We start from the raw sequence: 72,089 nt of genomic DNA on the forward strand, positions 1-72,089 counted from the left end.
AATATTCTATAATAATGACAGCATCAGAAAGCCATCAACCAGGTTCAATGTAATTACCTTCTAGATAGAATGTTCATCTTCCACCCTCGAACTATCTGTAAATCATGTTGCTTATCTGGCATCCTCTGATAACTGATGAGAAGGAGGGTTCTATTTAGTTCTGGAGTTAGATAACTCATCAGGGATATCCAAAGTAGGGCTTGAAGCAAGAGAAAGAACCTGTTCATATATTCAACAGCTACCCACAGTGGTCCCCCACAGTGCATATTTTTTGTAACATATCATTTCTATTTGAATAAGTAACCTCCTTGGGCACTTACGTCTCTATTGGAATATTGTCACTATAAAAATGATGAGTTCTCAAAATAATTTTAGGTGTCTCTGTAATAGAAGTTTCAATTAAAGCCAATACATAATTTTAACTGAAGATCAAAAATTACCTATCAAAGAGAGTATACCTGAAGGCAGCCTCACATAATTCAAGTCCAACATTGAAACCATTATCTCTAGGTGACAGCCATAGGCCTTTGTAAAGTTTTGGTCTGCTTAAGTGTATACTGCTGATGTTTCTAATATTGTTTGAGCAAAAGGGTTGCAGAGTGCCAAAGGAACCAAGTGGCTCTGTGAAGCAACAATACAAAATGCTGTTATTAATAATTACAGCCCCAATCAAATTCAGGTTTTTTCCTGCTCATTTTGATAACAGAGACTAACAAAATTCTCAGATGTAGTGCAATTTTCCCAGACACCAAACAACCCTTCAATCTTTTTGCCTCTTGTGTTGACATTGGAGCTGTCAGAAACAATCACTTATTTCATAATTTCTTGAAGAATATCTCTAGTGGCTCCAGCCCAAGCAATGCTCAGAATTTTAGTGCCTTACTGGGTTCTATACTTCAGCCAGGTTAATCAGCCACTCCGTAGTCATATGATTAACCACCATTTGTAATTCAGTTTTCGTTTGATCTTCACATTGAGATACCAGCATTGTGCCACCACTATAATGAAATAACAAGGCATTTCAGTTGAATCATAGCTAAGAAAGTTTTCAGAAAAAAAAAAGACAAGTCACATGTTTGGAGAAAACATTTGCAAAACATGTGTCTGATAAATGGCTCATATCTGAAATGTATTTTGAAACATTTACAATTGAATGAGAAAACAAACATTCTAATACAGTTTTTAAAAGTTGGTCAAAATATTTTAAAAGACACTTCAACAACGATGATGTGCAAATATGAAATAAATGCACGAAAAGATCAGCAATGTCATGTATCATTAAAAAATGCAAACTGAAAGTAAAATTAGATGATTCCACTATACATGTACTAACATCACCAAAATTAAAAGGCTAACACCACCAAATGTTGGCAAGAATGTGGAACCGGAGGACTATCATACATTGCTGGTAAGAATGAAAAAAGTACGATGACTTTGGAACACACTTTAACAATTTTACGTACCGCTAAATATACACTTACCATACAACATACTCATTCCACTCCTAGGAATGTATCCAAGAGAAAGAAAGAAAAATATTCACCCAAAAACATAAACTCAAATGTTTACCGAAGCTTTATTCACAATAGACAAAACCTAAAACAACTCAAGTGTCCGTCATCTGGTGAATTGATAAACAAACTGTGGTATATCTTTACAATCTATACAATTGGTAATTCTCAGTGGAACAAAGGAGGAAACTACTAATGCCTGAAACACTAGGATTAATCTCAAAGCATCAGATTAAGGGAAAGAAATTAGTGACAAAACACTACATGCTGTAAGATTCCACATACATAAAATTCTAGAAAACTTAAAATTACTGTGACAGGAAGCATATCAGTGGTTTTTAGGGGTTAAATTGGAGAAAAAAAAGCATTTACTGCAAAGGGGCACAAGGAAACTTTTTAAGGTAATGGGAAAGTCTAAACCATTGTGGCGATGATGGCGGTTATATGACTGCATACACTTGCCAAAATTCAACAAATTATACGTTTAAAATTGCCTATTATACATAAATTGAAACTCAGTAAAACGGATTTTAAAATATATACATACACATACACATTTATGTAAATAATCTCAGTTCAAGCAGCAGCTTAAACCTTTAAGATATTATGAACACTTTGTTGTTGTTGTTTTTTAAGTTTTTCAAGTCTCTCTTTCTGTAAGGATTTCAAACGAATCTCTTCATTTTTTTTTAAACAAAATAGAGCACCCAAGAGACTCTTCCAGAAGACCTTAACTTTGTAACTGTGATTAGTTACTTCAATTCTAACACTCTGATTACAAATATAATTAACCTCTTTATGCAATAGTCCCAAGAGTCATTCTAAGCCAAATCTCTGAACGTGAACAAAAAACATTCTTGAAGATCACAATTGCAATCACATTGCCTTAAGCGAGGTCATATTATTTTCTGGAGAAAGCAAATGAGGTGGATACATACACAACCAAGTCACAACATGGCAGGTGAATAAACAGGAGTGCCTAAACAATATGACGAGATTTAAAGAGATATTTCAGTGAATACAAATATGAAATTGTCTAGCAATCAGGGCTGTAAAAGTAAAATGAGATGCATCAAGAGTGGTAAGTTTAACATCACTGGCCAACAACTTGTTGAATATGTTGCAGACTTTTTTAGAATCAGGTTGGCTCTTAAACCTTTTAAGTTCTTTTCTAATCTGACATTTTATGGCTTTTAAAAATTCCAATTTTCTGGTTGGATCCACTAAAGAAATAGAAAGTGAATGACTAGAGAGGAAATCACATTCGTACAAGTGAAAAGAAAATCTGGGAGTTGAGAAATTTTTGTTCACTTTTACCACGGGTCTAAAATAAAAGGCAGAAGGCCCATGCTTAATTCAGTTGTCTTAGTTCTTGATTCATGACCAAACCTAACAATCCTGCCCCTCTTGACAAAAATGTCATCCAGAATATATATTGCTTTAAATTCACAGCAATGTTCTGAGATCAAGACATACTGGAAGTGTTGAAGAGTAAATGATAGTATAATACTGCAATTTAGTCTAAGTCAAGATTTACACTTCTTCAATTAGACTAAGAAAAATAACTGAGAAAAGTAATCAGAGATTACAAAAAGACAGCTTTTTAATCAAGGGAAGAAGGAGTATTTAAGGAAAACTTGAATAACCACAGGGTGTAGTTTTGAAAGGAGATTCAGTATGATATGAGGAAGACTCTTGGATGAGACAGAAATTTATAAAGAACTCAAAGTTGCAGTAATAAAAACTTTTCAAGAATAGTGGATGGTATATAGTAAGAAAAAATAGTTCAAGTTCAAATTTCTTAACATACATGAAAGAAGAAAATACCAATTGCTCTACAATTAGTGTGATATAAGTATACTTTATTATGAAATTGTCTATTATATGTTAAACAGTCTGAGTCTTACCTAAACCCATTTATATGTGTATTTTATAAATTAAAGTGTAACTGCTTATCTGTCAAAAATTTTAGTGAGGGCTGATGTTAAATTTTACAGCTTTTTTGTAAGTATGCAATAAATGCTTTTAATATACTTTAGTGACGATTAAATTTTTTCTCATTTTACTGATAGCAGCAAAGATCTGAAATTATCTCCAACCCCATCTGCCCCCACATTTTATTCCATTTCTATTCACCCTTCCCCAACACGATGTTCTTAACAAACAGTTGTTGAACGCCAACTAGGTATAAATCACTGTGATGGCACTGTCACAGGACCCTGAGTCTGGCCTCATGACTGTCCCTACTGTAGAGATGAGAAAGAGAAGATTCAGGATGCTTAGGACTCTTATTAAAAGATCACAAAGCTACAAATGACCAAACAAAAAATTCAACACAAGTTCTCTGATTCTAAACCATGCAATACTTTGTCCACTATGCCACATTTTCCTGACTAATACTTGAATCTTGAATATGCAATTTATTCAATTTTCTAAGGATTCACACACATGCTAATGAGACAAAAGTACTCCCAAAAATGAAAGCCTTCATTTGGCAAAGGTGACAATTAAAATGTTACAAACAGATTGTTGTAGTTCAGAGGGTCCAGGGCCTTTCTTCTAACACATGAAGAAGCCCTGAGACCATCAAATAAAAGGCCAGGTTTGTTTTTTTTTCCATTCTCATGAGGTTAAGAGACCCCACTAGAGACAGTAATGCTACATCTTCTTTTTTTCTTTTTTTTCTTTTTTACTTCAGCTTATTATGGGAGTACAAAAGTTCAGGTTATATATATTGCCCATGTCCCACTCATGCCCCTGAGTCAGAGCTTCAAGCGTGTCCATTCCCCAGACAGTGCGCCTGGCACTCACCATGTAGTTATACCTCCATCCCCTTCCCCCACCCCCACCTCCCCTAGTCAGCACCTTCAAGCATGGCCATTTCCCAGACAGTGCGCAATGCACTCATCATGTAGGCATACATTCATCCCTTCCCCTCACCTCCCCTCCACCTCAGTCTGATATCCAGTTGGTATCATTCCCAAATGTGCATTTAGGTGATGATCAGGGAAACCAATTTTCTGGTGAGTACATGTCATGCTTGTTTTTCCATTCTTAGGATACTTCACTTAATATAATGGGTTCCAACTCTCTCCAGGAGAACCAAAGAGATGTCATATCACCGTTATTTCTTATAGCTGAGTAATACTCCATGGTATACATATACCACAATTTACTAATCCATTCGTGAATTGATGGGCATTTGGGTTGTTTCCACATCTTTGCAATTGTGAATTGTGCTGCTATAAACATTCAGGTCTTTGTCACAGAATGACTTTTGTTCCTTTGGGTAGATGCCCAATAATGGGATTGCAGGATCGAATGGTAGGTCTACTTGAATCTGTTTAAGGTATCTCCATAATGCTTTCCACAGGGGTTGCACTAGTTTGCAGTGCCACCAGCAGTGGGACTCCTGATCTCGAGCGATCAGCCCGCCTCGGCCTCCCAGAGTGCTAGGATTACAGGCGTGAGCCACCGCGCCCGGCCAAAGAGGTAACATTTAAAGAAGGTAGGGATAATTAGAGTTTTTCAATAAATAGACAATCTGAGACGACTCATGTATTAATTTTAGGCACATAAGATGAATCTGGCTCACACGTTAAGGGAAATATAATATACATTGAGAAAATCTGGAAAGAACAATCAGTCAATGTGCTTGCAAAGCCATATGAGTCCATCAGAAGCTGGAGAAAACTACTCACTTCTGGAAACCTGATGATTTTAGGTTGTATATATTTATCTTTATTTTTCATTATTTCTCCAACAGTTTCCTTCTTGAAAAGTCCAGCATGATAAAACTATCATATAGTGGAAAATCATAACAAAAGTAGCACCTTGGATAGACAGAAACAGGCTATTGACATATTTTAAAGGTCCAGGTGTAATGATTCAGGTCCAGGAATCAAAGGGAGACAAATCCAAGGGCCATGGGAAAATTCAGTGAGAAAGACCTCTGGCAATATATATAGCCATCTAATCGCAACTAAGTATTTTCTCTCCTGGCTACATTCTTTACATGATTCTGTGTAATATTAAAGTCTATGAAATATTTAATGGAAGGACAGTTATAAAAACTCATAAAAGTATAATATGAGCACTTCAATTTTTTAACACCAAAGAAGTCTGTTTATACAAATATTTCTCCAACTCGGAAGACATTCACCACAAGTTGAACTATTGTAGTGAGTGCATCCAGTTTTGTCGCCTTAATTGGACTACATAAGTGATTTAACAACTTACCTATTTTCTATTGTTAGGCTAGATTTTGGGGACCCAAACGTCCACCTGGGTGGAAAATATAGCTAATAATACTAAATAAAAACTTCTGTCAATATTTTATGACTTGGGTAGAGATTACATTGATGTTTTCATTATTAAACTATAAATGAATGTTTTGTGAACTTTTTGATTTGTATGACGTTTGATGGTCAAATAAGAAAACCAAAATTTTCAATATATACCATATTAATATAAATTATTTAAAACTCAAAATATACTTGTGATTAAATCAGAATTTAATAGATAGTATTTCCAAATAAAATATATTCTGAATGCTTAATGAAAATTTGTACTTCTGGAACATAATTTTTTCTCAGGTTTTATGCATTAAGCACCTAATTAACTGATCCAGACTTCTTAATAATTATAATCACCAAATTTTTACAATAACCAGTAACAAAAATATTAAATATAAAAGTAAGTAACAGAATCTAAAGTTGTGTTTAAAAATCTAAATATTTAAAATTGAAATCCTATTCAAATAATGTTAAGAGGTCTTCTCTTTCTTTGACAATTTTTATAGTGAATCAGTTTGGATCCAATATTTCTTTTTCTTGCCATATATTTCAAAATAACAAAGATGCCCTAATTTGCAGAAAACTTGTGCATTTTTTGAGCAATCATACTAGCTTAGATGGTGCTAGGAGGGTACATCAGCTGGAAATGGGCAGAAGTATCTGACCTGGGGAGACAGAGGCTAGACCACAGACAGCAGCACCTAAGGCTGAGCATTGTGTTCCCTGAGCATCCAGATTCCACCAGCAGCCTATGGGCCTTTTCTCCACAGTGGGCTCTGTCCTCCTCTGTGTGTGACAGCTGCGGCTAGTGTCCACGTGGTGCAGCACCCCTTTAGTTGGGCTTTTAAAATGGAACAGTGAGTGCTATTTTGTCTCATTGTTCTTGTGCCCGCCAAAGCCACGGTGTGCTGTCACATCAGACCTCCTTACCCCACCCTCACATGGCCCCCTTTCCAGGCTACAATCTGCCAGAGAAACCAGACTAAGACTCCAACTGTACCAGGCCAAACCCAACTGGTTTAGGAGCAATACCTTAACCTGCAATCCATTCGCCATTCCATCTGCTATTTAGCAGGGACACAGGTCTGTCTCAATCTTATTCACAAAGAAGAACTTTGGAGTGAAGTACCTAAAAACCTGTCTGTTAATAAGTCAGCCTTGGTGCTCTGTCAAATCAAGGATCTGAAAACATTTCAATTCCTTTGGGTGATAAAATGAACTTGGTTGGTAAACAGGCACCATTCCATGAGCATTAAAATATATAGTTTCTAAGATTTCTAACTTCATGTCTTCCCTGAACATTAAACCTTGGGATATTGCCCTTTTAAGTTGATGGTATTTAATGCATCCCCTTAAAACAAATCATAATTAATGTAACTATGCTTTTATGTAACAAAAAAAAAAAGATTTGCTATGTCATTAACATATATTACTATGGGGTTGAATATAAGTAAAACAAAGCTTTTCCAATTCAAATTGTTTGTTTGATGAAGCTATGATACAAGAGGATAAGAAAGATGTATATGACTATATCTGAGTCTTTACCAAATTACATATACAAAACTTCCATTCAATAATTGTAAAATAATCTTATAAATCCTAAAATTATTTTACTTCTAATTTTCTCAATATATTGATTTTTTTTTAAAAAAAAATATTAGACTTAGCAGAGGACTCAAACAGATGGAAAACCACACCATGCTCACAGATTGGTAGAATCAACATTGTTAAAATGTCTATACTACTCAAAGTGATCTACAGATTCAATGTAATCTCTATTAAAATACCAAAGTCATTTTTCTCAGATGTAGGAAAAATAATTCCATTCTTTGTATGGAAACAGAGAAGACCCCATATAGCCAAAGCTACCTTAAGCAAAAAGAACAAATTGGAAGACATCAATTTACCAGACTTCAAGATATTTACCAGACTACAAAGCTCTAGAAACCAAAACATGGTACTAGCACAAGAATAAAGACATAGACCCATGGAACAGGACTGAGAACCCAGACATAAAACCATCCTTACGTAACCTTCTGATTTTTGACAAAGCAGACAAAAACATACATGGAGAAAAGAATCCCTATTTAATAAATCGTGCTGGGAAAATTGGATAGCCACATGTGGAAAACTGAAACACGATTCGCACCAGTCCCCTCTCACAAAAATCAACTCAGAATGTAGTTGTGAGGTTTATACTTAAACCTAGGGTGTGAAACCATAAGAATTCTAGAAGAAAATGTTGGAAAAACTCTTATAGACATTGTCCTAGGCAAAGAATTCATGAAGACCCCAAAAGCAAAAAAGCATCAACAAAAATAAATATATAGAGGATGGGAGGTGGGTGGAGGGGATGGGTGTATACCTACATGATGAGTGCGATGTGCACTGTCTGGGGAATGGACACCCTTGAAGCTCTGACTCAGGGGATGGGGTGGGGCATGGGCAATATACATAACCTGAACTTTTGTACCCCCATAATAAGCTGAAAAATAAATAAATAAATATATGGGACCTGATCAAATTAAAAAGTTTTTGCACGGCCAAAGAAACTATCACTAGAGCAAATAGACAACCTACAGAATTGGAGAAAATATTTGCATGCTACACATCAGACAAAGGGCTAATAACTAGAATCTATATTGAACTCAGGCAAATAGGCAAGAAAAAAATCCAGCAAAGCCATTAAAAAGTGGGCAAAGGACATGAACAGAAACTTTTCAAAAGAAGATAGACTTATGGCCAACAAACATATGAAAAAATGCTCAACATCACTAATCTTCAGGGAAATGCAATTCAAAACCACAATGAGATATCACCTAACTTCAGTGAGAATGGCTTTTATCAAAAATTCCCCAAACAACAAATGTTGGCTCAGATGTGGAGAGATAGGAACACTCATACACTGCTGGTGGGACTGCAAACTAGTACAACCTCTATGCAAAGCAATGTGGAGGTACCTCAAAGAACTAAAAGTAGAAATACCATTTGATTCAGCAATCCTAGTACTGGGCATCTACCCAAAGGCAAAAAAAGACATTCTATAATAACGACATCTGCACTCAAATGTTTATAGCAGCACAATTCACAATTGCAAATATGTGGAAACAACCCAAGTGCCCATCAATACATGAGTGGATTAATAAAATGTGGTAGATGTATACCATGGAGTTCTACTCAGCCACAAAAAAACAATGGTGATACAGCACATCTTGTATTATCCTGGATAGAGCTGGAGCCCATTCTACTAAGTGAAGTATCACAGGAATGGAAAAACAAGCACCACATGTACTCACCATCAAATAGGTACTAATTGGTCATCACTTATATGCACATATGGAAGTACCATTTAGTGGTTGTTGGGGAGGAGGGAGGGGGAAGGAAGGGATGGGTATATTCACACCTAATGATGTGGTGCGCAGTGTCTGGGAGATGGGCACACTTGTAGTTCTGACTTGGGTGGTGCAAAGACAATATATATAACCTAAAGACTTGTAGCCCTGTAATATTCTGAAATTTAAAAAAGAAAAAAAAAAAAAGAAAAGAACTAAAGAGCACCAGAAATAGTAACTATGCAGATATAAAAAATAATAGGATTTAATTTAAATATTTTTAGTTGTAAATATCATAAATGTTGTTTTACTTAAAAAGTTAAACCAGTTTTTTTTGCTGGGTCAATACAAGAAATTCAACCTCTAAAATAAGCCTGTTGACTTCACAAAACTGAGACAATCTATTTGCTGATTTGTTTTCCAACAAGGATTGCTGGTGATTCCAATATATTGATAGTACTGAGATCACAGGTATGTGCTATTCCTGCAGTTCACATTTTACTTTTTTGTTAAGTAATAAGGATTTATAGACATGGATGGTATACATCTCATTCTATGTCTTTGTGAAAGCATGTGAACTTCTAAAATATGTGCTTTAGAGCACAATTCAAACAAAACAATTTTAAGCTTTCTGTTTATCCAGGCATTATAATGAATGTAGGTAAAAGGAGGGTAGAGGAAAAGACTAGGCATGCAGGATCTGCTTGAGGAATAAAAGCTTTAAACAAAATTAAAATAGTGAGATAAATGTTATAATAAATATGAATACTTGACTCTGCTCTAATAGCAATAAATTTAATACTATTGAAATAAATAACTGGCAGCATCAACTTCTAAGGCTATTCTTATAATAAACCAATGTTTTAGACCTTTTCAAACATTGTGCTCTCTTTGTATAAATATAAAAATTACAGCAATAATTACCCATTTCCACTGCCTATAATATATCCTTTGGAGAGCATCTTGCCCTGAATTCATCCAAAGTAGCAATGGGCAATTGACAGTTTAATTTCTGTGGAACACATAAAATACAATTTTGTGGGTCACTTATGTATTGCTTTTATTATGAATAACTCTTTTTTCTTTATAAATGATGGCATAATACCTAATAAACTTGTTACAGTACAGATACCACTATGGGAATTGTGACAGGCATCACAAGGAAGGCTTAACTCAAACTCCTCAGCCTCATCATCCCAGGAAATGGTCACTATTGCAAAAAGATCTGCATGAAACATTTTTTGTAGCCCATCCTGTTTACCCCACCTTGAAATCAAACACCTGCAGAGGGATGTGCATTTTTCTAGTCGGACATGAAAGCCTTGAAGATCATCTCTCTGCCACAGGCATCTTGGCTGAGGGCATCATTACCAAACAATTCCCACTTTCAGGCCTATTTTGAAATAACTCTCTAGAAGTTCACTTCGTTCTCTCACAGTTCTCCTTTCTTTTCTTCCATTTCTTCATGGGATGAAAAATAGCTTCAAAAACCAGGCTGGATATCATTAGTTGTGTGGCCTTGATCAAGGTACACACCATTTCCTCATCTGGAGAATGGGGTAAGGAAACTTATGTTTAATAGGTTTTGTAAAAAAAAGAAGTGGCACATAGTATGGGCCTCATATTTAATTTTTTATTTTAAGAAACAAAAAGGAGAAATGAAATTTACACACTGAAAGAATAAATCCCAATCAGATAAGGTTCATGTCATGTATATTTGTTTGTATTTTAAAAGAAGTATTAGATCTTCATTTTAAAATGGGAACCCTTCTTACACAGCTAGGCAAACAAAGAATCTTGACATTGCACATGGCAATATTCTATCACCAAGAATATTACTGCATAATTTTTAATCACTATCACAATACACAGGTACATATACAAGTGAGTGTCTGTCTCAGTTTTATTATAACAAAATATAAGTAGACCAATGCATTGGCATCACTGGTGAGCAGAGTGATGAGCCCAGTCCATCCACAAACATCCGTAAGAACAGGACCTCAGTACAATAAGGTATACAGTTCCACTACAGATATGAGGCTAAAAATCCTTAACAAGGATTTTTACTAAAAGAACCGTGAAACGTTCTGGAAATTTTTCCAACTTTACTCAGGTCCACACAATTGTTGTCATCCTTCCTCTGCTTTAATGCAGTAATAAATAAGTAATAAAACCCTTGAAACAGGACAGGGATCTATGCAATTGCTTCAGACAAAGCAAGAAAGAAATAATCTTGTCAGACAGCATCCAGCTCCCTGGCTCATCTTGGATGGGAAAGACAGATAAGAAAAAATAGGAGGTAGCATGATCCTTACATAGGAAAGGTTATCAGCTCAGGATCTCCATCTGGTACGGGGAATAAGGATCTGGTTGGGGCCACCGTGGGGCTGAGATGACTTTCAAGTCCAAAAACAGGCCCACATGGTTACATTGTATGCTGAAAGAGGGAGATATTAAAGTATAAATCTAGCAAAAAAGACTTTAGAAAGAAAGATGAAGAGAAGGAAAAGAAGAAAAGGAGTCATAGGATGAGGAGGAGCAAGAAGAGGAGAGAAAGACCCAGCAGTGCAGACAGGGACTAAGGCTGCACCACGAGCTCTGCTCAGTTTTTCATTTTCTGCAGGGTTTTCTTCAGAGCAAATTTGCCATCCTTGTTCCTCAGGCTATAAATGAGAGGGTTCAACATGGGAACAACATTGGTGTAAAACACTGAAAACAATTTCCCGTGGCCCACAGACCCAGCGGATGATGGCTTAACATGAGTGAGCATTCCAAAGCCATAAAAGAGCCCAACAGTTACTATGTGGGAGCCACAGGTGCTGATGGCTTTGGACCAACCCCTAGCTGAGGACATGTGAAGGATATTGAAAAGAATCAAAGCATAAGAGATGATGATAATGAGGCTAGATACTATGACAACTGTGCCCCCAATAACAGAACTCACCAGCTCATTGGCATAGGTGCTGCTGCAGGAGAGTTGGAGGAGGGGGAAGATGTCACACATGTAATGGTTGATGATGTTGGAACCACAAAAGGTGAGCCTGATCATACACCCTGTGTGCACCATGGCACCAGCAAACCCCATCAGGTATGAGCCAAACATCAGCAGAGAACAGCTCTGAGGGGACATGGCTATCGTGTACAGCAGGGGCTTACAAATGGCCACATAGCGATCATAGGCCATGACTGTCAGAACGAGACACTCAGAGTGTACAAAAAAGCAGAAGAAAAATAGCTGAGTCATGCATCCTGTAAAGGAGATGATGTTCCTCTCTGAAATAAAGCTCATCAGCATTTTGGGGATAAGGACAAATGAATAACAGAGATCAATGAAGGACAGATTGAAGATGAAAAAGTACATGGGGGTGTGAAGGTGTGAATTCAGGCAAATTAGATTAATTAAGCTCAAGTTTCCCACCACAGTGACCATGCAGTTCACCCAGAACAGAAAATACAGGGGCAGTTGGAGCTCAGGTTGATCTGTTAATCCCATGAGAATAAACTGTGACACTGAAGAGTCATTTTCCACAGCCATTCACTCCACAGGTGTGATCTGCAGGAACAGAGTAGAAGGCGACATTAACAATGGACCCTCCTTTTTATATCCAGAGGGAGAGCTGAATGTGCTGGTTTGCAATCTCAGGTTTGTCTGAAAACACACAACAAGCCATCTAAAAAGCAAGACTTTTCATGGTGATTCCCCAGTATTTCCCATTTCATCCTTCCCCTGATCCTGTGTGTGTCTGTGCAGAGAGAATGCTAGTAGACCTCCCAACGTCTCTGCACATCTTTCCCTCCCTTCTCCTTAGGCTTCACTAAGGATTAGGGCTGAAAACATCAATAAATACTGTCCCCCCAGCCCCGCAGAACCTTGAGTTATATAGTTTTGTGTTTGAAAAGAAATTTTCAAGACAAAAGTGATTCAATGCTCACCTTCCTATCCTTGGAGGACTGACCACACTGGACCTTAAGGCCCTTCCTCCCCACTGTGCTGAGGGGGTCAAGGTTTCTGATGATGGGATGTAACAGCCATCACAGCAGACTTCAGTCTTTGGCATCCTAGAAGAGGTATTCTAGGGACTATGCCATGATTTCTATTTGACAATTTCCCGTATGATTCTTTTCACCTGCAAGGAGGATAACAGCTACCTTGTATGAACCTCCTAAACAGCTAACTCAAACGAAAATCTATCTCACACTCTACAATTCTGGAAGAATTGATTAGAAGCACAGAAAATTATTTTCTGCTTTATGATTTCCTCCTGAGTTAGATGAGCCCCTGGAGGGTAGATATATACTGAGCCTGTGTTTATATCCTGTGTCATAGACCTAACATCAGATCCTTTGGGACTCAATGTTCTACTTAGTTTATAATTTCACTCTGAGAAATTCTAATTCCAAATGCAGAGTAGTGGGTGACCCCCTTTGACACTCTCATCATCATCACCTGGAGTCTATGCTCCATTCTACAAGAGAAAGGTCCAGGGGCACAGAAACTTGCCAGTTCTACTACTTTTCTATGAGCCTCTGAGATTGCTTAGTAAAATGTTAATATTAGACCATAAATTTAACACTACACATGTGTGTGCATTTCACCTCAGTAAAGAGATATAGTAAAGTGGTTGAAAGAGTGGGAGTGAACCCTTGGGTCAGAATGAATTTAAATCCAGACTTCTTAATTTCCTAATTCTGAGACAGTGGACAGTGATAGATTATCTCTGACCTTCATATCTGTGTATTCCTATGTATGTGTATAAACTGAGGTTACCAAAAGAGCTGTCTCATAGAGTTGTTCTGGGAATTACATGAGTTAACTCACAGAAAGTATTATAAAATGTGCCTGACACATAAAAAGAGCTTGATAGATGTTAGTATCGCTGTCCTGTTCCTCATCCATATTCATATAAATCAAGGTTTCTCAAACTTGGCACTTTTGACATTTGGGATAAGATCATCTTTTGTTGTGGGGCTGTCCTGTGTAGATGCATAGCATCCCTGCTTTACCCATTGGATGCCAATAGTGTCCCTCTGATACATACACATACAGGTTGCTACAATCAAAATTCTCTCCGCTGTCAAATGTCTCTTGACTGGCAAAATTGCCTTTGAATATTAATCAGGACTTTCGTCAGTGAAGCTTTGACATCCTTATTCCTCTAACTGTAGATGAGGGGGTTGAGCATTGGCCCCACGTTAGTATAAAAAAACAGAAGAAACTTTTCCCTGGTCCATAGATCCAGGAGAAGAATATTTAAGATACATGAGTGCTGCTGACCCAAAAAAGAGAGAAAGGGCAATGATGTGAGAGCTACAAGTGCTGAAGGCTTTTGATCTTCCTTGAGTGGGTTTGATATGAAGAATGCTAGTGAGGATAAAAATGTAAGAAATTAGGATGGTAAAACTGGGTACTGTGATATTAACACCCACAACAATGAGAACTACTACCTCATTGACATAGGTGCTGGTGCAAGAAAGTTGGAGGAGGGGGAGTATGTCACACAGGTAATGGTTGATGACATTAGCATTGCAGAAGGTTAGTCTGAGCATGCACCCTGTGTGGGCAGTGGCTCCAGCAAATCCCATTGTATAAGCTGCAAATGTTAGCACAGAACAGACCTCATGGGACATAGTGACCTTATATAGCAATGGACTACAGATGGCCACATAGCGATCATAGGCCATTGAGGTCAACATGTAACATTCAGAGATGACAAAAAAGAGAAAGAAAAATAGCTGAGTCATGCACCCAACATAGGAAATGATATTCTTCTTTGATACAAAGTTCATCAGCATTTTGGGAGTGAAAACAGAAGAGTAACAGAGATCAATGAAAGAGAGGTTGAAGAGGAAATAGTACATGGGGGTGTGGAGGTGATAATTTAGACAAGTAAGAGTGATCAATTCAAAGTTGCCCACCACAGTGACAATGTAGATCATTAGAAACAGGTAAAAGAGGGGTTGTTGGAGCTCTGGACGATCTGTCAATCCAGCAAGAATGAATTCAGTCACTAAGGAATCATTTCTAGCCAGCATTTTCATCTTCAAAAATCTGAGAGGACAAAAGAAAATTCCATTAATAGAGACCTCAACTGTCTCATGACAAATTCTCATTTATGAGGAGGGAACTCAGACTTGTGGAATTTGGGTGAGTTCTTTGTTTCATGGGCTCTGAATGTACTGCTACATCCACCCCTCAAAATTTCAACCACTCTGTCCTTTGTCTACATGAACTGATTGTGAGAATCACTCCTGTCCTTACTAGAAGATACAGAGGTGGAGTAGCTGAAGTGAAAGCTTATCTGCCAACGAATGAGCTGGGGTTGTGGGGATGTGTCTCTCATCTCTCTTCTTTCATGTTCACTTCCTAGTTCCTACTCATGTTGCCATGAATCTACTAGACACCTTAGTTCCCCTGTTATGACCATCAAGTAAGAGAGGATTCCTTTATTCTGCTTCCTAGACAGGAGTCTCACACAATCTACTGGGTTTCTAGATACCTTACTATAAGAATCCATGAAGTCAACAATTGATAACGGGGATTGAAGAGACTCTTGGTAACCTAAGATTTATAATTAACCATATCACCTAGTGTTTTTACACATTCTCCTCTATCCTTGCTGGCTAGACAGAGGATGAAGAAAGGAAGGTGAATGTGCCTTCACAGATTTTTGTAAGAAGTCATGAAAGAAACATAATGAATTTGGGTGCTAGTTATATGAATTACTAAGTTTATAAGCATTTACCAAACTACATTCTTATGATAATTAATGTCTTCTATATGTATAGTACACATTAATTTTTTTTTAAGAAAGAAACAAATGTCCTCTCCTTCTCTGATGCTGCCATGCTGATGGATGTCTTGCTACCAGACTGAGGGGGAAGCCAACATAGAGAATATATGATGAGGGAAATACAGGCTGTAGACTCAGAGCTCTATACCAGTGAGTTGCTTATTAGACAGCATAATACCTTTCCACATTTTTTTAGAAACATACAGGAGAGAGAAAAATAGAAATTTGATTAACTCACACACCTTTCACTCAGTGCTGACCTTGTGTGTGTTTCATCTCCACTATCCTGGAAGAAGGCTTTGCAAGTATCAGAGCTGACCAGATGGAGTCTCAGAATCTTCTCCCTTGACTGGCCAGAACATGGAGCATAGATTTCACAATCTGAATGTTCCAGGACTCATTCTGAGACGTAGATCAAACTTCTATTTATAAATCTGCCAAATGGATTAAAAGGAAAACCACAGCCTTGACACCAGAGACAACATGTCATAGAGCACATGGAATTTCCTTAAGCCTTATGATTTTTTGGAGGTGATTAGAAATCCATGATTAGGTCTCCCCTGGGACCTCCCCTATCATGGTAAACTCTGCAGGGAAGAAATTATGATGCCTGTGTTTATACCCAAATTTATGGTAGTAGATGTGAACCTCCCCCAGGAATTATATAATCCACAGGCACAAGAGAAAGGAGCCTCTGCTGTCATTTATAAATATTTAAATCACTGAAATTTTTGCTAATTATAATTCTTGACAGTATATTATCTTTAATAAGAATTCATGCATATTTTGGTATAGTTTATTTTTTATGCTCATTTTTATTATTTTGAGTCCTTTTAATAATCATTATTTAGTTCTGCATATTTTATAGACAAAGGAAAAGGAGACTTTTAATTGATTTTAATTGCTTAATAGAAGTTTATACTATAGCATGATATTCTGGTAAATACAAATGTAATAACCTTGGGTTGCTCTGACTCAATATGTCTTTGCCTTTAAAAGGTTAAAATCAAATCTGTAAGAAAAATCACTGTTAATGTGCTACCATTTCAAGAGAGTATTGACACCCACCTAGATCTACACACTACACAAAACACAGTGACTGCTTACTAAAACAGAAAATCAAATGAAATCTATAGTTTCACTAACTAATACACAAAAAGTCCAGGATACAATTGAAAATCATTTATCGTACCAGGAACAAAGTTGAATACTACTTGAAAAAAAAAAAGATGATCAACAACTGCCAACACTGAGACAATTTTGGTATTAGAATTATCTGCGAATAATTTCAAAGCAGCAATCATAAAAATGCTTCAATAAGCAGTTACAAACACTCTTGAAACAGATGAGAAATTTTTTTAAATCTTAGCAAAGAAATGAGAATACAAGAAAGAACCATATGAAACTTTTCCTTCTGGGATGATGGAGAAGATATGCTTCCCCCTATTACTCCATCTAACTACAGCTAAAAAGAAAAAAAGAAAACCCTGGATTAGAAATAAAACAAACAGAAGACCCTGAAAGGTGGAGAGGAGAGGGCAGACTGAATAGGAAACTCAGGACCCAAGAAAAGTATCATGGTAAGTTCCTTGGCTTTTCTGCTGGCTTCATATATCCCAAATCTGGAGCCAAAGAAGGTGGAAACACAGAAATGCGAATTAACAACAACAACAAAAAAACCAAAACAAAAGCCTACTTTAGCCAGAGGACAAGGAAGGTGGCAGCCTTCTGATGGAAATTTTTAGACAATAAACACCCTACTCCAGCCAAACACCACACAAAAAAATGACCCCACCCACACCCACACTAGCACAGGCTGAATGGGGAGCCTACAGTTCCACCCTCACAAGGGTATAACAAATCATCTCAAGCCATGAGTCTGAATCACTCTTTGAGAAATGGTGCTGGAGTAATTAGATGTCCATATGTAAAAAAAATTAAATTAATAACTCACACCATACACAAACATTAATTAAGACTAGATCATGTAACTAAATGTAAACCTTGAAGCCATAAAAATTTAAAAAGAAAACATAAGAGAAAAATTAGGGTGACTTTGGGATTAGCAAAGAGTTCTTAAATTTGACATCAAGAGTATAATTCATAATAAAAAATTGAGACATCAAAATTCATGAAAGTTAAGATATTCTGTTCTTTGAAAGACAATGGTAAGAGAATAAATAGAAAAGACACAGAGTAGGAGAAAATGTTTATAAATCATATGTTAGATAAATAATGTATATTTGGAATACATAAGGAAATATCAAACTCAACAATAAGAAAACAAACAACCCAATTTAATACTGAGCAAAGATTTGAAGAATTACTTCACCAAAATGATTAGATGGACGGCATCCAAGCACCTGAAAAATGCTCCGTATCATTAGGCATTAAGAAAATGCAAATGGGAGAGAAGGGGGCTGTATATACACACCTAATGGGTATGGTACACACCATGTGGGGGATGGACACACTTGAAGCTCTGACTCGGGTGGAGCAAAGGCAATATATGTAACCTAAACATTTGTACCCCTGTAATATGCTGAAATAAAAAAATATAAAATGCAAATTAAAACTATAAAAGTGCTGCTATAAACACTCAAGTGCAGATGTCTTTTTTATAGAATGTCTTTTGTTCTTTTGGATGTTTATAGCAGCAAAATTCACAATTGCAAAGATGTGGAAACAACCCAAGTGCTCTTCAATACGTGAGTGGATTAATAAAATGTGGTATATGTATACCATGGAGTACTACTCAGCTACAAGAAACAATGGTGATATAGCACCTCTTGTATTTTCCTGGATAGAGCTGGAACCCGTTCTACTATGTGAAGTATCCCAAGAATGGAAAAATAAGCACCACATGTACTCACCATCAAATTGGTTTCACTGATCATCACCCTAAGAGCACATTTAGGAATAACATTAATCGGGTGTCCAGCAGATGTGGTGGGGAAGGGGATGGGTGTATACATACATAATGAGTGCAATGTGCACTGTCTAGGGGATGGACACGCTTGAAGCTCTGATTTGGGGGGCAGGGGGGGCAGGGGCAATATATGTAACCTAAACTTTTGTACCCCCATAACATGCTGAAATAAAAAAAATAAAAAATAAAAAAAACTATAAAAGTATCCACGCCGCTATACTTTTGACCTAGGTTTAGGCAAAGATTCTTAAGGCAGAATTCCAGAAGCACAGTCTATAAAAAAATAGTTAAATAGGAAGTTATAACACTAAAAACTTTTACTCTAGAAAATATATTAAAAGAAAAAAAATGATAAGCCAAACACTGGGGGAATCTATTTGCAAATCACATATATAGTAAGAAATTTATATAGAGTATGCAAAGAACACTTAAAGCTCAACAATAAGTTTAAAAATAATTGAATAAGAAATTAGAAAATGACATGAACACTCCACCAAAGAAGATATATGGATGGCAAATAAATACATGAAAAGATGCTCAACATCATTAGCCATTTGGAAAATGCAAACTAAAACTGTAACGAAATGCTTCTTCAAGACTATTAGAAGGATTAAAATTATTTTTGATGAATATACCTATTGCTGGTGAGTATACAGAGCAACTGGAATTACCTCAAAATACTGAAGGCAATACAACATGGTACTTCTAATTTAGAAAACAGTTAGAAATATTAATCAAGTTGTCCCCATCCAAGGTATTTACTTAAGTAAATGAAAACATATGTTCATACAGAAACAACACACTCATAGGCATGTTATACCAAAGGCATGCCTCTTCCTTCTGTGTGGAGAGGCTTTGGCCATTTATAAGTCTCAGTCCTTGATGTCAGTCACCCAAAGGTCATGATTTGTAATAACATTAGTAATTTTGCTCAGAAGTAATCATTAAACTGCAAAAAAGGAAGGAAAGAGCACTCTTTGTTTTTCAGGTAATGACAGATAGCATCATGTAAGTTTTTTTATTCAATGCTTCAAAATTTCAAAGGCTTGTTACAGAGGCTTCTCAAAGCCCCTACGTAATTTAAATATTTTATGAAAGAATGAACGATGAAATTATTTATACATGAATGAAGATGTTTTAACCCTGGTGACTTTGAAGACAATAATCTACTCAAAAATTTCATACCAGGGATTACACATTCCCCTAGGGAAAATAAGAAAACTTTCCTCTTCCCTCCTCCTCCTTATGGTGCTCTTTGTCTTTTGGACACAGTAGCTAACATGTAATTAAGGACTTATTTGAAATAGCTGTCCAAAAATATATTACATGCTGACACACATATGTCTCCTACACACATAATTTTAACATTATGACATCTATGACCATATCATGCATAATACTTTATAATCTTTTAAAACAAATCACTTTCCTTTTTCTATCATTTTTTATTGTGGCAAAGTAAATATATTAATAAAATTTACCATATGAAGCATTTTAAGCATACAGTTCGCTGGTATTATATAAACACACTCATAATGTGCTACCATCATAATCACCCATCTCCAGAATTCTATTCATCCTGTAAAACTGAAACTCCCTTCCTTTTAAGCAATAACTCCAAATTTGCCTCTTTCCCCAGCTCCTAGCAACCTCAATTCTACTTTCTGTGTCTATGATTATGACTATTCGAAGTACTTCACATAAGTGGAATCATATAGTATTTGTCTTTTCATAACTGACTTATTTCATGTAGCAGACTGTTGTAGCATATGTCAGAATTGCCTCCCATTTTAAGGCTGAATGGTATTCCATTGTACGTATGTAGCACACTTTGCTTATCCACTTATCACTCATAGTACATCTGGGTTGCTTCCATGTTTTAGCTATTGTGAATCATGCCGCTTTCTGTTCCTCACACTCAGCAATTTCTATTGATCTATCGTCAAGTTCACTGATTCTTCTCTCTACTTAAATTGGACTTTTAATACCTCTAGTAAATTTTCATTTCAATTATTGTACTTTTTAGTTCCAGAATATATTCTTTTGGTTTCTTTTTAGGTTTTTTATCTCTTTATTGGTATTTCCATTTTGTTCATACATCATTTTCTTAATTTTCTCCAATTTTCCTTAAGTTTTTTGAGCGTACTTTAGACAATTGTTTTAATGTCTTTGTCTAGTAGATCTGCTATCAGGTATTTTTCAGGAACAGTTTCAATTGATTTTAATTTTTTTCCTTTTAAGGGTCCTTATTTTCTGTTTTTTTGTGTATTTTGCAAATTTTTTCTTAAAATCTGGACATATAAATCTAATAATGTGACAAATACAGAGTTCAGATTCTTCTCCTCAAAAGGGTTTGCTACTTTTGTTTTTGTTCATTTTTTGTTTTGTTTTGTTTTTTTTTTAAAAAAAATTGGATTCATGTAGGTTCTCTCTATGCCAGTGATCAGTCTGAGATGTAAACTTAATGTCTTCGCAGGTCTTTTCTGAGCCTGGATATTTTCCTGGCATGCACAATGACTTTCTAATTTCCCTTGTACATACAGTTGCTTTTGAATGTCCCAGTTTTAATATCTGCCTCACAGAAGGCAAAAAAGAGAAAAATGAAGAGGCAGGAGGGCACTAATGCTTTAAATTTCCTGGAAGTCACTTTTACCAGAGGGGGAGGGACTTGCAACGATGGAGAGAGTTGCAACAAAAATGACAAAGTCTCTGGTCTGTACCTCTGAGATTAGAGCAGCAATGAACAGTCAGAGTACAGATCTGTGCAATTTGGAGTACAGGATCTTTTTGCCTGCCCTGGCTTCCTCAAGATGTGTGCAAGCTGTTTCTGGGATACCTGCATGGGTGGCTGCCAGGGCACTGGGTGGTGGGGGATGAGTGACTGCTTCTATGCTAAAAGCTGAAACTGTCAGAAATTAACTGCAATTTACTATGCAATTCAATAGACTCTAGTGTTCTAAAATAGTTAACATTAGACACATTATACCAATAAAATTTTTGTCTAAGTGGGGAGACATATCCTTGGTGCTTCATACTCTGCCATCTTTCTGGCATCTTTCCCTTTTATGTTTTACTCACCATTTTCTTTCCTTTCAAGGTTCCCTCCAACTCATCACCCCCAGTTATACATGTTAAAACTATTATACACCCACCCATATTTTCCTACCTCCTCATACCTATACTAATTCCTATACTCAAACACATTTGCAGGGGCTATGCCCATGATTTACAAGGAAATATTTTTTTTACCTCTTCCTTTTGCCACTTACAAATGCTTCATTCAAATATCTCAAATAGTCTATCTTATAGATATAGCATTGCTTATTCGACCACTCCATATTGATGGAAATTCCTTATTTTTTTCAGTTTTTTACCATAAAAGCAATGCTGAGATAATAGTCATTTTGCATATAAATTTACAAACCAATACTTTTATTTCAATAACATATTCCCAGAATGTTGTCTTTAAGATATATTACATTTATTATGTGATACAACAAATACTATTTTGTGTTATATAATGTTTTCAATTTTTTTATTTCAGCATATTACAGGGGTACAAATCTTTAAGTTACCTATATTGCCCTTGCCCCAACGGAGTCAGAGCTTCAAGCGTGTCCATCCCCCAGATGGTGTGCACACCCATTATGTGTGTGTACATACCCATCCCCTTCTCCCCCCTCCCATCTGCCCAACACCCAATGAATGTTATTGCAGTATGTGCACTTAAGTGTTCACACCCATATAGCAAAAGCAATCTTAAGCAAAAGGAACAAATTGGGAGGTATCAATTTACCAGACTTCAAGCTATACTACTAGACTATTGTAACTAAAACAGCATGGTACTAACACAAGAACAGGTATATAGAACAATGGAACAGAATGAGAACCCAAATATAAAACCATCCTCTTATAGCCATCTAATGTTGACAAAGAAGACAAAAGCAAACACTGGGAAAAAGAATCATTATTCAATAAACTGTGCTGGGAAAACAGGATAGCCACATGTAGAAGACTGAAACAGGATGAACACCTCTCACCTCTCATGAGAATTAACTCATGGCGGATAACTGACTTAAACCTAAGGCATGAAACTCTAATCCTAGAACAAAATGTTGGAAAAACTCTTGTAGACATTGGCCTAGGCAAAGAATTTATGAAGAAGACCCAAAAGGCAACCACAGCAACAACAAAAATAAATAAATGGAAACTGATCAAATTAAAAAGCTTCTACACAGCCAAAGGAACTATCATGAGAACAAACAGACAATCTACAGAATGGGAGATAATATTCGCATGTTACACATCCGATAAAGGGCTGATAACTAGAATCTATATAGAACTCAAGAAAATCAGCAAGAAAAAATCAAACAACCCTATCAAAAAGTGGGAAAAGGGCATGAACAGAAACTTTTCAAAACCAGATAGATGAAGGGCTAACAAACATATGAAAAAAATGCTCAACATCTCCAATCATCAGGAAAATGCAAATCAAAACCACAATGAGATATCATTTATCTCTAGGAAGAATAGCTTTTATCAAAAAGACCCAAAACAAAAAATGTTGGCATGGATGCAGAGAGATAGTAACACTCATACACCGCTGGTAGGACTGCAAACTAGTACAACCTCTGTGGAAAGCAATATGGAGATACCTCAAAGAGACACAGGTGGAACTACCATTTGATCCAGCAATCCTATTACTGGCATCTACCTAAAAGAACAAAAGACATTGTATAAAAAATATATCTGCACCTGAATGTTTATAGCAGCACAATTCCCAATTGCAAAGATGTGGAAACAACCCAGATGCCCATCAATACATGAGTGGATTAATAAAATGTGCTATATGTAAACCATGAAGTTCTACTTAGCCACAAAAACAATGGTGATCTGGTCCCTCCTGTATTATCCTGGAAAGAGCTGGAACCCATTCTACTATGTGAAGTATCCCAAGAATGGAAAAACAAGCCCCACATGTATTCACCATCAAATTGATTTTAATTGATCAACACTTAAGTGCACATATAGCAATAACATTCATGGGGTGTTAAGCAGATGGGTGGGGGGAGTAGGAGATGGGCATATACACACAAGTAATGGGTATGCACACGTCTGCGGGATGGACACTCTTGAAGTTCTGACTCTTGTGGGGCAAGGACAATATATGTAATCGAAACACTTGTACCCCCATAATATGCTGAAATATAAAAGAAAAAAGGTTTCAAAATGTTATATTTATACTTTTATATAAATTACAGATACATCACTATTCCCCATATCACAGCTCTGACACATCCTCCTTGATGTGAAAAAGCATCATTGCTTACTTGCATTACTATGAAGTCCTCTTATTCAGTTCTCTGCTACATTGATTGCCTCACACGAATTATTCTCTGCATAGCATCTATGATAATCTTTTTAAATGTAAGTCGGGTTTTGTTTTAATTTCCTGTACTCCATTTCACCCAGAGCAAAACTCGAGTTTGTCAATGGTCCACAAGATCAACGTGATCTTGCCCCTTGTTACATCTGTCTTCATCTCCTACGCGACTCTCTCCCTCACTCCTTTCATTCACTACAACAGTCTTTACTGTTTTTCAAACATGCCAGAACTAACACCCTAGGGGTTCTTCATTGGCTATTTCATCAGCTTAAAATATTTTCCCAGATATTTATGTAAAATATTACCTTCTCAATGAATTAGGATCCACGTTCAATTTATCTTTGTGTTTTCAGTATGTAAAATATTTCCGGACATAAGGGTTTGGCCCCTCTTTGAGTTGCTTCCCCTTTTTTTATTTCTTTTCTTAATTGTACCTTCTTTTGCTCTTCTATTTTTATTTTAAAATGAGAGAAAAATCTAGGGTCTTAAAATTGGTCAGTTCATAGTAGAGCACAACGCATCTGCTGAATCATTCCTCATTTAAGGTATCTCACATGCCAACAGTTTCCTGTAGACACTGTATTGCAGAAAGAGGGGAATGAAAGAAGACAATGGGTTTGATTTTATTTTAAATTTCCCATTCAGTTTCCTCTTTATTTTGATAAAGTAACTTGTAACCTTGTTTATCTTAGAAAGTTAATTTTTTTAAAAAAATGATTTTAAATGTGGATATTCTTCTGAATTTATTATTGGCCACAGTTCTACATCAAAGCTCAGTGGTGAGGGGGTAAAATTAAGAAATGATATAGACATGGAAACTCAGTTTATTGGTAAAAATAAGCATAGCTAAATTTGATGATATTTAAGTAAAAATCTAAATTAAAAAGCCATGCTTCTAAGGTTCATACTAGTACTTATCTATCTGAATAAAACAATATATTTTGATCTTAAGAATGAACTACTATTTTAAATATAGTGAATAGCATTACTTATTTTGAACTGCCTTATAATTCTAATGTGCACAGAAAAAATAATCTGAATGGACTCGAGCAGGAAGCCACCATCTTAAACTTTAACTAACCTGACATTACACACCAGACCCCTGTGACTCACTAGGACCACTTGATATATATACCAGTAACTCAGTGTCACTAATTTATTCAAATAATATCACTTGGGCACCAACGAGGTACTAGAAACTGAGAATATAACAGTTAACAAAGTGATGTTCTACCTTTAAAGATCTTGTACTTTTGTATGGGATAGAGACTTTTTTTTATAGAGGTGCCCAGGACATTCGCAAATTGAAGCTGGGAACTTCAAGCAAATACTCATTATTGAAGCTTATGCTACTTAATTATTAAATTGGCTAACATTTAAATTCTAATATATTTGAGTTTAGATACCTATGCTATTTTAGACATGAAAGCATATCTATGGGTTTTATGCCTTTGTGTGTAAATATAAATGTAAATTTATATTATATTACATATTCAATTATATATATATATATATATATATATATATATACACACACATTTTTTAACACATACAAGAACAACTTGTGGTTGGGCATATCAGCTCTGAATGTTTGACAACTCTTCACAAGAGTCAGGGCTGTATCCAGCTGGCCTCATGAGGATCAAAGTGGGCATCTGCCTGCAGGGCAGCTAACATAAGACTCGTATCTGTCAAGCCTTGTTGTTAGCAGTAGGCTTCCTCCCTGAACAGACAAAAGAAGGAACAAGTTTTTGACCCCATCAGAAGACTAGATGAACTTCACCCACTATACTCAGCATGCATCTATCCTACTTAGAGTGGTGAGAAGGTGAACAGTCTTAATTAACTCCATTTTCTTCCCTATGGATACAATATATTTGATAGCATTAAAACATAATATTGTTTACTCATACTTTTAAAGTCTGTGCCCTATGTAGAGACCCACTCACTTTATGGGAAAAGAATCTATGTTTATTCTCAATTTTATAATATATCCAGACTGACAAATGAACGTAAAAAGCACTTATAATACAATGTGATACACAGAACTGTAGAAATAAATACAAATGGGATGAAAGCCAAAAAAAGAAAACCTTCATTCAGTTGTAAGGAATCAGAAGATGCTCGTGGAAACGCAGAATCAGTATAAAACAAAACAGGGGAGAAAAAAAGGTAGTGGATTGAGGCACAGGGAAGAGAATGGCTCAAGCATTAACATTATATCAACTGTAAAAGAAAGGCTCTGACCTGTAACAGACTGTATTTCACTATGTATAATTTAATTCTAACCTGTATACAGGATACTTAGTATTCTACCACACTTTACAATTTCTATAATGAGCTCCAATTTCAAACTTTAGTTTTGATAAGCAGTGATCAATGCACTGATGCAAATTTCCACAAAATGACCTTTCCTTGGAGAGTAGGGAGGAGGTCAGATACCTAGAAATGAATTAAAAACCATTTTGTTTTATTCTACTGTCTCTGCTCTGTGTATTGTTTTTCTTTTACAGCAAGGATATCAGAAGGCTCTTGCCCAGGTAATGTAAGACCAAATTAAACATACCAGTAAATCTTGCCTCTAGAGCTATCACTAATTGGGGAACTTTAATACAAAGATTCAAGTCAAAGTTTTGTCAAAATATTCCTAATCCCCATGTCAATTGTGAGTGAGCTCTTTTTCTTGGTTCATTTGGTTCATATTTTAAATAATTGTTCCTCTCTAGTTGTAGTCGTTTATAGTCCTTTTTTTTTTTTTGGTCATTCTCAGCAGTAACTACCAAAATACTTATTTTCATGACTTATTTGGCCATCACATTTCACCATAATTTTTATAAATCAAATCATTTGTTCTGAATCAACAGCGCTTCCCTGTTGTGACCTATTTATAGAAAGACAAAACCCATGATGATTGCATTACAATTACATACATGCAAAGGTGAACAGTCAACTTGTTCCCTCTCATCTTTACTTAACTGAGTGTAGCTGACTTTCATCTTTTGACTCACGTCTATCCTGGTCTCCAGGAACAGCACTTATCCATGAAAGTGAGGTATAAAATGCTCTAACCCAATATTTGTCACTTTTGAATTTGAATTACAATTGTAATATCTGGTTCTGATTATGTCATGTATCATGTTTTACAACAGTTCTGGCATTTGAAGCAGATACAAATCTACAGAACAGGTACCAATTCAGATTGCAGCGGAGTTTCTAAAACCTCATTAATAATTCCCTACGAAAGGACCACTTATTCATGGGCTACCTTCCTCGTTGGGTCCCAGCCTAAGTGACATTTGCTGGGCTCCTTTCTCTCCCAGATCCTGTTCTCTGAATTACAAGACCTTGAAAATATTTCAATTTTTTAAAAAAATTTTGTAGAAAAATGCAACTCCCTAGTTGAGGCAATCATCTTCCAACTATCCTAGGCCAAAAGGCCTCATCTGTCCCAGTGCAAAAGAACCATCCCATTAGTTTTCTAAACAAAAAATAAAGCAGCAGACACCCTAAGAAAAATTCATGTATAATCCAGAAATAAAACTCAGTTAACTTTCAAAATAGAAATCTTTTTATACTTATATTTATTGAAGAAAAATTATAAAATTAAGTAGACAGAAAGTATACTAGAAAGAGTAGTAGATCTGAAATCAGGAATGAATAGTATATTCTAGGCTTTTTCATTAACAAACTGTGTGACTTTAAGTCAATTATTAATATCTAAGCATCAGTATACTCTCCATACAGTAAATATATATTAACAATCTATCATGTGCTATTAGGCTATACAAAGGTAAATGGGAAATCTCTACCAAAAGAAGCTTAATGCATACTGTATAGCTGCAAAATGGGTGATGTTTGATATTCATTATGAAACATTCTCTATTTGTGACACTGGTGTTTGAAGGAGACACATTCCTACCCAGGGGAGGATGAACAGACAGGAGTAGAGCCATATGAGCTGGTTCAAGCTTGCAATAGTACATTACAAATAGAAAATAAGAAACTCCACACCAATTTATTAAATTATCACATGTACCTTGAAAATATGCACATCTATTATGTACCAATAAAAAATAAAATTTAAAAAAGAAACTCCATACCCAATGGCACAATGTTCTCCTAGTGCTACTTTATTTGATTTTTGTTTTTGCATGATTATTAATGTTTTTCTAGAGGGAAACAAAAGAAAGTCTGTGAGGACACACAGAAAAAAACAACATAGATAAATTACTTTCTTAATGTTATTCCTAAATGGAAAATGTTGAAAAGTGGAAGATATTGTGAAATTAGTAAAGAAGGGTACCTATCCTAAAAATTATAAGCAAATTGAGAGAAGAGTCAAATATTCTTTACCATGGTAAAAGGATACAAGATAACAAGGCTGCCACTAGAATATTCTAATTAAATAAACAGAATATCCCAGTCCCATAACCACATAGACAGAGATGTACTGTTACAAATCAAAACTTTCTAATACTCAGGGTTTTTCTCAGTGCAAGTTTCACATCTTTGTTCCTCAAGCAGTAGATTAAGGGATTCATCATGGGAACCACACTACTGTAAAAGACAGAAGAGATTTTTCCCTCATCCATACTAAGAGCAGAAGACGGTTTGAGATACATAAATGCACCTGATCCAAAGAATAAAGAAACAGCAGTTATGTGGGAACTGCAAGTCCTGAAGGCTTTGGACCTGCCTTCCTTGGAGCTGATTTGAAGGATGATGGAAACGATGCAACCATAAGAAATAAAGATGGTGAGACTGGGCACAATGATGTTGATGCCAACTACAATGAAAACCACCAGCTCATTAACGTAGGTGCTGGTGCAGGAGAGCTGGAGCACAGGGAGGATGTCACACAAATAGTGGTTGATGGTGTTTGCATCACAGAAGGTCAGTCTCAGCATGCATCCAGTGTGGGCCATGGCGCCAGAGAAGGCCATCAAGTATGAACCAAAAATGAGGTTGCAACATACTTTAGGGGACATGGCAATGTTATAAAAAAGTGGGTTACAGATGGCTACATAGCGATCATAGGCCATTGATGTTAGCACATAGCATTCAGAAATGGCAAAAAAACAAAAGAAAAAAAGCTGGGTCATGCACCCCATGTAGGAGATAATGTTCTTTTCTGATGCGAAGTCCGTCAGCATTTTAGGTGTAAACACAGAAGAATAACAGAGGTCTATGAAGGACAAGTTAAAGAGGAAAAAGTACATGGGGGTGTGAAGGTGTGAACTCAGCACAATTAGCGTTACCAAGCCCAAATTTCCCAACACAGTGACCACATACATTGCTAGAAACAGGAAGAACAGGGGTAGCTGGAGATCTGGCTGGTCTGTTAATCCCACCAGAATGAATTCAGTCACAAGAGAGACATTTCCAGGAATCATTCTTCTCTAAGAGGATCTGTGGGGACAGAAAAAGTAGTTGCATTAAAGGACAACAGAGTCTTTCCCACAGTGAATCTGCCCACAAATGTATATGAATATCTGACACTACCTTGACCTGGATCCACAAAATCTGCCTTTACAGAGCAGCACCAACTTACTCCACAGAGAGAAGGCCAGTCCTGCCATATGCAAACATGACTTCTGGAAATAACAAGAGATAAGGAATAAGAAGGGGTGACCAGGACAGAATTGTTCCTCTCTCATCCATCATTTCTTTATTCACTTGAGCCCTCTCCTGTCCAGTAAAATTGGATACAGAGGAGTTTGCTGCCCGCTGCTGTCCTCTAAAGCAGTTTAGACTCTATTGGGATGGGAACCAAGACTCATTTCTACTCCAAAAGTAAGGAACCAGAGTCTTGGACTTTAATTAACTGTGCAATGTCACAGTGAAAAAGCTATCAATCTAGAACAGAGAGGGTTCTGTCCAAGGAAAGCATACTTACTGATAGAGACACTGCAACCACTGTGCCCTCTAATGTCTCTGAACATTCCCTGCTCCCTCCTCAAATGCATTCTTGCACCAATTTCACCTGAGTCCCAGGACTGTGCAACACGTGGGCAAATGGAATATCTTAGATCCCTGGATTTCCATCTCAAAAAGGAGAATATTGATATAAATAGAATTCAGGAACTGACTGTTCTTAGTCCAGAATACCTTGGTGCTTTCTTATCTTTGTTATTTCCCTGTGGTCCTGGAAGAGTAATTTCAGGGTCCCTGGTTTGGATTCCTTTGATTCTAAGAGAATGCAGTCCAGACTTAATTTCTGCTATATCTTGAAAATATTTCTGATTTACACATCATAATTTATGATTATGACTTTGATTCCCCTCAAGCGACAGAGAAAAATAAAGGGTCTCTATTATTAACACTTTAACCACTACATAAGACACACATTTCATGTGAATTTAAAGATATAATGCACTTGGTTATAAACACGATAGAAGCTTACTCAGTCTCTTCCCCAGGAAACAGTTCTAGGAGTAATAGGGAAATGAGGAGACTGTATTTACATCTGGGACCATGTTCTGTGTTTAGCTCCTTAGGGATTCAATATTCTACTCAAGTTTTCCTTTCACTCTAGGGATTGTACATCCACCAAGGCAGAGCCAAAAATAAACTCCCATCCTCCCACCATCCTGATCTCTCTAAGGAAATCTATTCTTCGGGTTTTTTCTCCCTTTCTTCCATATTCTAAGTGGAAATTTCCTACACAACATACCCCAGTCTTCCTTATACATTTTTTTAATCTGAAAATTTTCAAGGATTGTAAGTCGTTCACTTCAGGTGTTGCCTCTCCTGATATATCACCAAAACAACTTTTATTGGCTTATGTCATTTCTAAATTTTTTACTTCTAAACACCAACTGAAAATTTCTAATGGAGTATCCAGCTCAGCCTTTAAATGTGACATTTCAGTAATGAGATCATCAGTTTCCTCTCTTTATAGAAAAGGAGTTATGGTGTTTCAGGTCCTGTGTTTGAATCCCTCCTCCTCTATGTTTACAAACTAGAATATCTTGGTCAATTTACTTAACTTCTCTGTGCTTCAGGTTCATAAGTTCTAAAATAGAGATAGCAATAATAGCCTCTCCTATTAATTGTCAATGGGTTGTGACAATTCAATGAGATAATATAACTAAAATGGTAGAATGGTGGCAGGCACATGGTAAATAGACAATAAATAGCTGTCATTACGTATGTTCTCATAACTTCAGATAGATCCTCCATTGTAACATTCATTAGAAATTTCTTCCCCTTTCATTCCTGTGATCCCCTAAAAACTAGAAATTATGTAAGGGTAAGGATCACTTCTGTGTACTACTTTGCTTCTGGTGCTAAGTACAGTGCAGAGTTCATAGCAGGAATTCCTTAAATACTTATGGGAATTATATTCTCTAGGTGAAAACCTTCAGAACCTTTTCTACATTTCTCTCATGGTAAGAATATCATCTACACATCAGTGACCTCTCATTCTTTAGGTTTTAACTGGGCTGTACTACTGAATTATAGTGGCTCCTAATTGTTATTCTAGCAATTTTCCGTATACTCACTTTTATTTAGCCCATCTGCACTGCTGCTGGAATACGCTCTGAAAGTGCAGCTGTGTCTCTCCAAAGTTTTAAAACTTCCAGTGGTTCTCCATTACCCACTGGGCAATTGAGGCTGCATAATAAACATATGCATCTCAAAACTACAATTCAGTCTTTATTAAAATTAATAAAGAAATAGAGTCAGATTATAGTTGATAAGAAGCCATGAACTCTTCTGACTGTAATATTCTGAGTACATTGAATTAACTCTTACCCATCTCAACAAATATAGAAAAGTGAATACTGGAGAATGCTTACATTTCAGAGGCCACAAGAGTATATAAAAACTAAAAGACACCAGCACCATTTATTGAATAAGGATTCTTTTCCCCAGTGTATATATTTGTCTGCTTTGACAGGATGACATGGCTGTATGAGGATGGTTTTTTATCTGGGTTCTCAGTTCTGTTCCATTGGTCTATGTCTCTGTTCCTGTGCCAGTACCATGCCGTTTTAGTTACCATAGCCTTGTAGTGTAGCTTGAATTCTGGTAAACTGATGCGTCCCAATTTGTTCTTTTTGCTTAATCTTGTTTTGGCTATATCATTGGGGTCTGCTCTGGTTCCATATGAAGCATAGAATTATTGTCTCTAGATATGTGAAAAATGATGTTGGCAGTTTAATAGGGATTGCATTGAATCTGTAGATCACTTTGGATAGTATAGACATTTTAACAATGATGATTCTGCCAACACATGAGCATGGTATGGTTTTCCACCTACTTATGTCCTCTGCTATTTCCTTCCTCACTGTTTCATATTTTCTCCCTGTAGAGGACTTTCACCTCCTTAGCTAAGTGTACTCCTAGGTATTTCACTTTCTTTCTTGCTATTCTGAAGGGTACTGAGTCTTTGATTTGGTTCTCAATTTGACAGTTGTTCATGTATAGGAATGCTACTGATTTCTGTACATTGATTTTATAACCTGAGACTTTGCTGAATTTGTTTATCAATTCCAGTAGTCTCATAGCAGAATCTTTGGGATTTTCTAGATATAAGATCATATCATCAGAAAAGAGTGATAGTTTGACCTCTTCTGTCCCCATTTGGATGCCCTTGATTTCCTTCTCTTGTCTGATTGCGCTGGCTAGGACTTCCAGCCCTATGTTGAATAGAAGCAGTGAAAGAAGGTAACCTTGTCTGGTTTCAGTTCTAAATGGGAATACTTTCAATTTTTCCCCATTCAGTATGATGTTGGCTGTGGGTTTGTTATATATAGATTGTACCATTTTTAGGAAAGTCCCATCTATGCCTATTTTGTTAAGCATTCTTATCATAAAAGTATGTTGAATTTTGTTGAATGCTTTTTCTGTGTCTATTGATGGGAAAATTGGATAGCCACAGGCAGAAGACTGAAACAGGATGCACACCTTGCACCTCTCACAAAAATCAGTGGATAACAGACTTAAACATAAGGTGTGAAACTAGAAGAATTCTAGAAGAAAATGTTGGGAAAACTCTTATAGACATTGGTGTAGGCAAAGAATTTATGAAGAAGACCCTAAAGGGAATCACAGCAACAACAAAAATAAATAAATGGGACCTGATTAAATTAAAAAGCTTCTGCACAGCCAAGGAAACTATCACGAGAGCAAACAGAAAACCTACAGAATGGGAGAAAATATTCACATGTTACACATCTGATAAAGGGCTGATAAGTAGAATCTCATAGAATTCAGGAAAACCACCAAGAAAAAAAAAAAACCTATCAAAAACTGGACAAAGGACATGAATAGAAACTTTTCAAAAGAAGATAGAATAATGGCCAAAAAACCACATGAAAAAATGTTCAATACTCTAATTATCAGGTAAATGCAAATTAAAACCACAATGAGACATCACTTCTCTCACTGCGAATGGCCTTTATCAAAAAGTCTCAAAACAATAAACGTTGGCATGGATGCAGAGAGACAGGAACACTCATACACTGCTGATGGGACTGCAAACTAGTACAACCTCTATGCAAAGCAATATGGAGGTACCTCAAAGAACTAAAAGTAGAACTACCATTTGATCCAGCAATCCCACTACTAGGCATCTACTCAAAAGAACAAAAGACATTCTATAAAAAAGACATCTGCACTAGAATGTTTATAGCAGCACAATTCATAATTGCAAAGATGTGGAAATAACCCAAGTGCCCATCAATACATTAGTGGATTAATAAAATGTGATAGATGTATACCATGGAGTTCTACTCAGCCACAATATCAATGATGATATAGCACTTCTTGTATTATCCTGGATAGAGCTGGAAGCCATTATACTAAGTGAAGTATCAGAAGAATGGAGAAACAAGCACCTCATGTACTCACCATCAAATTGGTATTAACTAATCAACACTTAAGTGCACATATAGTAATAACATTCATCAGGTGTCGGGCAGATGGGATGGGAGAGGAGGGGGTGGGTATATACAGACCTAATGGGTGTGGTATGCACCATCTGGGGGATGGACTCGCTGGAAGGAGTGACTCAGGTGTGGCCAAAGGAATATACGTAATCTAAACATTTGTACCCCCATAATATGCTGAAATTCAAAAAATTTTTTAAAGGACACTAGTTATGTAAGATTATATTCAAAATTTTTAGGTTTAATTCTGCACAAACTCCTCATCTTAATAAATTACAATTTTTCCCTTCAATGTTTACTGAAAAGTACAAAAGTATCCTTCAAGATATTCATCTTTTAAAATATTTTTTCCGTTTATTACCTGGGGAATGTAACTTTCAATCAATGTTATCAAAGAGAAAATTTTTAGCTTCACAATACAGAATACTTAGGTAAAAATCTGTTTAAAATAGGAGCTTATGTTTTTCATGTAACAGTACATCTGGAGGTAGCGTGTCCTAGGTTTGGTTCAGTAACTAAGTACTCTCAACAAGATCCCAGACACTGCCACTCCACTGTCCTCAGTCTCTTGGCCTTAATTTCCAGGATTTGCACTTCAATGGTCAGAAAAGAGCTGCCACAGCTTCCTGAATCACATCTACACAACTGTATCCAAGTACAAAAGCAAGAGAACAAGGCAAAAGAACTCTCTCACTTATCTCTCTCTTTATATCACGAAGTAAATCTTCTCCAGCAGTCAACAGATGATGTCCCTTTATGCCAAATTGCCATAGAGTTGCAAAGAGAACTGACAAAACAACCATCTCTCATGTTTAGCCACTAACATGAAAGGAATTTTTTGGCATTAGGGATAAGGGGAAGAATAATGTCTACTATTAGGTAGAACACCAATGCTGTTTGCCTCAATCAAAAAGCTCATGAAAGATATTTGTAATAGGAAATTGTGTTTGTTCAATTTAGCTGTAGAGTATACATGCTGTTTGTTAAGTAATTACTTTTTAAAGCTTTAAATCAACTCACCTGCTTTAGCATATTAAAACCATTATAAAAATATGTATGTGAAAATATATCTATACACACACTTAAGTGTATATTTAGATATACATTTCTTATATGAATTGGAAGGGAAAGGGATTCATTAAATCTTTATACAGAGAGAATTCCCTCATTAGTGAAAAAGCTTCAGAACTTCTGCAAGTTTTCACACTGCTCACTATAAGGATTACTTCCAAACAACATCACCAAGAAAGTGAAAAAATAACCCGGAGAACAGAAGTATTTTCAAATCATGCAAGGCATTTAGAATGTGTAAAGAGTACTTACAATTCAATAATAAAATGTCAAATAACCCAATTTTAAAATGGGCGAAGCATCCGAATAGACATTTCTCCATGGAAGATATACAAATGGCCCATAAGCACATGAAAAGCTGCTCATGTCATTATGTGTGTATTTGGTATCAAATATAGTATCAGAAGATACTAAATATCATTAGTATTCAGAAAAATGAAAATCAAAACCACAATGAAATATTACTTCACATACCCTAAAATGGCTAATTTTTTTTAAATAAAAAAGGTAACAGCATGTGTTGGTGAAGATGTGAAGATTCGAACTTTTTTTTTTTTTTTTTATTTCAGCTCATCATGGGGGTACATAAGTTCAGGTTATATACATTGTCCATGTCACGCCCATCCCCCTGAGTCAGAGCCTCAAGCATGTCCATTCTCCGGACAGTGTGCCTGGCACTCACCATGTAGTCATACTTCCATCCCCTCCCCCTCCCACCTCCCCGAGTCAGCACCTTCAAGCATGACCATTCCTCAGAGGGTGTGCAATGCACTCATCATGTAGGCATACACCTATCCCCTCCCCGAACCCCCTATCTCAGTCTGATATCCAATTGGTATCCTTCCCCAATGTGCTTTTAGGTGATGATCAGGGAAACCAGTTTTCTGGTGAGTACATGTGATGCTTGGTTTTCCATTCTTTGGATACTTCACTTAATATAATGGGTTCCAATTCTCTCCAGGAGAACCAAAGAGATGTCATATCATTGTTATTTCTTATAGCTGAGTAGTACTCCATGATATACATATACCACAGTTTACTAATCCATTCGTGGATTGATGGGCACTTGGGTTGTTTCCACATCTTTGCGATTGTGAATTGTGCTGCTATAAACATTCAGGTACAGGTGTCTTTGTTATAGAATGACTTTTGTTCTTCTGGGTATATGCCCAACAATGGGATTGCTGGATCGAATGGTAGGTCTACTTGAATCTGTTTAAGGTATCTCCATATTGCTTTCCACAGGGGTTGCACTAGTTTGCATTCCCACCAGCAGTGTATGAGTGTTCCTGTCTCTCCGCATCCACACCAACATGTGTTGTTTTGGGATTTTTTGATAAAGGCCATTCTCACCGGAGTTAAGTGGTATCTCATTGTGGTTTTGATTTGCATTTCCCTGATGATTAGGGATGTTGAGCATTTTTTCATACTTTTTTTAGCCATTCTTATATCTTCTTTTGAAAAATTTCTATTCATGTCATTTGCCCACTGTTTGATAGGATTGTTTGATTTTTTTCTTGCTGATTTTCCTGAGTTCTAAATAGATTCTTGTTATCAGTCTTTTATCTGATGTGTAGTATGTGAAAATTTTTTCCCATTCTGTAGGCTGTCTGTTTATTTTCGTGACTGTTTCTTTGGCTGTGCAGAAGCTTTTTAATTTAATCAGGTCCCATTCATTTATTCTTGTTGTTGCTGTGATTGCCTTAGGGGCCTTCTTCATAAATTCTTTGCCTAGACCAATGTCTGTTAAGAGTCTTTCCTACGTTTTCTTCTAGAATTCTAATCATTTCCCATTTAAGGTTTAAATCTGTTATCCACCTTGATTTGATTTTTGTGAGAGGTGAAAAGTGTGGGTCATGTTTCAGTCTTCTACATGTGGCTATCCAGTTTTCCCAGCACCATTTATTGAATAAGGATTCTTTTCCCCAGAGTATGTTTTTGTTCCTTTGTCAAAGATTAGATGGCTATATGAGGATGGTTTTATATCTGGATTTTCTGTTCTGTTCCACTGGTCTGTGTCCCTGCACTTGTGCCAATACCAGGCAGTTTTAAGAACCACAGCCTTGTAGTATAGTTTGAAGTCTGGCAAATTAATACCTCCCATTTTGTTTTTATTGCTTAAAATTGCTTTTGCTATACAGGGTCTTCTCTGATTCCATACAAAGTGTATAATAATTTTTTCTAAATCTATGAAAAATGATGTTGGTAATTTAATAGGGATTGCGTTGAATCTGCAGATCACTTTGGGTCGTATAGACATTTTAACAATGTTGATTCTTCCAATCCAGGAGCATGGTGTGGTTTTCCACCTATTTACATGTTCTGCGATTTCCTTCCTCAGTGTTTCATAGTTCTCCCTATAGAGGTCCTTTATCTCTTTAGTTAAATATATTCCCAGATATTTTATTTTCTTTGTTGCTATTTTGAAGGGTATTGAGTCTTTAATTTGGTTCTCTGACTGACTGTTATTGGCATATATGAATGCCTCTGATTTGTGTGTATTGATTTTGGAACCTGAGACTTTACTGAATTCATTAATCAATTCCAGGAGTCTCTTGGTTGAATCCTTGGGGTTTTCCAGATACAACATCATGTCATCAGCGAAGAGTGAGAGTTTGATCTCTTCTTTCCCTATTTGGACTCCCTTGATTCTGCTCTCTTGCCTGATAGCTCTCGCAAGGACTTCCAATACTATGTTGAAAAGTAATGGGGACAGTGGGCAGCCTTGTCTGGTTCCAGTTCTGAGTGGGAATGCTTTCAATTTTCCCCCATTCAGTATGATGTTGGCTGTGGGTTTGTCATATATGGCTTGTATCATTTTTAGGTAGGTCCTGTCTATGCCTATTTTGTTAAGCATTCTTATCATAAAAGGGTGTTGAATTTTGTCAAATGCTTTTTCTGCATCTATGGAGAGGATTATATGGTCTTTATTTTTGCTTCTATTTATGTGGTGAATTACATTTATAGATTTACATATGTTGAACCACCCCTGCATCTCTGAGATGAAGCCCACTTGGTCGTGATGGATTATTTTTTTGATAAGCACTTGGATACGATTTGCTAGGATTTTATTGAGAAGGGCTCAGCAGAAAAATATGGGGAGTACAAAGAATCAAATGGAAATCTTGCCCCCAAAGATTAATACCAGCTCTCCACCAATTGACACAAACCAGATTCAAAATTCCAACATGTTACAGAAAGAATTTCAATTATGGATCATAAACAAGCTGAATAATACACAAGAAAAAATGGATAACCAACACAAAGAAATCACAAAAAAAGAAATCCAGGATTTGGAAGAAAAATTCACTAAGGAAATTGAAATATTGAAGAAAAACCAAACTGAACTCCTAGAAATGAAGAATTTGTTCAGGGACCTACAAAACACAGTGGAAAGTCTCAAGAGCAGAGTAGATCAAACAGAAGAAAGAATCTCAGAGATTGAAGATAACTCTTTCCAACTGAATAAGTCAGTCACAGAGATAGAGCAAAGAAATAAGAAAAAAGATCAGAGTCTACAAGAAATGTGGGATTATGTGAAGAAGCCTAATGTGAGAGTTATCAGCATTCCTGAGGGTGAAAAAGATAATAAGCAAGGGCTGGATAAGCTATTTGAAGACATAATTGAGGAAAATTTCCCAGGCCTTGCTAAAACTCTAGATATACAAGTTCAAGAAGCTCAAAGAACCCCTAGGAGATTCATAGCAAATAGGAAAACACCACACCACGCAGTCATCAGACTGACCAAAATATCTACTAGAGGGACCCTTCTTCGAGCTGTAAGGAGAAAGAAACAAGTAACATACAAAGGTAAGCCCATTAGAATTATGCCAGATTTCTCAACTGAAACCTTACAAGCAAGAAGAAGTTGGGGCTCCATTCTCACTCTTCTGAAACAGAATAATGCCCAGCCTAGAATCTTGTACCCAGCCAAGCTAAGTTTTCTATACGAAGGAGAAATTAAGACACTCTCAGATAAACAAGGACTGAGGGAATTCACCAAGACAAGACCAGCCCTCCAAGAAGCACTCAAAAGAGAGTTACATACGGATCAGCACAAGAGAGACCCACGAATGTAAAACCACTCAATAGCCAAAGATCAAATTCCAGCCACCACAATGGCTCAGGAGAGAAAACATAGCAATGAAGTTCTACCCAACAAGATGAACAGAAATCTGCCCCACTTATCAGTTCTCTCAATAAATGTAAATGGCTTGAATTCCCCACTCAAGAGACATAGACTGGCCCAATGGATAAAAAAAACACAAACCAAGTATCTACTGTCTTCAGGAAACTCACCTAACCTGCAAAGATGCATTTAGACTGAAAATAAAAGGATGGAAATTGATATTTCAAGCAAATGGTAGCCAAAAGAAAGCTGGTGTGGCAGTTTTATTTTTTTTATTTTTATTTTTTGAGACAGAGTGTCGCTTTGTTGCCCTGACTAGAGTGAGTGCCGTGGCATCAGCCTGGCTCACAGCAACCTCAAACTCCTGGGCTTAAGTGATCCTCCTGCCTCAGCCTCCCAAGTAGCTGGGCCTATAGGCATGCGCCACCATGCCCGGCTAATTTTTTTCTATATATATTTTTAGTTGTCCAGATAATTTATTTCTATTTTTAGTAGAGACAGGGTCTCGCTCAGGCTGGTCTCGAACTCCTGACCTCGAGCAATCCACCCGCCTCGGCCTCCCAGAGTGCTAGGATTACAGGCGTGAGCCACCGCGCCCAGCCTGGTGTGGCAGTTTTAATCTCCAATAACTTAGTTTTTAAACCAACAAAAGTAACAAAAGACAAAGATGGTTACTATATACTGGTGAAAGGCACAATTCAACAAGAAGACATAACTATACTTAATATATATGCACCCAACTTAGGCACACCCAGATTCATAAAGCAAACCCTACTTGAGCTGAACCAAATGATAGATAACAATACTGTAATAGCTGGAGACTTTAACACCCCACTGACAGCACAGGACAGATCCTCCAAACAGAAAATAAACAAAGAAATAATGGACTTAAATAGAATGCTAGAACAAATGGGCCTGACTGACATCTACAGGACATTCTACCCAAAGTCCACTGAATATACATTCTTCTCTTCAGCTCACGGGACATTCTCTAAGATTGACCATATCCTAGGACATAAAGCATGTCTTAAAAAATTAAAAAAAATAGAAATTATACCATGCATCTTCTCAGATAACAGAGGAATAAAAGTAACAATGAACCCTAACAGAAACTGTCATTCCTACTCAAAGTCATGGAAGCTAAACAACCTTCTCCTGAATGATTATTTTATAAAGGAAGAAATCAAGTCAGAAATCAAAAGATTCTTTGAATTAAACGACAAAGGAGACAGAAATTATCAAAATCTATGGGACACAGTTAAAGCAGTCCTGAGAGGAAAATTCATTTCCATAAATGCCTATATCAAAAAGAAGACTTACAAATAGAAAACCTAATGAATAGACTCAAAGAACTGGAGAAAGAAGAACAGACCGACCTCAAACCCAGCATAAGGCAAGAAATTATTAAGATCAAATCAGAATTAAATGAAAAGGACAACAAAAATACCATAAGGGAAATTAATAAAATAAAAAGTTGGTTCTTTGAAAAGATAAACAAAGTAGACACACCTCTGGCTAGACTAACGAAGAGCAGAAAAGAAAAATCTCTAATAACCTCCATCAGGAACATGAAAGGAGAAATCACAATGGATGCCACAGAGATACATGATATCATCTATGAATTCTACTAGAATCTTTGTGCACACAAACTGGAAATTGTGGAGGAAATGGACAATTTTTAGAAACACATAGCCTTCCCAAGCTCAATCAGGAAGAAATAGAATTCCTGAATAGACCAATATCAAGAAGTGAAATTGAAACAGCAATAAAAAACCTTCCCCAAAAGAAAAGCCCTGGTCCAGATGGGTTCACACCCAAATTTTACCACACATACAAAGAAGAGCTCGTGCGCATCCTACATAAACTATTCTCCAATATCGAGAAGGATGGAATTCTCCCCAACACGTTTTACCAAGCCAATATAACATTGATACCAAAACCAGGAAAGGATGCAACAAAAAAAGAAAACTACAGACCAATTTCTCTTATGAATATAGATGCAAAAATTCAGGAACTTTTTGACCCACTCTTGTCTTGATATTTTCTGTCTATGACATAAATCTGAAATCTTTATATTTTTCTTCATCATCATATTAACAATTCCTTTTACATCTATCATGTACTGGATCCTCTATTTCCTCGATCACTCATCTTCCTATTTCTTGGTTTGCTTACTCATTTTGATACAAGACATACAAAGTTTCTTTCTTGAGAGAAGGTGCATGAAACACAAATTTTATTGACTTTGCATGTATGAAATTGCCTTCATGTACATTTCTATTTATTGGCTATGTCCAAGGAAGTAGACAACTGACTTAGAAACCTCTGCTCCTCTAAATTTTGAAGGCATTGATCAAACTTTGAGAAGCTCCATAAATCTATGATTCTTGATTTCTTTGTGAAAACTTTTTGCTTTCCCTCCATTTTGAAAGCTTTTAAGATCTTATATTTGTTTCCATTGTTCTGAATAATAACAATGTTGTATCTTGATGTGTATCTAAAATATCTTTAAAGATATTTTAAGATTAAGAAACAAAAATAAGTTTAAAGGAGCCAAATCAGGACTGTAAGGTGAATTATTGATGATTTGCCTTTGAAACTCTCACAAAATTTCCTAGTTTGGTGAGAGGAATGAGCAGGTGCATTGTTATGGTGAAGAAGGATTCTCTGGTGAAGGTTTCCTGGGCACTTTTCTGCAAAAGCTTTGGCTAATTTTCCTAAAGCACTCTCATAATACATAGATGCTGTCTTTCTTTGGCTCTTTAGAGAGCTGATAAGGAAAACGCTATGAGTATTCCACAAAACTGTTGCCATGACTTTTGCTCTTGACCAGTCTGCTTTTGCTTTGACTTACCATTGCCACCTCTTGTGTTGATTGTGCTTTGTCTTCAGTATTCTACTGGTAAAGCCATGTTTCTTCTCCTGTTACAATTCTTTGAAGAAATGCTTCAAGATCATGATCTCACTTGTTTAAAATTTCTTTTGAAAGCTCTGCTCTTGTCTGAAGCTGATATGGGCTCAATGGTTTTGGCACCCATCAAGAGCAAAGTTTTCTCAACTTTAATTTTTCAGTCCACATTATGTAAGCTGGACTAACCGAGATGTCTATGGTGTTGGTTATTGTTTCTGCTGCTACTTATCAGTTCTCTTTAATTAGGGCACAAGCAAGGTGAATTTTTTCTAGCAAATTGGTGTGGATGATCTGCCATTGCAGGCTTCATCTTCAACATTGTCTCATCCCTTCTTACAATGAGTTATCCCTTTGTAAACTGCTGATGTGGAGGTGGTATTTCTCCCATAAACTTTTTGTAGAACATCAATGATTTCACCATTTTTCCACAAAGGTTCACTATAAATTTGATGTTTGCTCTTGCTTCAACTTCAGCAGAATTCATATTGTTCTGATAGAGATTCTTTGCAAACTAGTGTCGTATCTTTCTTAGTGCCTGAAAATAGATCCTGTTCAAACATATTCTAATAAGTTAGTAGGAGTTGATTTGGTGCAAAAAATTAAAAACTATGCATAGTTTTTTCATAATACACACTTTCCATGAACTTTTTGAAGACCCCTTGTTCATGAAGAGGAGCATTAATTAAATCATTTTGGGAAACTCGAGTCCTTTAGTTCTGCATAATTATTTCTTAAATTATGTAAATTATGATGTCCTCTTCATACTTGGCTCCCTTTCTGAAACTTTCATTACTCAGAACCTGAGATTCTGGAATTACTTCTTTTACTACTATATTTACTCTTCTTTTTTTTTTTTCAGTCTTTGCTATATTCTCTCTACCTCAACTTTTTCTTCTGTTTCTTTCTTTTTTTTCTTTTTGCTATAATTTCTAATGTTCAAGAGTATGTTTTATCCTTTCACAATGTTTTCTTGGAGTTTTCTATCCTTTTAATTGTTTATTTCCTTCAAATTGTTTCTGATTGTCAAATAGTATATTTTATATTAGAAGGTCTCATTGAGTGTCACAGCATACTTGCTCATGTCTTAACATTTGGGAGTGCGGTTCTAAAAGCTGACTGGCATCTACATGTGGGGATTTAGTGTTTATCAAATGTTGCTACACTGTATACTGTCCCATTTCAATGGGGGAACTCTTAGCGGTAATACTCTTAGGTCTTTTATCACGAACTGATTTGATTACACATAGAAGAGTCTTTAAATCTTTCTGAAGAATATTATCCTGGCTTTCAGCATTCTCTGAGATGAGCGGAAGAAGCAAGCCAATGGTGTTAACATCTATGAGGTGAAACTTCTATTTTATTGCCTCGCTGTCAGTATGGTAAATTCTCCCTCAAATATGCACATAGTCTCCTGATTTAGAGACTGCTTTACTTTCTTTAGTGAATGATCCTCTAGTCTATTACTGGGTGGAAATGGAGGCAGTCATGTAGCTTCATGCAGAGGTAGAGGAGATCTGAAGATCTAATTAGTTCTTGAACAGATGTTTAAGCATTCCGTTTGTCCTGTCCCCACCTTCACTTCTTTCAAAGATACCTGGAGCCACAAAATTATGAGCATACGAGAGATTTTATGGTGTAAAACAGGTATTTTCTTGGTTTCTTCAGTTCTATCTTAGAGTCAGATGTTGTGAGAATGCCAAATCAGATACTATTCATTTATCTGCATTCTAACTCCCAAACTTTTGGAGTTGTGATTCTACTGTTTTGTTTTGTTTTGTTTTGTTTTATTTGTCCCTATGAGTTAATGCCATTTTTAATCCCTTGTCTGTTCTGTTAGTGACTTTCAGGCAGGAAGAGAGACAGAGTGTGTACATTATGTATGCCATCTTTAGCCAGAATCCTTAGGCTGCATTTCTAGGGCAACAGCTAGGAACACACCAAGCCCACAGAAGCCTGGAGACTGGAAGTTAAGATTCTAAGCCTTGAGCAGATCTATTATACTCCGAGTAGATAGTGTATGAGGCCCAAAACTCTACAAATAGTCTCTCTCTTTATCTTATAATTTTTACTTATTTATTTCATGCAATGAATTTTTTAACATTTAGGTTGCAATTGACTGTGAACACAAACAGAATGAGATATAGACCTTACACCTAGAATTTGCTAAATCTAATTAGAGAGATAACCAAGAAAACTGAGAATTGTACCACCATTAGTACTAAATTCTTTATATACTTTTCCTCAAGTCACCCTTATAATCACCCTCTGAACCAGGCATTCCTATCTTACAATTTAGAAAGTCAAATCTAGGAAGGATAATTGACTGTTGCAACATCAAAACAGCTACTGACAGAGCAAGTTCCATACTTGGAATCTATAAATGCAAAGTTGCTTTCTTTAACTTCTACACTATGAAGAGCTGTATTACACAGTATAGAGTATCACACATTTTTTTACAAGGTACATTCCAGGCTCTTTCAATTTGACAGGAGTCCAGGTCAAACTTATTTTGATAAATCAGCAACACCAAAAAGGTGTGTAAAACTGATTGGTCAAGAATGTAAATGGCTTCTTGTACGGCTAGACAAGGTAGAATCAAGTCATATAATGAGGGTGTATGTCTCTTCCTACTTTTTTCCTGCTCGGTTCTACTGGATTTTAGTTTCAAATGGGCTCTCCTCTGTAGTGAAAATGGAACAGCCAGGATCCCTAGATTTAATTATAACCTGTGAAGGGGGGCTTTTTAAAGACAATTTGGCAGAGAAGACTACATAGTTAAAAGACTATTCCCTGTCATCAATGTTTTGCATGTGCTAATTGGACAAGATTGTATGATGTGACATGAGCAGATAGTCTTTCAAAATCACATAAAATGTGTTCCCTGTATCAAAATAGGTCAAGCCAAAAAAACAAATAGTATGTTATGTATTTTCTAATGAGGAAATTTAAAACAGAGAATTATTATTTATTCATATATTGCCAAGGGGAAAGAGCAAAAAGATGACACTGAGAAAATAAAAAGACTAATGAACTGCAGAAAATAGCTACCACTCCCAGGACTGGTGAAAAAATAGCAATAGGAAGCATAACCAGATTCTAGAATCTCGGAGGAGAAGTTCTATAGGATTGGCATGGATAGAGAGTGCTGGAGGTGCCTGACAGTTGGTGCTTGAACTTCTGAAGCACAGGCTCTGCCCAGAGGTTGCCAGAACCAACAAGGAGGGAGACCAGTAAAAAGGCCTGATAAGGCATTGAGCCACTCAAAGGGCAAAGTCTAGGCAGTGTAGTGAGGGAGGATACGATAGCAGGTAAGCGAGTCCTACCCAGCTGCTGAATATACAGCTAAAGGGCTGCAGCAAGTTCAGCACATTTGCATGTGCTTATTAGCTATTTACATGCATTCCTTTAGGGTATATCTTTCAAATCATTTGCCATTTATTAAATGGGTTTTTTAATTATTGATATATCTCTTAATTAATGGTCATTCTATATATATTCTGGACAAAATATTTGTATATATTACAAATATTCTTCCAGCCTGTGGTTTTCCCATGAATATTTTTTGATAAATAGATGTTATCATTTTAATGAAGTTTATTTTTTTTTCTTTTAAGCTTAGTGCTTCCTAGAATATGTCTAAGAAATCTATGTCTACAGACATTCGTAGGTTTTCTTCTAGAAAATTTATAGATTAAGCTTTTTGGATATAGTTTTGATCCATTTTAGATTAATTTTTGTGTATTGTGTGAGGTAGAGACCAAGGTTCATTGTTTCCTTAAGGGTAGGCAGCATTTCCAGTATCAATTATTTAAAAGTATTTCCTTTCCCTATAGATTTGCTTTGTTGCCTGATCAACAATCAATTGACTATATGAGTGAGGACCTGTTTCTGAATCCTCTGTTTTGTCCCAGGGATTTATTTGCCTATCTTTATAACAAAACCAACCTGCATTATCATAGCTTTATGCTAATTTATTTTTAATTCAAAGTATTACGGGGGTACAAATGTTTTTGGTAACATGGATCACTTTTATAATGCTTGAGTCAGGGTTAAAAGTGTACCCACCACCCAGATAGTGTTCATTGTACCCGTAAGGTAGGTTTTCACCCATCCCCTCTTCCTCCTTTCCCCTGGCTTGATTTCGTTTGAGATTTACTTCCTTCTGTGCACATGAGTGCTCATCAGTTAGTTCCAATTTAGTAGTGAGTACATGTGGTGTTTTTTTTTTTTCCATTCTTTAGATACATCACTTAGGATAATGGTCTCCTATTCCATACAAATTGTTGCAAAGGCATTAAGTCATCCTTCTTCATAGCTAAGTAGTACTCCATAGTATACATATACCACATTAACATATCAGCCCAGGCAAAGAATATATGAAGAATACCCCAATGGCAATCACAGCAACACCAAAAATAAGTGGGACTTGATTAAATTATAAAGCTTCTGCACAGCCAAGGAAATAATTAACAGCAAATAGACAAACTACAGAATGGGAGAAAATATTCATAAGCTATACATCCAATAAAGGAGTAACAACCAGAATCTACAAAGACCTCAAGAAAATTAGCAAGAAAAAAATCAAAGAACCCCATTAAAAAGTGGACAAAAGACATGAAGAGAAGCTTCTCAAAAGAAGATAGACCAATGGCCAGTAAACAGGAAAAAATCCTCAATGTCACTAATCATCAGATAAATGCTAATCAAAACCTTATACTCATTTTTAAAATCACTTAATATAAATCCTCTTTGTCCTTTGGGGTCCCCTAAGAAGGAGATACCAGGAAATTGCTTAGACTTGGCAACACATTATTTTAGTAAATGTCCGTGAAAGATAAAATGAGAGGGAGTGAGAGTCAGAGATGAAGGCCTCAAACCAGGATGAAAGTCTGACACCCAAGAAAGGAGAAAGAAATGAGAGGATTGGGTAGGAAGATCTCAGATCACAGTGCAGTTCTAACAAGTCTTGGTCACGGTGATAGGAAGTCTCTAGGCAAAGATTGTCTATCAGAAGAGACCCATGTTAGATAGAAATTGGTCAGCTCTAACTAAGTCCATCCCACCCTACTAAGTCATTGGCTGACAGCATCTCAGAGTAAGTACGGACTCTGTCTGAACATCATCATGGATCCAAAAGAAGTATCAGCTATAGATTTTCAGTCATCTGCACTCCCCACACTGCTTCTTTTGATGAGGAGTTGAGCAGTACTTTGCTAAGGCTGCCTAAGTCCACCTCCAAAAATGGAAATTAAGCCCCAAAGTTTTTCTGATTTATAATTGTTATTTATTATATCTTATTAACTATTATTTATAATAATAAATGTATTATTGGTGTTATCTAACAAGATATTCCAATTCAACAAGTGTTTCTTGAACTCACAAATATCTGATATTCTAAATAAATAAACATAGATGAATTATAAGGAACAACCTCTATGTTAAATATGTTTCATGTCTTAGTTGTGAAACAAAAGTTTAAGTAACACACAAAATATTCATAGGAATATAGTTTATTATCATTAATGTACATTTTTTCTTTGTAAACCCCATTGAATAAGTAAACCATTAGCTAGAATATTTCTACTAACTTAATGCACAGTATTTTCCTATAAGGAATAAAAAAGAGCATTTACAGTAGGAACTTTATGTTTTTTTTTTCAAAAATTTGATGCGATTTTAAATAGTAATGAATTAATGTTTTGTAATGTAAACTATTCTCCCCCCTTATTGGAATCCTGAGACACATGTATTACTTCTTTCATAATTCTCTGTTCATGCTGTCTGTGGCAATAAAAGGTGGAGTTATTTATGCATGTTCTCTGTAATATTGAATAGAACAAAAGGACAAGATGAAGAGAACCTAGTTCTGCTTTAAGTTATACAGTTTGTAATGAAAACATTTCACTGAATCCTGCTGCCTGTACAAATAACAATATTGATAAATGGAGAATGCTTCTATCATATTTGGCACTTCTGTTTTTAAATTAGAAAGCTGTAATTTTTACTTTTTTGCAATTTACAAAATTCATTATAATTTGCCCAGATAATAAAAGCCCACGGGACAGAAAAGATATGAAACAATAATGAAAAATATTAATGCATATGTTCCTTTTATAAACATGCTGTTACTTCTTTAGTAAACTTGTGAGAAGTGCAAGAGGTATGGAAACAAAAAATGACAAAAGACTAGCTATAAGGGGAATAAGACAAATGTACTAAATCACACATAACACAATCTATAGAAGCAACAAAGTTATGAACAATATCTCCTCATGCAAATCACCAATAAAAATTTGAGGTCCTTCAATTTCTTTATATTTCTACTGCTCCTAATTAGAATATGTTTTTCCGCTGAATGTTAACCAGAGCTTTCCTCAGTGCAGCTTTGACATCCTTATTCCTCAAACTGTAGATGAGAGGGTTGAGCATAGGAACCACATTAGTATAGAAAACAGAAGAAACTTTTCCCTGATCCATAGATCCAGGAGAAGAATATTTAAGATACATGAGTGCTGCTGACCCAAAAAAGAGAGAAAGAGCAATGATGTGAGAGCTACAAGTGCTGAAGGCTTTTGATCTTCCTTGAGTGGGTTTGATATGAAGAATGCTAGTGAGGATAAAAATGTAAGAAATTAGGATGGTAAAACTGGGTACTGTGATATTAACACCCACAACAATGAGAACTACTACCTCATTGACATAGGTGCTGGTGCAAGAAAGTTGGAGGAGGGGGAGTATGTCACACAGGTAATGGTTGATGACATTAGCATTGCAGAAGGTTAGTCTGAGCATGCACCCTGTGTGGGCAGTGGCTCCAGCAAATCCCATTGTATAAGCTGCAAAAGTTAGCACAGAACAGACCTCATGGGACATAGTGACCTTATATAGCAATGGACTACAGATGGCCACATAGCGATCATAGGCCATTGAGGTCAACATGTAGCATTCAGAGATGACAAAAAAGAGAAAGAAAAATAGCTGAGTCATGCACCCAACATAGGAAATGATATTCTTCTTTGATACAAAGTTCATCAGCATTTTGGGAGTGAAAACAGAAGAGTAACAGAGATCAATGAAAGAGAGGTTGAAGAGGAAATAGTACATGGGGGTGTGGAGGTGAGAATTTAGAACAATAAGAGTGATCAAGCCAAGGTTGCCCACTATTGTGACAATGTAGATAATTAGAAACAGGTAAAAGAGGGGTTGTTGGAGCTCTGGACGATCTGTTAATCCAGCAAGAATGAATTCATTCACTGAGGAATTATTTCTAGCCAGCATTTTCATCTTCAAAAATCTGGGAGGACAGAAGAAAATTCCATTAATAGAGAACCCAGCTGTCTCATGACAAATTCTCATTTATGAGGAGGGGACTCAGACTTGTGGAATTCGGGTGAGTTCTCCTTTGTTTTATAGGGTCTGAATGTACTGCCACATCCACCCCTCAAAATTCAACCACTTTGTTTTGTCTGCATGAACTGATTGTGACAATTACTCCTGTCCTTTCTAGAAGATAGAGAGGTGGAGTAGCTGAAGTGCAAGCCTACCTGCCAACGAGCTGGGGCTGTGGGGATATGTCTCTCATCTCTCTTCTTTTATGGTCACTTCCTAGTTCCTACTCATGTTTCTGTGAATCTACTAGACACCTCAGTTCCCTTGTAAGGACCATCAAGTAAGAGAGGATTCCTTTAGGGTAGAGACTATACCGATATTCTGCTTCCTAGCCAGGAATTTCTGACAATCTATAGGGTTTCTAAATAACTTATTATAAGAATCCATGAAGTCAACAATTGACAACATGGTTTGAAGAGATAATATTTATGTCTTGGTAACCTAAGATTTATAATTAATTGTACCACCCAGTATTTCTACGCTTTCTCCTCTATCCATGCTACCCACACAGAGGAAGAAGAACAGAAGGTGAATGTGCTTTCATGGGTGTTTATAGGAGGGCATGAGAGAAACATAATTAATTTGGGTGCTAGTTATATTAATTACTAAGTTTGCTAACATTTACCAAACTATATTCTTATGATACTTAATCTCTTCTATATGTATATGATACATTAATTTTTTTTTAACAAAGAGACAAATCTCTTCTCCTTCCCCAATGTTGCTATACTCTGGATGTGCCATCTGGAACTGCTTTGCTGTCTTCCTACTAGACTGAGGATGAAACCAAAACAGAAAAAATATGATAAGGGAAATGCAGGCAATAAACTCAGAGATCCAAACTGCTGGGTTTCTCATTATTTAGTATAATACCTTCCTCAGTTTTTGGCAACATACAGGAAAGAGAAAAATAAAAACTACATTAACACCCACCTTCCATTCAGTGCTGACTGTTGTATGTGTTTCACCTCCACTGTCCTGGAGGAAGCCCTGGCTTTGCAGGTATCAAAGCTGACCAGACGGAGTCACAGAATCTTCTCCCTTGACTGGCAAGAGCATCGAGGATAGATCTTACAATCTGAATGTTCCAGGAGCCATTCTGAGGCGCAGATCAAACTTTTATTTATAAATCTTCCAAAAGGATGAAAAGAAAAACCACAGCCTTGACACCAGAGGCACCATGTCATAGCATGTGATTAGAAATCCATGATTAGGTCTCCCCTATGACCTCCCCTATCATGGTAAACTCTGCAGGGAAGAAATTATGATGCCAGTGTTTACACCCTAATTTATGGTAGTAGATGTGAGCTTACCCTCAGGGATTATATGATCCATAGGGCATAGGAGAAAGGAGCCTTTACTATCATTGATAAATATGTAAATATAATTAATGTCATTGAAATTTTAGCTAATTATAATTCTGGGCAGTATATTAGCTTTAGTAAGAATTTATGTACAATTTAGTAAAGTTTATTTGTTATGCTCCTTTTTAAAATTTTGAGTCCTTTTAAATAATCGTTATTTAATTGCACATATTTTATAAACATGAAGAAAAAGGATACTTTTAATTCATTTCAATTTTTTTCAAAAAGTTTGTAATATAGAATGATCCTCTATTTCATACAAATTTAATAACCTTGGGTTGTTCTCACTCAATATGTCTTTGGCTTTAACAGGTTAAAATAAAATCTGTGAGAAAAGTCTACCCCTTCAAGAAAGTATGCCTGGAGAATTGCCATGTATGTATGAATTTGTGCTTATGCTTATGCCAAGGGAACTATTATTTTAACCTTTTATTTTAAAATGATTATAGTTACAGGAAGTTGTAAAAATAATACATAGATGCCCTTGAACTCTCCACCCAGCTTCCTCCAATAGTGACATTTTCCACAACTGTAGGACAACAGCAAAACTATGAAAAACCAAGTACATTCAACCTTCTGTAGTAATTTAAATGTTAGTAGATCCTTGTTTTGACACAAAACAAAATCTGGTTTACTTGTAGAAAGTGGTTCAGAGGCAGAGGCTAGAGGATCACAGCTGAGACTGGTTTTTCTCAAAATTTTCTTTAAGTGAAGAGAGTCTCATTCTTTCTCCTCCAAGAATAAAGACTGGGACACCCAGATTTGAGTAGGTTCTACAATGTGTTGAAGAAAAGGTGAATACAGAGTATGTCCCACCATTACTCTCATGACAGTGCACAACATCATAATTATCAGTAATAAGCAAATCAGTCAGGGAGAGGCATTTGAGTATAAAATATGTGTAAGAACAGTGGGAATCTGAGTCATTTTTGAATAGGCCTCCTGCAATCAACAGCCCCTACCCCCCACCCCACTTGTTTGATGTGAGGTTATGTAACAGTGGCCCGGGCCATGAGAACTAGCAGCAGTGCTGCACAAACAAAAGGTTCTTACTCAATTCTGAACAGGTGGCAACACCCACAGCAGAGTTGTTTCGGAGTTGTAGGTTGTGGAAATGTTATTCTCAGTGACAGGAAACCAAACAGGGTCGATGATTCTGCTAGCCTGAAGCTGTGGTCATGCTTAGTACAAGTACATTTTAGACTGACTCTATAGGAATGCACAGAAGAGACTGGCAAAAACCCAAGTTATCCACACATTCCCAGCAGACCAGAGGCTGCACATATGAACACAGGACATGCAAAAGGCCACAGGATAAATTGAAAACTGGGGCATATTTGAACATGATCTGAGCTTTGAATACATTCCCCTACTCAGCTCAGATGCCTCAGCAGCAAACAGGAGCCCTAGCGGCTTCAAGTGTTTGAGTTCAACTTCTGTCCAAGCACTGGCTGACCACGTAGATATGCTGACGCAGGAGAAATCCCTCAGGTGCCAGGCATAAGAAGATGAACAAGAATTTCTAAAATTCTGAATGGAATGATGTCTGGTTCCAGCCAAGATTGAGTGCTTCATTCCTCCCTCATCCTCCCTCTTAGGACCTTTTACTCTTGGACATAACATAATGAACAAACATAGGGAGTCTCTCTGTAAACGGTGAAAAGAAGAAAACAGAGTACCTAGAAAACTCAGGACTTGAGGAAAATATAGTTGTGAGTTTCTTGGGCTTTCTTTTTTGCCTCCAGTATATCTCAAATGGGACACAGGCATAGCCTGAAACCCTGAACCACCAAAAGATAAAGACAAGCGGAAACAACAACAACAACACTGTTTTCTAATCAAGGGAACAGGAAACAGATAGCCTAGCAGAATAGGAAACTTTTTTTTTAATATAAGACCCATTCTACAACAGCTAAAAACTAAAGGAAAACTGCCTCCCACCGTGTTAGCAGCTATTAATATAAATGGAGAGGTAAACTTCCACATCTTGCTTTTTGTACCAAGAGGTACTCTGATTCCTTCACAGGGGTGATGTCAGCAGGGGCAACTGGAACCTGAACTTTACCCCATGTCTGGTGGTAGTAGGTGGCAATCTGTTGTCTCCATCAGCATGGTATGTATGAATCCAAGCAACAATCCAAACTTCCTTCACCACCCAATAGCAACAAAGTTGAACAAAGCAGTGCTAGTTGGCACTTAACGCACTTAATGCAATACCTGGCATACATAGTGAGTGTTCAATAAATATTTGTATAATAAAAGAATGAGGATTCCTTTCCCACTTTTCCTACAACCTATACTTGATACTCAAACAGAATTCTTGCCCCACAGGCAAAGGTTTATGTATTGTTAATGTTTTTATTTGTAGACCTGACTGTGGGAAAGGGAAAACATCAATAAGGCATGTAAAGGCCACTGCTGAACTCTTAGAAGTCATCTAAGAACTGCACATCCAACTTACTGAGCCCAGAGAAAGAATGTAACTTCCCTTATCCCTGAATGTCACACAGGGACTTGCACTGGCTCTCAGAGGTCCCAATATCTCTCCCCATGGGACTGTAGCACAGACTCAAATCAATGCTGAATTGGATCAATATAGGAAGCCCTCAAATGTCAAAATGTAGAGCTTGCTCACTATGGGAGGCCACTCAAGATTTTTATTTCTTTTTTGGCACAAGATTGAAATAATGTAAGTGCTGACTTATAAAGATTATTATAACATGGCGAGCACTGGTAGGAATGACTGGGGTTGTAGAGACTAGAGGCAGGGTTAGCTGCAGGAGACAATCACAATACTCAACGAACGATTTTCAAAAGCCAGGAATTAGCAGTGCTACTGTGAGTACCTCCAAGCAATAGAAATAGCAAGAGACTTTGCAAGGGAAGATTCATCATGACTTCTCACAAAGTGGAGAGAAATAGACAAAAATTTCCCAAAGATACTAATCTAGGCTTTTGCATAAATGATGGTGTCCCTATTATACAAACAGAGGAAACTCAACAAGAGTAGAAATATTGGTAAATATTATGCATTCAGTTATGAACATGGGGGGCTTCAGTTGCCCTGTGGACATCCAAGTACATGTATACAGTAGAAAAATGCCAGAATAAGGCTAAATAAATCTCAGCAGAAAGGTCAGAACATGAGAAAAAGATTGGAGGATCATTTCCACAGATATTAAAGCCATGGGATCGGTTGAACTCAATGTCAGTGAGTAAAAAGAAAAACAGCAGAGGAAAAGAAGAAATTTTCAGAAATCTCTCAATTATGACCTTGATACTGAGAATAATTTTAAACCCAAAAATTGCTAAAATGAATCCCAATTATTATTCTCTGGCCCTCAAAATTACTAAGGGACCAAAATTGCTCAGGGCAAACTTAAATGTATCCCACAAGACAGACATTCCTTGGGCTACAGCAGTGATGAAGACCTGGCGATTCATTAAAATGTGTGTTTTCCATGTAAATCTTAGGAACTCTTATTCAGGTGCTGAAAGAACCAGAAATGCTCCCTCCCAGTTTATATTAATATTAAATATTATACCAAATCTCATTGCAAGTAGAGTTTTGTGTCAGGATTCTAAGCTAGAGCTGAAGGTCACTTTTATCTTTAATACAACCAGTATACATAAGGGCAAACATGGGATGAATGTAGACAGATTCCAACCTTGTCCTTACATTGCAATATTATCCCATTCTCTTCCTCTCTTCCATCTGCACAATGTTCATGTTGACCTAATTCAGTTATAACAAAGTATGCCAAATGCATCCTTTTTACTATATATACCACAGAATTTTTCTCATTCTTGACTCTTGTGAAGCGTAATATGCTCTAATTTGTAAAAGTCAGTGGTAATTTAACTCAAAAATCTTTATATTATACTATATTATCAAAAAGATGCAAATAACAGAAAACCCAATTCAAAAATAGCTTAAAACCTATCGTGCAAAAAAGCAGGAAAATTCAATCCATAATAAGAAAAGAAATCAATATGTAGAAACGTACCCAGAAATAACACATATTTTAAAATTAGTAGACAATTTCCAGGCCTAGGGAAGAATTGGGGGAAAAAAATAGACAAGAACCCAGAGAGCTATTATTAATATATTCTGCATATTCATCTTCAAGAAGATAGAAGAAAAATTCACATGTTTAAGGAAAGACATAAAGATATGAGAAGCCCAATTGACCTAGATATGAAAAACATAATGTCTGAAATAAAAAATACACTAAATCCAAAAATACATCACCCAGTTTAATCATGAAAAAATATAGAAATCTCAACTGAGGAACATTCACAAAATACATGACTAGTATTGACTACTCAAAATGGTCAAGGTCATCTAAAACATGGAAAGTCTGAGAAACTGTGACAGCCAAGAAGGATCTCATAAGACAACAATGAGTGTAATGTGGTATCCTAGATGGAACCCTGGAACAGAAAAAAAGACATTAGGTAAAATCTGAATAATGTATGAGCTTTAATAATAAGGTATCAGTGTTCCTTCATTAATTGTGACAAATGTACCTCACTAATGTAAGATAAAAACAAGGAAGATATTGTAATTCTCTACAATATCTTCACAATTTTTCTGTAAATATAAAACAAGTTTAAAATAGTTTATTTAAAATGATACATTAAATGAGATTAAAATTAGATCAGACACTGAAGAACTGATGAATGAACTTAAAGAATAGCAATAGAAACTTTCCAAAATTAAATACAGAGAGGAAAAATATTAAAAGAAAAGGAACAGAGCATCCAGGGACCATAAGACATTTTCAAGCAGTCTAGAATATGTGTGTATTTGGAGTCCCAGAAAGAATGGAAAGGAAGAGGGAGAAAAATTCTAGACAAAGTAGCTAAAAATATACACCTGAAATATAACAAATTAGTGAGGGCCCTCTGCCCATTTAATGTAATTTTGAGTACGAAGTTGACTAATTAAGCTATTTAACAACTTTTGTATTTGGTATTATTGGGCTAGATTTTTCAGACCCAACCACCCATGATAAACTAAGCATGCTGAATAAAATATTCTATAAGACTCTATTTTATGACCTGGTTTGTGATCACATAAATTTTTGCATCATTAATTAAACTGCTAATGTATGCTTTATGAACTTTTCAGGATTATGTTATATTTGATGATAAAATCAGAAAAATTGGTATCCTTATTGTATACTACATTCTTGCAAATTATCCAAAAGTCAAAAGTAAACCTCAGAAGAGATAATGTATTTTTTTAATTTTTATAATTTTTAATTAATAAATAATAATCATATACACTTATGGGATAAAATGTAATGTTTTGATACATTATGGAATAATTAAGTCAAGCTAACTAATATATCCATCATCTCACATACTTATTTTTTTTTGTTGTGCAAACATTTAAAATCTACTCACTTAGCAATTTTGAAGTACACATTACATTATTAACTATAGTCTCCATGTTGTGCAGTGTTCCTCTACCTCTCCCTCTTCTTCTTCCTCTTCTCCTTCTCCACCACTCTTGCCCAGCTGTACTTGTTTGGACCAGCCATTCCAAAGTCCCTCCCTGCCCACACCAACTCCCTCTTTGGGAGATTGCTGGGTTGGAGGCATTATCCAAATCCATGTCCCTTTTTCTATGTCTGATTTGTCTCAAATAGAAATGAAACTAGGCAGCTTCTTGGCTAATCCTTCAAAGTTCTCCAAATAATTTGAATATCTCACCCTCCCCTACGACCTGTCATGGAGAGATAGCCACATAATTTTCTCCACTTGTACTACTCCTGAGGAGAGGGGCCATATTTGGTCCAAGGCTAGGGAGTATGCAGATGATCTCAATCAATGACAACCCAATACCTACGCTGCCGGCCCCACAGTGGTCACAGAGCAGGACCCAAATGAGGATTACCAACAGGGATTTCCTCATGGGGGCAGTGAGACCATAGACTTTCCTATACCATAGAAGGGATAAAAAGGATCACTGTCAAACCTGTTAATTATGATAAGGTTAAATTACTCACAGCCAGGATAAAAATCCAGCCATTTACCTTTCACGACTGTCTGAGGCCATTCACTTCTTTACTAACTTAGATCCTGACATAAGGGAGGGACAATCCATCTTAGCAAATGCACTTCATCTTCCAGTTGGCCCCTGATAGTCAGTGTAAACTCCAAACTTGAAAAGGGGCCTTGAACTCCACACATGGAACTTTTAGACCTAGCCTTCAAGGTCTTTAATAACCAAGATGACGAGAAGAGAGATGGAAAGAAAGAACAGGACTGACATTGGGCCCGCGAGCAGAAAGAAGTTTTCCAATAGTGGTTACCACTGTAAGAGCTGCTTTTCAGAGACAAAATTACCCAAAGGACTCAGGCAAGAGACACAAGGAGCACATCCTTCATCAGGACCTAAACCCTGCTTCAGCTGCAACCAACTGGGTCACTGGAGTAAGGAATTCCCCAGGAACCCAGCTCCTCCTCCAGGACTGTGCCCTCTCTGCAAAAAGGAGGGGCACTGGAAGCAGAAGTGTTCTCACTTCTGGAACTGTTGGGCCCCCTAAACTGGCATCCTCCATACCCATGGATCTTCTGGGACTGCTTCAGTCTTCCTGAGAGACACCAGCTTCAGAACCAGCTCCACTTCACATTGAGATGGCAATGCCTTGGGTAACTCTCTCTTTTGCAGGTAAGCAGATCGATTTTCTAATCAATATACAGTGCCACTTAGTCTGCTTTTCCTTAATTTTTGGGACCTCTACTTCACTCCCCTATCTCCATTGTCAGAGTTAAAGGTAAAATACAAACCCCCTGTGTATTCCACAACTCCTCTGCTCACTCGGATATCAGGTCTTTGCTCATTCATTTTTAGTGCTTCCCAATTGCCCTACCCCCCTGTTGGGAAGAGATCTCATGGTCAAATTAGGCACTCAATTTCCTCCAACCTCTCAGGTTCCCTTCCTTGGGTTTTTAGGAAAGACGTTATTAGACCATCCCCAGGACCTCCCCACTTGTGTTCCTATTGAGGTATCTCAACAGGTGCCACCTGAGGTATGAGACACTAGTACCTCAGGAAAAGCATAACATATACACCCCATTTCTATCTCCCTTAAAAACCCTACTCATTTCCCTTGCAGAACTCAATACCCTCTTAAGCTGATGACCCCGGGGACTCATACCCTACTTTTCCTGAGACAGGGTACATGGAATACCATTTTACAGACATTGCATGTCTGAAATTGCATTTATTTTACCTTCTCCTTTCTTTGGTAGTGGTAGGGTAAAGACTTTCAATTTTAAAGTTACTTTTTCTCAGAATGTTGACCACATTGATCCAATGTGTTTATTTGGATTGCATTAAATATATAGATCAATTTTGGGAAATAGACATGTTAACAACATTGACTCTTCCAATCCATGAACATTATGTACCTATTATTTATTTATATCTTCTTATATCAGAGCAAGGTTTTAAAGCTTCAGTTTAGATGTGTTTATATCTTTCATTAAATTTATTCTCAATTATCTTAAATTGGGATTCTATTATAAATGATATTTTTATTAATATCATTTTCCAAATTTTTGTTGCTAATATATAGAAATATAATTGATTTATGCTTAATGACCTTGTATCCTGAGACCTTATTAAATTCACTTTGTAGTTCTAGTATATTTGTTCTGTAATTTTTTAGGGTTTTCTATATAAATAATCATATTTTCTGTGAATAAGGCTTATCTTTCTTCCTTTTCAATCTGTTGGCATTTTATTTCATTTTACTGTCTTATTTAAATAAGATAGGCTCTTCATCAAATATAAATGAGAGAAAGCAATTTTAGTTTGTTCTTAATCTTCTGGAGAAAGCATTCAGTCTTTAACTATTAAACATGATTTATATGTAGGTCTTTTATAAATACCATTTTCTAAAATGAGGAAATTCTCTTCTGTTCCTATTTTTATTAAATTTTTGTCATATATGGATCTTTTCATGGCTTAGTGAGAGTAATAAAGTTGGAGATATATGTTCATGAGAAACACAGTAGGGTCTTCTTGTCTATGCATGGACACAAACACGTTGTATAGCCATATAAAAATATATTTCATACTCTTGTCCTATAAGATCTTTTATTTAAAAGTTTTTCTTTTTTATATTTTTAAACTTTTTGTTAAAATTTAAGACACAAACACACATATTAGCCTAGGCCTATGCAGGGTCAGGATAACCAATATTACTGTCTTCCACCTACACATCTTGTCCCACTGGAGGGTCTTCAGGGACAATAACATGCATGGAGCTGTCGTCTCCTCTTATTACAATGCTTTCTTCTGGAATACATCCTGAAGAACATGCCTGAGGCTGTTTTACAGTTAACTTTTTTTTTAAATCAGTAGAAAGAGTATACTCTAAAATAATGACAAAAAGCATAGTATAGTAAGCAATACATATAAACAATAAACAACTAGTAACATAGTTGTTTATTATCATTATCAAGTATTATGTACTGAGCATAACTGTATGTGCTATACTTTTATGCAACTGGCAGTGCCATAGTTTTGTTTACACCACCATAACCACCCCTGGCAGCCACAAAACAGGTACATTGACCTAGGTCACCAGTTGCATGCTCCCATCTAAGAAAATAATCTGCAATGATGCAAAGAAATGGAACAACTGGGAACCATTTGTGTGGCTGCAGGAGGATCCAGGGGTGGTATAAGTTATATGAAGCAGTTTTATGAAGCAGCTGGCCAGACTGTTCTTGCTGAAATCTGTCCTGCTCTTGGCCTCTAGGGTTGCCTTTGTTTTGCCAATTCTCCAAGTATGGCTTTACAATCTCACACCAAGTCTCTCTGCATCCCCAGTACTCTGTCAACTCCTACAGTTGCTTCCTGTTACTTGTCAAAATAAAGCTTGACACAGTATTTTTTATTGCATTCACATAAGCCAGTGGACTAACTAGCAAAGATATTAATACATCTGTGAAAAATGTTGATTTCTAAATTAGAAACATGAATAAATGTTGCAAAAAAACTTTTAGGGTGTTTTAATTCACAATTAATAACTGAAAGTAATAGTTTTGTAACTTTCTCTGTACCTTACTTCTCAAAGGACAAAACTCCAGCTTCCTACTCTGGCAAATAATGTTATTATTGGCTTCCCCAATAATGAGTCCTCTTTCATGGAACAGCAGCCTCATCTATTACAATTTGGGGTCTTTGTCACTAAGAATTCTTAGAGGTACACATACAAATTTTGCACCTATTAAAAATTATAGGGAAGATGGCCGGGAGCGGTGGCTCACACCTGTAATCCTAGCACTATGGGAGGCCGAGGCGGGTGGATCGCTCGAGGTCAGGAGTTCGAGACCAGCCTGAGTGAGACCCCGTCTCTACTAAAAATAGCAATAAAAAAAATTATCTGGACAACTAAAAATATATATACAAAAAATTAGCCGGGCATGGTGGTGCATGCCTGTAGTCCCAGCTACTCTGGAGGCTGAGGCAGTAGGATCGCTTAAGCCCAGGAATTTGAGGTTGCTGTGAGCTAGGCTGACGCCACGGCACTCTAGCCCGGGCAACAAAGTGAGACTCTGTTTCAAAAAGAAAAAAATTATAGGGAAGACAAGATCAAAGAACCTAGTTCACCTGGACTGTCTAATTTAGGCTACATTCAAATCACACTCTCAGGATATTTGGTAACAATGACATTATATTTTGCTGCCCAGCTAAATTTATCATAGTGTTGAATTTACTCATTATGGACTCTGGAACCTACAATACTTGTTCAGGATTAAAAGTAAGAGTCAAGATAATTAATAAACAAGACAACATGTACCAGATAATTTTCATTGTCTCTCAGCTCTACACTCGCCTCTCCTATGTATTTCTAAAGTTAGAAACCTACTATTTACATATCAAAAACACCCCTGACATTTTGATACAATGACAAATAATTTACATGTGACTTTTGTCCTGAAAGACCTTCAAAGCTATGCTAGCATCTAAAAACCAATTTTATGCTCACTATGAGGATAAGTACATTGATTCTCAAGCACATAAGATTGGTTTAAGAGACTGTGAGGCTCAATAGAGAAATAAATGTTTAAACAGAGCACAGAAGGAGGAAATGAGTTAACTGAATGAAAGGAGAGGCATATATTGTCAGATGGGAAGTAAGGGAGCATGGAAGGGAGAGAGTGTTCCAGAAGGAAAGGCTTGAGAAAAGGGTCAAAGTTAACAGCACAGTGCATCCCAGGAAAAGCCTAAGTATGCAATGGAATAGTACATGGCAGTCACGGATTAGGATGGTAAGGATATATAGTGAAATGTCATTTCTGTGTGGTGTCTAAGGAATAGTCAGTATTTAGGGTGAGAATCTAGTCAGTCCCAGCAGGGACAGGATTGTAACTAGGTATCCAAGACTAAAACTGGGTACCAATAGAAGGAGATAGGGGAGATTGCAGAAGGCCAAAGAGGATGCAGTTTCCCACCAAATATTGAGTTGGGAATACAGGCTGTGTACCTCAGTGGTGGGCATATTGCTCATCTTGGTTATTTGCACTCAGAAATGTAGAAATGTATATGGATGAACCAGCAGAACACAAACCTCAGAACTTGAGACTGTATCTAACTAGGAAGAAAGAGAGACTCCTTACTCTCCAAGGTAAGCAGCCTGAAAAATTCTTTATGTGTTCTCCATAGCCCTATAATTTTTTATTTGTTTGTTTTTATTATTTCAGCTTATTATGGCGGTACAAAAGTTTAGGTTATGTATATTGCCCATGCCTCCCTCCACCCTGAGTCAGAGCTTCAAGCGTGTCCGTTCCCCAGACAGTGCGCATGGCACTCATCATGTAGGTATATGCCCATTCCCTCCCCCCATCCCCCACATCTGTCCGACACCCAATTGGTGTTATTCCCAAATGTGCACTTAGCTGATGATCAGGGAAACCAATGTGCTGTTGAGTACATGTGGTGCTTATTTTTCCATTCTTGGGATACTTCACTTAGTAGAATGGGTTCCAACTCTTTCCAGGAGAAAAATAGAATACTAAGTGAGTTCACGGTTGTGGTCTTTCATGCAGTGGTGTCTCTCCCAAATTGCCTAAGGAAATAGTTAGTGGTAATACCCATTGGTTTATTCATTCAATCATTAAATAAATATATATTAACACCTATCATAGTAGGTTCTACACTTGGGATGTAATATAAAACAAAACAAGCAGAGTTTTCTACATTCATGGAACTCACACTATGGCAAGAAATTTATAGCTGTGACTTGATAGTTAAATGTTCTATTTTCCTAATTTTTATGAAAGAATCTCAAACAGAAAATAGGCCAAAGAACATGGTTAAGAAAATCTTTAGGATCTAGGTCTGGGCAAAGACTTTTGAGACTTGACACCAAAAGCACCATCCCTAAAAGGAAAAAATTATAAATTTAACTTCATCAAAGTTAAAAATTTTTGCTTTGTCAAAAACAGAGGAAAGAAAGACAAGCTACAGACAGGGAGAAAATATTTGTGACCATATTTCCAACAAAGGACTAGAATCAAGAATAACTAAAGAACTCTCAAAATCAACAGTAGAAAAAAGAAAAATTCCATTAGAAAATGGTCAAAAGACATGAATAGCTATCTCCCTGAAGAGGACATGCCAGTGGCAAACAATCACGTGAAAAGATATTCAATATTACTAGGGAAACATAATTAAAATCACAGTGAAATATTTCTATAAACCTATCTGAATGGCTAAAATAAGAAATAGTGACAACACCAAATGCTGGTGATGATGTAGAGAGACTAGATCACTCTGGTAGGAATATAAAATGTTGCAGTCACTTGTGAAAACAGTTGGGTAGTTTCCTGTAAAACTAAACATGTGATTATCATACAACCCAGCAATTGCATTCTTGGACATATATCCCAGAGCAATGAAAACTTATGTTCACACAAAAACCTATACACAAATGTTCATAGCAGCTCTGCTTATAATAGCCAAAATATGGAAACAACCCAGGTATTCTTGAATAAGTAAATAAACAGATTGTATAACCAGCTATACCATGGAATACTATTCAGTAATAAAAAGGAATGAATTATTTTGATACATGCAACAACCCAGATGAATCTCAAGTGATTTCTGCTGGGTGGAAAAAAGCCAATCACAAAATGTTATGTACTCTATGGTTCCATTTATGTAACATTAATGAGATGAAAAAATTATAGAGAGGGAGAACAGATCAGTGGTTGTCAGGATTTAAAGATGGGAGTAACAGGAAAGATATTGGTGTGGCTATAAAAAGACAGTACAAGGGATCTTTGTGGTGGTGAAATTCTTCTGTATATTGACTGCAGTGGTGACTACACAGACCTACACACATGGAAAAATTGTGTAGAACTAAATACATAGGCATAAACATACATACACATGAGTGATTAAAAGTAAAACTGAGAAAATCCAAACAAGATCAATGGATTCCATCAGTGTCAACATCCTCAATGTGATATTGTACTACAGTCTCAAGATGTTACCATTGGGGGAAACCAAATAAAAGGTACATGGGATTATTCTACATTGTTTCTTACAACCATATGTGACTCTGCAATTAAAATTAAAAGTTCAATTAAAAAAATAAAGATTATAGGCTTTTATCTCTGAAACAAAGAAATTAAGACATTTAAGAGAATTTTAAAAATTATATTCTCCTTGAGACTGAAATCTTAAGAGACCACACATTTAGGTTGATTTTGTTATTTTGAATGTAATTTGAGATGAACCGTTTGAGTGTTCAGTGTTCTAGTATGCAATGTGTCGATTACATACTAGGACAGCTTTTTTTTTTTGAGACAGAGTCTCACTTTGTTGCCCAGGCTAGAGTGAGTGCCGTGACGTCAGCCTAGCTCACAGCAACCTCAAACTTCTGGGCTTAAGCGATCCTCCTGCCTCAGCCTCCCGAGTAGCTGGGACTATAGGCATGCACCACCATGCCCGGCTAATTTTTTCTATATATATTTTTAGTTGTCCAGATAATTTTTTTATTGCTATTTTTAGTAGAGACGGGGTCTTGCTCTTGCTCAGGCTGGTCTCGAACTCCTGACCTCGAGCGATCCAACCGCCTCGGCCTCCCAGAGTGCTAGGATTACAGACATGAGCCACCACGCCCAGCCTAGAACAGCTTTCTTAAGCTTTAGTGTGTCCTTAATACATACTATTATGGGGCATCCTATGTCCGTGTGGCTTCTACCTGAACGAATTCCCCACACTAATAGAGCCCCTCAACATACTAAGGGGTTCCTAAGATTTAAAACTGGGCCCACTAGATGTGCATGCATGAAATTCTTATTCTGTTCAACCTAAGTTCAGATTAATGAAAACAAAATCACAGTCAAATACTTACCTGGCAGGGGAGACACCATGATCACAAAATCACGGTCAAGCTACATAGGCCCAATATTCAGAACCAAAGCGTTGATCATTTATCCCATTGTCTAACTCATTCTCCTTCAGTGCACAAGGTTGCCTGTGCCCAAAGTAGCCAAATCCACCTTTATTTCCCTCCCCTTCACTATCTCTACATCCACATATATTTTTAGTTATCTTACATCTGAATTACCCTTTCAGAAACCTCTCTTCAATTTTCTCCATTTCCAAAAGCATCCACACTCTTCCTCCTCAGGGAGCATTCAGCTAATAGAAGCATCTGCCAGCTTTATAGAAACTAAAGCCTCACGCAGTCCTAAATATAAAGGAAAAAGGGAAAACCAAAGCTTCATAATACTCAATTTCTGGGCTTTTTAAAGGTCTAGGAATGCCATAGTATACATTATCTTTACACACACACACACACACACACACACACACACACACACACACACACACACAGACCAACACTTGTTTAACAGAAGTTCAGACAAGCCCAAAGGAGATTCATAATGTCTGGTGCAGTGGTGAAGTGGTGAGCTTCATTAATTCACGGTGAGATGGCCTGTTCTGTGTCCACATTTATGTGTTGGAATAGGTGCTCCATGAGAACTGGGAAGATGTCTGCATACTTCAGTGCTACATCCCAGTGCCAAATGCAGGGCCCAGCATGTTGTTGGTGCTTGTTTAAATGTTTCTTACATGGATAAGTGAAAAGAAAAAAAAAAAGGAATGGAAGTGGCCACCATCCAGAAAGCAGCAGATGAGTGTGGGAGGTGTGAAATGAGGGGCCAGGGAGGTGGAATTGTGTGTCCAGAGCTGGTAACAGAGCCTTGGAGAATGTGCCAGTATTCCCACGGACTGTTCTCTGAGCCCGGCAGGGAGGGCAGCAGGCAGAGCTGACAGCAACTCTGGGCCCTGAACACCGAACCCTGTCTCCCCTCCAGAGCAGCGCTCACCGTCTGACCCTGGGGGAGGGAGGAGGCTGCAGGAGACGGAAAGTGGATGCCTGAAGACAAGCTCACTGCCAGGGAGACGATTGCTGAGTACAATCAGATGTGAAACAATCAGAAATTTTTACAGGGATTTCACAGGAGTTGGATTCCTGCATTAGTTAGTAGAAGCACAAGCAGATGGAAATTGTTTATTTTAATCACTTGTTTGTGGTTTTAAAATCTCAGGATTAGAGGTCTACTAGTGCAAACACCCCCATCCATGGTAAAATACCTCAGACATCTCTGTCAGACAATAATTCAGTTTCTGCCAGAATGTTTCTACCCATGGTCACTTGAAGGAAAGGTCGTCTCCAGTCCCTCAGATTATGGACACCATGGATCAAAGATACTTCCCCCAGACTCTATCAAATGAGCATCGATCACCTGCAAAACCGACAAACCCTTTAAAATGTTGCAAATCAGTAAAACAATAATTGCTCTTAATTCACAAAACATTTGTTAAATTACTATGGAGGATCAGGATTATAATTTTAAAAAGTGCATGACTGTCTTCTTGCAATCAAGAGACTAACTTTGGTGGGGAGATAAATCTTCCAATCATATTGTTATTAGTTCATAAAACTATGTTTGAAAACACCTATATAGGTTTTACAAAAAGTTGTATAAATTTTAATTATAATACTTATAATATTTCAATTTTTTTAAAATAATGATTGAAAAAAAAAAGCCTATCTAGTGCAAGAATAGAGTCACAACTAGAGGAGAAACTTTAATAAAACACTGAACCAGGCAGTTCCCTTAAATAGCCACCAGGTTGTGCTGATGACTCAGTAATATTGTTTAAACAAAAAAAAATTTGCTTGAGATTCATATTTTTGCTTCTTTCTCAGCCCTCTAACATGTATAGTCATGGATTTTACATAACTCCTTATATAAAATTATAAACTCCTTATTAAAACACAAATTTTTATAAAAGAAGTTCTTTAAAGCAAAATTTAAACAGTTTGAATATATTCAATTTGCAAAATGTATCGAGTAGTTTATTGGGTAAGGGAAAAGAAAGAATGGATAAGATAGGAAAATCACAATATAAATAATATGCATAAGCATAAAGAATAATTCCAATATAATAGATAACTAGAATGCTAACGCCAAGTATTTTTTTGTTTTGCTTACTGCTCTATTCCAGCACCTAGAACATATTAGGAGCACAATAAATATTTGCTGAATGAATAATTTGATGAATTCGTGTTTTTAGATATTATATAATCATGAATTCATAAAATTTCATTTTATGTTCTCCAGTTTTAAATGCTTACCAATGTAATTCATAGTTTAAATGTATTTCTATAAAACAGTGTTTGTAATCATCTTAAAATCTTTTAATAAAAATTTAAATTTTACAAATCCCTGAAGGCTATATACCCCAAAGGCATAGTAGCCTGACTTTTCAATTCTTAGAATAAATGGTGTTAAGAAGATAGATTCTATCTTTTGTGTATTCTCACCAAAATAATTTGTATTACTAAATTATAAAAATTTTGTGCTTATTTTATTACAATGTTTAAAATTATATGACAATAAACCTTTTTAAACAACTATACACGATGTCCCTGAAGAGTCTGACAGATTCCCAGAATCAGGCTGGCTTCATTATGGTAGACATTGTGAGAACAAGCTATAATTAAATGTTTCTTTGTAGCTGACCTTGCTCATCCAGACCTGGGGACAAACTTTTTAAGGATATGTGCATATGTCCTCTTTGGCATCTAAATCAATACAGACTATGTTTCACATATGGGGATTTAGAGCACCATTTTCACAACCACCCTCTCTTTCGTGTCGATTGTCAGTCGTTTCTCCAGATTGTCACTCTCTAGTCACCTATGTCTCTATTCTCCTAATTCTCTCTAATTTCTTTCCATTTCTTCTTGGAATGCAATATATATTAGTGCAGAAAAAGCACAGCAGCTGGAGCAGTTAAAGAAGGATTTAAAAGTGGGATCCACACCTTCTGGAGACCTCCAGCAGATTCTTGAACTCTGAATCTCGGTTTGGCCCTCTGTTAAGGATGATAACTGGCAGAACGCACCTATTATTTCTGCCTTCTAAGAAGCACACAACAGGTGGGAGCTACACGGAAAAGTATTCAATCCACTCACAGTTCCAGGATTAAATGATCTTTTCTTTATTTGCAGTAGCAAACTGCATTTGCAGTTAAGAAAACAAAGAAACTTTATTTTGTTGAAAGCTCTTTGGTCCCTAGCTAAAGACAGTATCTATGTCTTTTGCTCTATCAATTGTGGAGCCCAGAATATTTATACAAAACTTGGAAACAGCTAAAAGATAAAGTTATAAATACACGTAAACAAGACAATAATAATGTTCCATTTTGCCTACTGTAGCATAATTCTATTAATATAATGTTAAAAAATAAAATTCTGTGAATTTTGTCCAAAGACATCTTAGGATGATAAACATCCTAGATCCTTAGAAATAAAAGGAAAAAGGGCCAACAACATTTTGAGTTCTAGCTTAAAAAAGAAAAAGAAAAGAAGTGCAAGCTTCCAATTAGTTCTATCAAGTCCTATTTTATAAAGTAAATTTAATAAAAAATGGATGACAACTTTTTAAAAAAATATCTTGTTAGCACCTGTGGAGATGATCACAAGATTTTTCTCCTCAAATCTATTAATAAATATACTTTATTAGATTTCCTAATGTTGAGCCATCCACGCAACTATGAAATAAACCCCACTTGGATATGATGAGTTACTCTTTTATTTTTTTTTTTGCTACTGAATGTTTGCTAATATTTTATTTAAAATTTTGTATTAATATTCATAAGTAAGGTTTGTCTGTAGTTTTCTTTCTGTATATAATCTTTTCAAATATTGGGTCAATGTTATGCTCATGTTATAAAAATAATTTGCGGGTTTTTTTTGTTTGTTTCCAACCTATGAACGAGTTTAAATAGTACTGAAATTATCAGTTCTTTGGTAGAATTCTTCTTTGAAACCATCTGGGACTAGGAATTTTTATGCTATAACTCTTTAACAATTTTCTCTTTTGCTTCTATGGAATTGGGCTCTTTAGATTTTCTATCTGATCCAAAATCAGTTTTATTAAATTATATTTTCCTAGAATACAATGCATTCCATCCAGGCTTTTTAATCTATTTGACCAGTGCTCCAAAAACGTAGTTTATGTTTGTTTTTCCTCTATTTCTATGATTTTGCCCACTTTTCTCATTTCTTATTTATTCTTTCTGCTTTTTCTCTGAATAAGGATAGCTAGCAATTGATATATTTTATTAATTTTTAAAAGAACAAGCCACTGCATACATTTACTAACTGTACTGTTTTTTTGTTTTCCATATTTTCTGATTTCAACTTTATTAATGCTATTAACCCTATTTTTCTTTAATTATACAATGTCTCTCTTTCTGACCTATTGAGCGAATTGCATAATTCATTTCTATTCATTGCTTCTTTATTAATACTGTATTTAAGATTATTTTTCTGCTTTAGCTACACACATATCCCATAAATTGTATGATGTTGCATGTTCTTAGCCTTTTTCTAGATATTCTGCAATTGTATATTTTTCTTTAAGTAGCTGAAAAGAGAATGTTTAATATCAAGGTAATAGAGTATTTCCATTTTCTGATTATGTAATTTAGTTTTATTGCATGATGACCAAAGAACATGCTCTGTACTATTTCTAATACATCAGATTTATTGAGGTTTGCTTTTGTTACCTACCATCCATTTTATTTATGTGACTGTTTCTTGACTTTCAATAAAAAGGAGTATTTCTAATTTCTAGGACATGGAACTATGCGCATGTGTGTGCGTGCATACACACAGATAAAAAATTAGATTTTTACATAGAAAGAATGTGATTTATATATATTAGATTATCTTACTAATTATCTTGTTGACATTTTCTACATCCTTTCTCTTTTTCTGTCAACTTGTTTTATCAAGAATGAAAGAGGTAATTTAAAGTTTCCTTCTAATAGTGTATTTATTTTTCCTTGTAGTTTGTGATGTTTTGCTATTTGGTGCATAGAGAGTCATAATCATTACACACTCATTGTGAATTGTACTCTACAGCATTATAAAGCTTTTCTGTTTAACATTTTTTGGCTTGATTTCCATTCTGGCTAATACTTATGCCATTTGTTTGTTTATTTGTTTACATTTAGCTGGTATACCTTTGGTCACCATTTTATTTTCAATCTTTCTGAATCAATTGGTTTTAGATTTGTTTCTCATATGCAACATGAAGTTGTATTTTGTTTTGTGATCTAGTCTGACTCTTTCAATAGAAGAGTTAGGACATTTACATGTATTTTTTAACTGACATAAAATTGTATGTATTTATCATGTACAGCATGATGTTTTGAAGTGTATATTCATTGTATAATGGTTAAATCTAGCTAATTAACACATTCATTACCTTACATAGTTATCATTTAACATACAGTCCCTCTTATCCTCCGGGGATACATTCCAAGACCCCTAATGGATACCTGAAACCACAGATAGTATTGAACCCAACTGCTATAAATTGGAACAGATTATGTGCATGTCTTCCACTCACAAATTTAATGCCTTTTCCATCTTAACCAAGCATTTGTCATTCACTGTGGCCGTAATTTTTTCAGTCTGAGGTATGACAACAAAACTAACACAAATTTCTTTTTCCTTCTTCATAACTTCACAGATAGAAAATTCATTCTTATATCCTGGCAACCTCAGATACTTTTTTTTTTTCCTTTCAAAAACTTTCCCCTTTTCACTTAAAGAAAGCACTTCATGGTGTCTCTTTGGCATATCCAAATTGCCAGCATCATTACTCTTGCACTTCGGAACAATTATGAAGTAAAGTAAGAGTTGCTTGAAGACAAGCACTGAAATACCACAACAGTTGATCAGATAAGCTAGACAGCTACAAGTGACAAACAGGCAGGTAGTGTATACAGTGTAGGCAGGCTGGACAAAGTGATGATTCATGTCCCAGGCAAGATTTTATCACACAACTCTAAATGGTGTGCAATTTAAAACTTATGAATTGTTTATTTCTGGAATTTTCCACTTAATATTTCCAGACCATGGTTGACCACAGATAACTGAAACTGAGAAAAGTGCAACTGCAGATAAAGGGGACTACTGTAATATTAATATATGTTTTCTTTAGTTCTGTCATGGTATGTTAGGGCTTCTCATTTTACATTTACATTACTTTAAGTCACTTACTAGGTGGTTTGCTTTCTTTCCCCTTTAGGTGTATGTAGTTCTGATATTTAGAAAGATGTATATTTTTGTTCTAGTGAGTACTTTTATAATTATAACTTTATGTATCTATTACTTCCCAATTATGATTAATGATATAATTAATACATTTTCTCCTCCTGTCCCCTCTGTTCCCTCTTCTCCACCATCCAATTTTAACCAACAATAAATCCTTCCTTAGTGTTTACTTTGCACTGTTAACTGTACTTGTTCTCCTACTGTTTGTTTATCAGGTTGTACTCTTCTACCTACAAGGAGATGTCAAATTGTTCTAACTGGGCAAATATTTTAAATAAGATTATCAATTTTTAGAAATCAATATTAATTTATCCCACCTCAATTTATTATTCAAGGCATGTAGTTGTACGTATTATTGGAAACAAATGACAGCTAGAGTCCTAATGTTCCCATAAAGTAAAATATTGAACTTTTCACCCATCACTTAGTAACAATTTAGTTGAACAAATAAATAGATCAGTGAGTCTTGAAAGATATGCAAGCCTTCTTGCTTTTCGGTGAAATTATTGATATGGATCCCCAGCCTAATATTTCTTTTGGTCAACTTTCCCTGTTAGCTTGCAATGAGTCCTGCTGTCCGTGGCTCTTTGTGTTAGTTCTCCAGAGAGACAGAACCAACAGGGTATAGATAGATAGATACAGGTATATGAGAATGGCTTTATTAGAGAAAATGGCTCAGGCACTTACAGAGGCTGAGAAGTACCACAACAAGCTGGAGACCCTGGGATGCTGGTAGCGAGGCTCGGTCCAAGTCCAGAAACCTCAGAACCAGGGAAGCTGATGGCACAATTCTCAGTCTGAGGCCAAAGGTCTGAGAATCCTGGAGCCCACTGGGGTAAGTCCTGGAGTCCCAAGGCCAAAGAGTCTGGAGTTCTGATATCCTCGGACAGTAGAAGAGTGTCCCAGCTCCAGGAGAGAGAGAGAGAGAGGGAGAGAGAGAGAGAGGGAGAGGGAGAGAGAGAGAGAGAGAGAGAGAAAGAAAAGTCTTTTTCTCTTCCTTTTTTTTGTCTATCTGGGCCCCAGACAATTAGATAGTGCCTGCTTACATTGAGGGCAGATCTTCTCCATTCAGCCCACTGAATCACACACCAATTTCCTGTGCAAAGGCACACACATACACACACACGTTCTCTAGGTATTCCTTAATTCAGTCAAGTTGACACCTAAAATTAAACATCACAGCCCTATTTGAGCTGCATTTTGTGTACTCTTAGAAACTTTATTCTTGATGTGGTTTCCAATAACGTCCTACCAGAGCAAGAGAGGTCATCCCAATCATAAGAAAATGAGAGCTTTGGTTACCAGAAGACCTCATGCCAAAAGTGTAAAGACAATTATAATGTGGGATACTTAGCAATATTAATCACTCCCCCTCCATCCTCTGTGGGATCTAATTA

At 36.4% G+C, this 72,089-nt stretch overlaps 4 protein-coding genes across 4 annotated transcripts; all 4 read right to left on the reverse strand.

Moving 5' to 3' along the window:
* Positions 1–11,740: 11,740 nt before the first annotated feature.
* On the reverse strand, positions 11,741–12,718 carry LOC123641955 (olfactory receptor 143-like). The gene is given in 1 exon segment (XM_045556907.1): positions 11,741–12,718. A coding segment is annotated over 1 exon segment (978 nt).
* A 1,613-nt stretch (positions 12,719–14,331) lies between these two features.
* On the reverse strand, positions 14,332–15,177 carry LOC123641171 (olfactory receptor 8B3-like). Its single transcript, XM_045555696.1, has one exon. The coding sequence runs from the start codon at positions 15,175–15,177 to the stop codon at positions 14,332–14,334; it is 846 nt and encodes a 281-aa protein (XP_045411652.1).
* Positions 15,178–28,704: 13,527 nt separating this feature from the next.
* Positions 28,705–29,637, reverse strand: LOC123641172 (olfactory receptor 8B3-like). Its single transcript, XM_045555697.1, has one exon. It carries the CDS (start codon positions 29,635–29,637, stop codon positions 28,705–28,707), a length of 933 nt encoding a protein of 310 aa, XP_045411653.1.
* Positions 29,638–48,576: 18,939 nt separating this feature from the next.
* LOC123641173 (olfactory receptor 8B3) lies at positions 48,577–49,545 on the reverse strand. Its single transcript, XM_045555698.1, has one exon. It carries the CDS (start codon positions 49,533–49,535, stop codon positions 48,585–48,587), a length of 951 nt encoding a protein of 316 aa, XP_045411654.1. The 5' UTR covers positions 49,536–49,545; the 3' UTR covers positions 48,577–48,584.
* Between the last annotated feature and the right edge of the window lie 22,544 nt (positions 49,546–72,089).

The sequence above is a fragment of the Lemur catta genome, chromosome 7, assembly GCF_020740605.2.
Source record: "Lemur catta isolate mLemCat1 chromosome 7, mLemCat1.pri, whole genome shotgun sequence".
In the NCBI taxonomy this organism is placed as follows: domain Eukaryota; kingdom Metazoa; phylum Chordata; class Mammalia; order Primates; family Lemuridae; genus Lemur; species Lemur catta.

Excerpts from the sequence above, each read along its gene's own strand:
- LOC123641171 (XM_045555696.1), bottom strand. The coding sequence starts at position 15,177 with ATGAAAATGCTGGCTAGAAATGATTCCTTAGTGACTGAATTCATTCTT.
- LOC123641172 (XM_045555697.1), bottom strand. The coding sequence starts at position 29,637 with ATGATTCCTGGAAATGTCTCTCTTGTGACTGAATTCATTCTGGTGGGA.
- LOC123641173 (XM_045555698.1), bottom strand. The coding sequence starts at position 49,535 with ATGAAAATGCTGGCTAGAAATAATTCCTCAGTGAATGAATTCATTCTT.